The sequence below is a fragment of the Silene latifolia genome, chromosome 5 (assembly GCF_048544455.1).
Source record: "Silene latifolia isolate original U9 population chromosome 5, ASM4854445v1, whole genome shotgun sequence".
In the NCBI taxonomy this organism is placed as follows: Eukaryota; Viridiplantae; Streptophyta; class Magnoliopsida; order Caryophyllales; family Caryophyllaceae; genus Silene; species Silene latifolia.
Genome location: NC_133530.1, coordinates 3,712,202 through 3,784,290, shown reverse-complemented (window position 1 = coordinate 3,784,290; position 72,089 = coordinate 3,712,202). Strand labels below are relative to the sequence as shown.

The following is a 72,089-nucleotide window of genomic DNA, read 5'->3' as shown; positions in this document are numbered from 1 at the left end:
ATACAAACCCAAAGTTATATGGTAAGTCAATTTAACAGGTAGAGAAAAAAATTTAGTGTAAAAACATAAACTTTTACTTTCGAAACTTAATGTTGTAGTTATCTTCTTGATTTAGTAATGGACTCCTATCACAGCTAAGAATTTGTTAGGTTTTTTTGTACAAAAAACTGACTTTTTAAGTTCTAAACTGAACGGAATATTATGTCATTTTGCACAGATTGGGGAACATTTTTATGTTGAAAACATAAACTTATACGTTAAAAACTTAACATCATATACTTATTTTCTAAGTGTAATATTTGCAAGCAAACATAGCTTAATATTGGCTAGTTTTATGTACAAAACTGAGCTTTTTAAGTTATAATGGCCAAGTAAATTTACATGTTATGATACTCTTAATTATATGGTGAATACTGAATAATTAACATTGAGAACATTGTCATTTTCTTAGCCTAGTTTTAACTTGTGATAGTTAGAAACCTAGCATTTTATGTTAAAAACATGGTAATGTACCTAAATTTTGTATATTCTAGGTTTATGTGAAAAAGGAACCTTTAAAGTATAAAACTCCACGTTATATAGTTAATAAAAAAATTTTAGAGGTGGTGAAACAATATCAGTGTAAAAACATTAGCTTTTACTTTCGAAACTTAATGTGGTAGTTATCCTCTTCCGTTAATGATAGCCTCCTAACACAGTTAAGTATATGCTAGGTTTTTATGTACAAAACTGATTTTTTAAGTTCTAAACTGAACAATAAAATCTGTCATTTTGTACATAATGGGGAATATTTTGACGTTGAAAACGTTTACTTCTACTTTAAAAACTTAACGTTATACAGTACTAATTTTCTAAATGTAGTATTTGCCTTGTGATAGTTAGAAACCTAACATATCTTAATTTTGGCTAGTTTTATGTACAAAACTAACCTTTTTAACTTCTAATGTCCAAGGTAACTTACATGTTATGCTACTCTTAATTATAGGGTGAATACAGAACGGTTAAATATGAGAACATCGTTTTAGCCTAGTTTTAAATTGTGAGAGATATAAATCTAGCGTTTATAGTGGAAAAACTGAACTGGTACATATTAATTGGACCTTGTTCTCATCTTGTTTCGTAAATTGCCGACCACAAGTATTGGCAACAATAAAACTTGTTATTTGGGAAAATGCAGTAATATTCAATGCTATTGAAAATTACAGATTCTAAAATGAGTTTACATAATGTAGCAATTGTGGATGCCGGTGGATCTCTTGAAGGTCTCAGAACTGAAATATTGGAAAATCATATAAACTTACTGAACAGGTAATCACTATGTCATCACTTATATTATGAATGTTAATCAAATTAGTTTGAATATGCTCATATATCCATGGTGTAGTTTTTGACCGGCGCATTGATAAATTGATTTTTGAGCCGTGTTGGAAATTAAATACTCATAAGAGAACATTATGTTTTTGTTTGTTCAAATGGCCTCCATCGTAACCGGGTTAAGAATGAAGCTATTTGAAAAAGGGGTGCAGAAGCTGTTATTACAAAATTGACAACAAAATCCATGGGTATGTCATTGTATTTGACACGTCATATAGTAGTAATAGATACTGCGTAATATGTGCACCTTTTATGGGGGTGTGAGTAAGCCTTGCACAAACGTCATGTTTGGGTGTGCGTTCATTGCCGATGAAAAAACAGATTCATTTGTGTGGCTCTTGGACACATTTAAGAAGGCGATGAGTAATAAATCCCCGGCCATTATTTTTTTTCAGAGCATGACTTTACAATTGCCAATGCGATACGACAAGTAGTCATTTGTGATATTTGCATAATATCATGGTAAAAAAGTTTGGTATCAATTGTTACATATATCTTATTTATTATACTAGTACTTGTTATCGTCTTTCTATTCAGGTATTTCCTCAAGCAAATCATGTAGTTTTTGACCCGGCGCATTGAGCAGAACTTAGAAAACTGAAGAGAAGTTGCGGTTTGGAAGAGGTGTTCAACAAAGGGAAGCTGTTATCGAGTGTTAGTTTAACCAGACAAGGAGAACATCATGTTCACACTCATCATGGAGTTAGGAAGGCTGTAATCCAGAGCAAGATAGCAATTTAGTAATAGTTTGTTCACAAATAACATTATACCTCCAGTGGTACAATAGCATCATACAACCAAGTTATATCTTATCGAGCTTATGTATAATTTTTTTGAGCTTTCTTAAAATTACTTTTTTTATGTTTAAGTGAATGAGTTCAGAAATTTTATGATATAGCTCGACTTCTTTAAAACAAAACTCAAAAACTTTATTATATAGCTCGGGTTCTAGGAGCATACAACTGGGTACAACTGGTTGTAGGATCTATTAACTGTAGTTTGTTTTCAATTCAGTAGTAGTTTTATCTTCAATTTTATTGTCTCAGATATGTTTTACTTAAAATAATGTACGAGAATTTGGATAATGTACGACAATTCGTATGCAATGTATGTTTATTGTGGAAAATGGGCGCTTGAATGCTGACCGTTTACTACATCATCTTAGTTTATGGAAACAACCATACATTTTAATTTGAAAACTGATTCTTTTATTTCTCAACTAAAGTGCTAAAACTTCAAGTATGAAACAACTACGGTTATATTGTTTTATGTAGTATAATTGGTTTGAATGTCTTGTGATAATCAGTTGAAGCTCCATAAGCGCGCCTTATATTTTTTCTTTGTAATTTTACTTCATTATTGTCCATATGTCAAACAATCGTACTAGTTAGAAATATTCTTTGTTGAATACGGATACATTTAATTTGAATCCAGGTCGTTTAAATATGTATACATGGCCTACTAAGTTAGAAATGTATCATTATACGGTGCTTTATCTTCTATGGATTATGTTTCATGACCTTTGCAAGTTAAAAATTGGAATATTTTATACTTCGTTCTATGTATAAGTTTAAACGTAATGTATTTTTATAAATTGACGAAACTATTACATACTAGATTTTGTGCCCGTGCGTTGCACGGGTTTCAAATTTGTCCTTCCTCTAATTGTTTAGACCTTTTAATATCATTTTAAATGATACGCAAAAGTTGTCGTGTCTGATAGGAATCCATTTAGATGTTTACAATTAAGATGCATGCGTCATCCGAATTTAGAACTGCACGTATCATTCATCCATATTAAACAACACAAAGAGTAGCATTTTTTTTAGTTGTGAAGGCGTGTGTTGAGATGAATTATGGCACCATGCGTCGTTTATATATTGGAGATTTGCAAATAATTTTACGGAAGGTTTAGTTCTTCTTTTAGCCATTTTAGCATTGCCAGACTTCTTTAATTATCGTTCTACCTCTAAATAAAAGTTGTTATTCTATCATAGAATAATTATAATTACTACTTTATTAATGTAGAAAATAAGTATATAATTTAAACAGCTTATTTAAATATTATTTGTATTTTTATATTTTTTCTTCGTAATTTTACTTCATTATTGTCCATATGTCAAACAATCGTACTAGTTAGAAATATTCTTTGTTGAATACGGATACATTTAATTTGAATCCAGGTCGTTTAAATATGTATACATGGCCTACTAAGTTAGAAATGTATCATTATACGGTGCTTTATCTTCTATGGATTATGTTTCATGACCTTTGCAAGTTAAAAATTGGAATATTTTATACTTCGTTCTATGTATAAGTTTAAACGTAATGTATTTTTATAAATTGACGAAACTATTACATATTGTCTAAATGAAAACATTAGTGTTCATGACAAAAGGAAAAAAAAACGCTAAGTACATAAAACATACTAAACGAGATAGACATGGGCAAAATCGTTTAAACAGACAAACACGCTTGATCGAAATCATATCTTTGCCCCCCTTCGTGACTTTTTTTTATTCAGCTACCAAATCTTGTCGCTTACTTTTTTTTTGTTTCTCTACGTCAATCCTCATATTCTGCTTCCCATTAGTGAATTGAACGACTTTCTGTCCTCTAACATTGTTCATGTCATATGTAGCAAGTCGTGCACAAGCCGATGCCCCATATAGACGCCTTTTGAGGGACTACAAAAAACAAAATACATTGTATTAAACATCAGTGACATCAGAAGACATACGATAATCTCAGTAATCACCAATACACAACATGGGTAGAAGACAATATTATTGTTGCTTCATCCTATTGCAAGTTACATGGGTAGAACCTTTACAACTGACCGTTTCATTGTTATCCTTTGTCGAGCATTCTTCAAGTTTTTCGTCAGTGTGTGTGTTAATAACTAAATTTGACTTTGCAATATTTTGTACACCTAAGAAATGAAAACAACTATGTACTCCCTCCGTCCCGGTCATTTGTTGTTCATTGGTTTTGGCACAAAGACCAAGGAAAGAGGAGAGGGCCAATAGCTAAATGACAAGTGAAACCAATTGAGTGTGAATGATCAAATTACTCTATCAAGTTCATTCTTAAAATAGAAATGACAACAAATGACCGAGACACCCCAAAATGGAAAAAGACAACAAATGATCGGGACATAGGGAGTAACAAATAGCACACAACAACAATGAAACATCAACATAACCCGTTTCCTTGAAATAAGAAAACCACACATCCCTACAATTTCATCCCAAAACCAAGCTGAAACAAATAGAATAGGAACTGACACTAGTTTAGAAACGGAAAAAAATGGGAAATTTATATACATATTATTAATAGTGACAGTATCATTAGCACTGGTAATTGTCGCCGTTGTTTTGTCGGTCATTACGACATAAACATTCAATTCTAGAGCAGTAACATGAGAAAATGTCCTAGTATAATTGGGAATAAACTGAAATTATTGTGGGACATTAAAATTGAAGTATAATTGGGACTAAATTTCACGCATAACAAACAAATTGCACCAAATGAACCTTGTGCATATTGAAATAGAAGAAACAATGTATGTTAAACAAACCTTGATTGATGAATTTCTCCTTTGTCGTCATTGTTGTGTAGATAAATAGACAATGAATTGCAGACATGAAAAAACCACAAAAATGATATGAAAGTGATGGTTACTGGATGGGAAGAAGACGATTTTAATTATTTGGGAGATGAGTAGTTCAATGAGTGGGTTACTGGGTAGTAGTTGCTTTCTTTTAGGGAAGATGACAGTTACTGAACAAATTACGACAGATTGAATATATGGTTTTAATTATGGATTTTTTTTTAATTTTCCTAAAACTGATTTTTTTTGGGCCTTTTAGATATTGGGCTGGTCTTATGCTATAAGACCGCCTTATACAACAATTAGTGTTTTTTTTATTATTATTTATGAGGATTTTATTATTATAATTAAAGGGAAACAAATGATAACGAAAAATAATGTATTTCATCATTTACACAAATTGTTGTGTAAGACTAATTTATCCATAAGACTAGCCCAATAACTAAAAGCCCAAATAAATCCCCTATTTACTAAATGAATAGGTCATTCTACCTTTTTTCCCGCCTATTTTTATCTCTTAATTGGGCCTTCATTTTTGGCATTATACTATGGGCCATTCTACCTAACAAATGATTCTGCCAAAAATTTGCTGTAGCGCTGTTCTACTCATTATGCTAAATCTAGACCATATCTCTTCACCAAAATAACCTAACAAATTATTGCCAATAAATATGTGTAAAAAGCTCAATCATTGCCAAAAAAAGTATACCAAAACGATTCCTAAAAAATATGTATAACACCCTCAATCATTGCAAAAAAAAAAAAAAAATATACAATCTATAATTATCTCGAAATCTTGATAGGGCTTCCTCCCAAAAAAAAAAAAATACAATCTACAATTATCTCAAAATCTCAAAATCTTGATATGGCTTCATATATTCCAAATCTCGAGATGTTGATATTTTGCATATATTATTCTGCAAATTATCTCATATATTAAATGAAGATATCAAAAAAATCACTCCCAAAATACCCTATTTACTAAATGAATAGGTGAACTCACAAATTTTCCCTCCAAAAAACATCTTTTTAAATAAGGAAACTATTGATAATTTAATTGTATTTACTAATAAATGTAATTAATTATTAAAAAATGTAATTTTATTATATAATTATTTTCATTAAATTTAATCTTTTCTTCAAATTATATAATTTTTCACTAAACACTAAACTATAATATTTTATTTAAAGTATAAATAATATAAAATTTTAAACTATTAAATCTTTTATTAATGCTATTATTTGAGAATGACTTGACTCATATTTTGTGTATAAACATGATTTGAGAATGAGACTCATACTATTCGTGCTATGTATAAACAAAAATATAAATCGTTTTGATTACTTTTATAACAAAAAAAATTGAGAGAATTTATAAATTGGAATCACTAGCTCTGTGGTATAAAAAACACTTATAAAAAAATACATTTTAGCACATTACTCAATTCTCTTGAATTAATTTTTAGTTTTTTTTTTTTTTTGCTCGAAGCAAAATACAATAACGAGAAAAATGAAAAATTTATAAGATACCACGATTATTTCACAGTTCAATTTTACTCAGTTTTCCTGGTTACAATTCAATTTTTTTCTCATATCAAAATATAATAACGTAAAATATGAAAAATTAATAGGGTGTTAATTTAGCATGATTAAGTAATACAAAAATAAAAACTCTAAAAATACCGCGCATTTATTGCGCGGGATCTAAATAAATTAATTAATAAACATATAAAAAATTATTTTATTTTGATAACCAAAAATTTTATATTGATAAATTGTATATTTAGATATTTTAGTTTTTATCATAAAATGTTGGGTCGTTAAAATAAAATTAAAATATAAATAAATATAAATATTTTTTTTGGGCTTCTCTCCTCTTGGGTCAGTCCTATACTGTAGGACGGTCCTATAGGAGAGTTGCTGCATCATTTAATAAACAACAACCTATTATAGAGCATTTTTAAAAATTAAAATATATCAGGTGTAAAAATTAAAAGCTCTAACACTAATATACATATTTACTACACTTTATTTTTCAAAAGGTTTTAGCCCCCAAAATAACTTCACTACCTAATTGGGAAAATTGGGTTGATCTTAAATTTTGCTTCAGTTCAGTTTTGACCTGGTTTATTTTAGTTAGCCACTTTAATGGAATTGTACTTTTTTCAATCAGTTAAAATGGGCCGGTTAATATAAATTCTGGTGAGTTGAGGTCGTAATTTTCTCAAGTCGAGAGTCAATAAAAAATGGCTTAATGTTACCCTTTTCAGTTTGAATGTAATTTTGCAAAATATCAACGATAAATATATTTATGTGTGATCTTATTTAATTCGTACATTAAGAATATCTAACTTTTATAATTTTAAAAAATGCGTAACTAAAGATAAAGATAATTAACGCGTAAAATACGCGTTGACAAACATAAATAAGCAAACTTGTGATGTGGAGTTGAATGGAGAGATTATATAATAATTAAAAACTACACCAGTTCTGAAAAATAAAATCAACTACGAAAACAAAAATTCAGGTAGTCTCGAATACAAACACAAATAATCATTCACGCCAATAATATCTCTTCAGTTTTATCCAAAAAAACACTATTCAACTCATCTTCATTAACTAACATTCAACTCATCTACATCTTCTACCTTTAATGAAATTAAAGCACAATACTACTTCATCCAGCATCTTTGACCAAGCTTGAACAGAAACCAGGTTAATTGGCAAAAATACACGAGGAAAAGTAGCATTATACCGTCGACTACAACTTGCCTCTTCGACTCTGTGTTTTCCGGGACTGTCTGAAGATGGGAAAACAATTCCCTTGCCCAAAACATAATACCAAATTTTTGACCATAACCTATAAGCTAGGGGTACAAATTTGTCTCAATAGGAAAAGCAGGTAATTGTTCATACGAGCATTTGAATCGATCTCACAAATTATATTCCAAAACTTGTTTAAATTGATTGAAATTTTTGAGTAGTCCAATATTCTGGGTAACATAGTACAACCAGTACTCGTCACTATATATTTCTTTGCTGATTTCTGCGAACAGAATTTCCCTTTCAGAAATGGACTTATCATAAAATGAATTCTTCATAACATGGCAGAAACCATCCAACTCAGCAGGTGACCAGAGAACTGGATGGTTCTTTTTCAATGAGGATCCTCTCCATTTCTTTTCTCTCCATTTTCTCTCACAAACTCATTTAATAATATTATCCTCACTACACCCTATTAAACTTTTATTTTTATCCATGAATCTTGAGTCGTCCGATGTTGGCAAAATACAATCCGAACCGTCGAAAGGAAATGGACTCTCCATTTCTTTTTAGAAAATGGAGAGGATATTTGCTCGTTCTTTATGTATGTGTAATTCTCCATCCGAACTTAACGTAAATGGAGTTAAATATAATAAACTTGTTTTTATAAATTTGTATGCAAATTTGACCTACATAAAATTGCAAAACACAGGATAACCAATTAGCGAGAATCACTAGGCATTCACATGTAAAACTTGAGCTCGTAGCCTATTGCTAATATACGTATGTTTTGTATATATTACCACGATTTAATAAAATTTTACCACATTTTATTAGTCTTTTACCACGACTATTACTATTTGATGTTGATATTTTTTTTCTACAACTTGAAAATTTATAATGAATATATGGGTATCCAGTATAAAATATTAGGTTATTAAAAATTATTTTAAGATTGAATTTTTTATTTATCATAATAAGATTTCTTCAAATTTTTAACATTTTATGTTTAAATAGTCAATAAAATAACTATATTAAGAAACAAAATACAAAAATTAATGGGAAATTAAAGATGATACTTATGGATAATTTTAGGTAGACATTGTCAAAGCGGGATTCAACTTCTTTTCTGTAAACCCGTTTGATACTAAAAAAAAAACAATAAAAAAAACACAAATAACATGAAATTAAACTTAATTCATATTTTGTTTTAACTAGTTGGTTGCACCACGCGCTTCGCGCGCGGTTCCTTTAGATATTTTGATCGTTGACGCTTCATGTGTATGTTAGTGTATCTTTATTTGGTTCGGTTGTGTGTACATGTTGAGTGTTGATCACAATGAAACTATTGTTGTTATAGTATTATGATGGTTGAATCGATTGGAAAAAAAAAATTACAACCATTCATAAATAATTCGTATTTAACTTTGTTAAGAGCATGAATATTCGAATATAACTACGTCTTTTACTTAGATGATTAATTGTCAAATAACACAATTACATGGATTACATAAGCCATAAGTACTATGTTGTAGCTTGTGAAATAACTAACATCATTTCTTTTCTTCCCCTCCTTCTCATACTAATCACTCTTCTCACCTCAGCACTTCTTACTTCTCCTCCTCCTCCTTTTTCCCCTCACCTTACTCACCCTCTACCTCGTCTTACTCTTTCTCTCCTTCTTTTAGCTTCAGTGCCCTGCATCCTAAACCACCTCCTCCTCTTCAACCTCGTCGTCTTCCTTCTTCCCTTTCCCCTTCCTTCCCATATACCTGTTATGTTCCCCTATCCTCCTCTTATGTATCCTTCATTTCTCCTTCTTCTCCACTTGCTCTCATATTACTCTTCCTATTTTCCTAGTACTACTCCTCCATATCTCCTCCTTCCTTCCTCTTTCCCTTTCCTCCTATTGTTCGCATCCTTCAATTGTCGTCTCTGCCTCTTCTTTCACTTTACTCTATTTCTCGACCGCCATGCCTCTCCCCTTGCTCTTTCTGTATACCTTCCATTTCCAATCCTCCACTTACTCTCATATTATTAATCCTCCAATTTTTTTCCCGTACTACTCCTCCATATATTCCCCTTTCTCCTCCCTAGCTCCCTCTCCCTTCCTCTTTTTCTTTTCTCTTATCCTTCACATTCTTCATTTTCCCGTCTCTGCCTCTTATTCTTTCCTCGTGTTCTCTTTGTCGACCTCCATCCCTTTCCCCTTCCCCCCATTTGTATTCTCCTTCTTCCTCTTATTCTCCTACTATTTGTCCTATTCCCCTAAACACTTCATCCTTATCTTCCCCCTGTTCTCTTCTTTTCTCCCTCTTTTTTCTCTTTAATGTTGCCGCCTTCTAATCCCCATCCTCCTCCATCTTCTCATCCTTCACGCCTCCTTTTATAGTCCTCATCTCCCTGCCTCCTCTCATGTCTAATCTCTCTATGCTTATTCCTAGAAAATGACATCCTGATTACGATTGGCTCTATTAATTAATACACGAATGAAAACGAAATTCAACATATTTAATAAATACCATTTTTTAAGTGGAGTTTTTTTAGTTTTTAAAATTTCCAAAGCTGGGCTCGTGCCCACACAGGAAGATTAGCCAAGCTAGGTTGGAAAAGGAGGCGCCGCCGGTGTTGCTGGTGCATGTGATGAAGTGAAGCTTGTCGGTAAAGGCTGTAAAGTTGTGACCTTTTTCATGTCGAAGAAGGTGACCAGAGAATGAGGTAAAAATGGGTTCGCAAAGGTGTCCGGTAAAAGTGCCCGGAAAAGGTGGTAAAGTTTGGCAATAATCGACGACGGTTGCAATGTAATTGATTGTAGACAGGGGAATAAAGAAGGCACCGTCCAAAATATTTAGTCGGACAGCTGCTAAAAGTCCTTTGCTCACAGGGCTAAAACACAAACAAAAGAGGGGCCCAACCCACACTAAAGGACAAAGAAGTTGGATTGTTCATTTATGGAGATTGATACCTTATTGCTTCCCTTATTTCCAACAAGTCCATTAATTCAATCAACAAACATGGATATTAATAAAATACCTTCGATTAGGTTGCCATGTTTTGAGGGAGTGGAGAGGTTGAGTAGCCATAAGTGAGACGGAGAGAAAAAGGAGAATGAAACAGAAAAGGTGCAATGAATGGAGGAGAATGATTAGATAAGGCTGTAAAAAGAGTGTGGTAAGAGTGAAAGAGGAATGAAGGGCATGGATTGCATCAAGGAGAAGGAAGGCTGAGATGTGGCTAAAGTTGAACTGTTCATTAATGAACAATGTGAAAGCTTGCTCACTTGTGACCCGAAAAAGCGGTTAGAAAAGGTGGCGTTCCCAGTGCCTGTTCAAAAGATAAGAGCAGTCAAACCCATCATGTAGAGATGTCGAACACAGCTGAGGGCCTTAGCTTGGTCGGAGAAGGTGCCCGAAAAAGGCCAGAAGCATAGGCAGTGTTGGTGCCTATGCGTGAAACCCATGATGGTGGTCCCCACCGTTAGCTACTAAAGTGTGGCAGTAAATTTGAGCAAGACGTGGAAGTAAATGTGAGCAAGGCCCAAACACAAGCAACATGCAAAACATAAACAACAAATAAAGCCCAAACAATCAGCAAACAACTGGCAAGACACAAACAACAAACAAAGCACAAACATTCAGCCCAATCCACATGGTTCAACAGTTCATCACATTAGTTGGAAAACGTTAAGCTCCCAGCAAAACACCACCCGGAAAAGGCAGCAGGAAAAGGTGTCATAATACTGAACCATAACGATGACGGTAAAATGAAGGCGGGGGCGGATAAGGCGCGGCCAATAAACTACCCTGGCAAGACGTAGCCCGGAGAAGATCGCCGCCGAAGGTTACATAATAATGACGGACGATTACGGCAAAGTAATCAAATGAACTTCAACAATGCATGATACTTCAGTTCTATGATATGATTAAACTTACTACAACGAACTAAGGTGAATAATTAGTTCAATTTGATGATTAAACTTACAACAAAGAGACCACAATAAGAAAACACGAAAAATGCAGCACAGGAATGATAAGAACAATTAAAACCACAACCCAGAAAAGAAAATGATTGGTAAAAAACAAAGAAACACGCACCACAAGTAAGAGGCCTTTGTTTTGTAGCCCATAAAAGAAAATGCAAGGCCAACAAGCAAGGCCCAATTACCTAGCCCAAGCCACAAGATGACAAAAAAAAGTTGAAATATTAATCCCACATTTTTTTGCCAAAATACACCCCCTTAAAACACCCTTGCACACTTTTATAGGGGGGGAGGGAGATAATATGAATTCGAGGGGTCTATCTTTAGCTTTTATTGCATTTGTTAATAGAGTTGGGTCAGGCCCATAAAACATAAAACATGCATGCTCCGTGCAACAACAACATGCACTCTATTTCTCTTCTTCGTCAAGGGCCATAATATCTGCAATGATCCTTTAATTTTGTTAAAAGTGATTAAATGGTCTAAATCATTGGCCCAATCAAATCTAGCCCCGCTTTTTCACAGGGCTTAGGTCATTTATTTAGGCCCAAAACAGGTCATAGGTCACCCAAATGGGCCCATACTAAATTTGGGCCAAATTTTTTTTTGATGATTTATGTGTACCAATTTATTAATTTTATAAACTATAAGCATGTATTTAAGCTAATAGTGGACGATGTTTGGCTATCATCTCATCCATCCAACTTTTGCACTAAAACTGTTTGAACTAAATTGAACTGAACTTAATAGAGCTGAGTTGAACTGAACTTAATAGATCTGAACTGAACTGAAGTAAGAGTTGGGTCTGCTCTTTTAGACTGAAATTATTTGAACTGAAGTAAGAGTTGGGCCCTGTTCTTTTGGACTGAAATGACATGAACTTAAATGAACCGAACTTAATGGAGCTGAACGGAACTGAACTGAAGTGAAGTAAGAGTTGATTTATGAAGAGAAGAGCTGAACTGAACTGAAATGAGCTGAAATTAAGTCTAAAAGAACAGCGCCTTAATTTGTGAAGAGAAGAATTGAACTGAGTGAAGTTAAACTGAATTAAACTGAACTTAATAGAGCTTAAATCTTAAGGCCCGAAAATAGACCCACGTATTTGGTCTGGCTCAGGCCAACCTTATAAATGGACTCTTGTTTTTTTGCCTTAGCCTCCTCTAAGCCCACATGTTTCGGGCCCATGATCATTTCTAATTCTTGTGTGTTCCATAAATACCATTTTTTTCGGGTAAAGAGAACCACAAGGATGAATATGACTCTTAACAGAATTCAAACTCGGATCAAAACACCACTTTAATGATTTTACCTGTTAAGCTAGTTAACATTTGTTTAATGTCCGTACGAGTAAGGTCATAAGCGAATTTTGAAAAATATTCAAAATTTTAACTATAATTTTCGAATTTTTCACTTATCATCGGAAACTATCGTGCCTGCTAATCCCTTTTGCTCCACCACTGTTAGGAATTCTCTTTTTAGCCCTAATCTCTCTACTTATACATTTAAATATATTTAATCGACCATATGTGACGACAAGATTAGAATAATAATGTGTAGAAATAATATATTTGAATAAATAGAAAAGAAGAAGAGGACAAATTATAAGAAGATGTAATGTTCAACTACCTAAGTTAGTGATAAGTGGGACCCAATTAGAGACTAATGAAGAGAATGTTCCTAAGATGTGGATCAAGTATAATAGAGGTCAACCACACCTGAGGAAGAGATGGAAGAGTAAGTTAGCGGGCAACATTGACATGAAACACTCCACTTACTCAATTTGTCTATTTACTTCACATGTTCATTGTTGTGGATGAAGCCTTCTCATTTTTTAGGTAGAAAGATTAACCTTTTATAATATTCAAATTTGTTATCAAAAGTCAACCTAGATATACTTCTTGACTTTGGAAAACATTTAAGAGTAAGTCTTTCTTAGAATTACGGTATTTATCTTAAGATAAAAACAAGTCAAATACGCTTTCACTTACATATATACACAACTTTTGTCTAATCTATCATACTTGGTTGATTCATCTCCTTGTATGCGAGGATCAAAAACTTTACGGAAGATATATAAACGCATTAATGGCTCTTAATGTGGTAGTGAATAGCGATGCAACGATTCTTGGGTTATTGGATATTACATACTTTATACTTACCAGAATAGCGTAGATCAAGTTTGTTATTCTCAAAACTATGTTAGATCGTAATAAACTCTCACAAATAAGGCTGTATAAATTAAGAATGGTATTATACAAACTACAAAGTAAATAGAAATGTCATATACCAAAACCTTATGGTAATGGATAAATCTCAATCAATGACTCTCGATCATACCTTTAACATGCCCCCTCACTCAAATGTTTTTTTGAGCCTAGAGAGTAGATAATGCACATACCCACCTCATACCAACTCCTGAAATCCACTTATGAGAATTTGGTAGCCTTTAGGATTCGAACTTGGGATCTCGAGGCCATTAGACTTTACATCATGTGAATGTTAAGGTATAAGATTATTGACCGTGTCTCAACCAAAACTTTAAGATAATGATTGAGGTTCAATCAATAATTCTTATACCTTAGCAAATTTCTTTTTTAAAATGATATGTTATACTCGATGAAATGTACTTAAAGCTTGAAATATTAAAGGTATACTTGATGTTCTAATAAAAATATCTCTATTGACTGGTAGTCTGGTACTAGTGAATTAAAGGTATTGTAACAAATGAATAATCATGCATGATTTTAAAATGTATGCACCTTTATTATTTAAAATAAAAGTATGCGGATACAAGACGTCTACATCAAAACCGAGCCATACATTAATTTATTAGAAATATATATATCTTCACCAATAATTTTGACAAGTACTAAAATGGACGGTTATGTGTCTTATGTCTAATAGCTAATTTTTAAACCAAATTAATTGAAATAATAGAGTTTTAAGAAGATTATCTACCTTCTTTTTTAGCTAAAAAGTTGACAACTAGTCATACTATGCTTGTCTAATTCGAACAATGGAATTCTTAGTTGGATTTGTAAGGATAAAATATGGCAGAGGTGGAGCACCCGAATAAAAGCTTGTTTTTCTCACTTTTTCTTGATAATTCTTCCAATTGGTTGGTGAGTTTTGAGTAATTGTCTAATAATTTCATTATTATTAATTCGGTTATGACTTATGAATTATGATGAATTAAAGCAAAATGATTTCATTTGGTAGCTTATTTCTATTATAATTTTTTGCTTTAAAATGATATTCATTTGACATAATCTTAGATACAGTTTTTATTTTAAATTTTTATGAACTAGCTATTTTGTGTTGTTAGCACAAGTGTAAGACAGTATAAAAACAACTTTACAAAGCATATTGCTAGAGCCTTTAAAATATATATTACAATTATATTTTTGTTGTTTTAATTTTTTTTGTCTTTGTCTATTGAGTCATATTGGCAATACAAAAGAGTTGGAAGGGTAAACTTGTGACCTAGCATCCATGTAACTCGATCTATCTTAGCATCAAGTTAAAATCTTTTTGATAATTTTATTTTTTTGGAAAGAAAAGACTAACTAATTCAAATAACAGAATACCATATGACAGGTTATGTAATATCGAAAACATCCTAATATAAGTCAAAAACTTTGAAAAAACTAAGGATCTCAAAATAAACGTTCTCCTATCACTAAGAAACTTTTGATGGCTTCTTTCGTTCCCTTCAACCTTTGATAAAAGCTAGTATTATTTGAATTTTATTTAAGTGTTACAAAAAGTAAGGTTACGGGACGAAAGGATTATATTATCTTAACATAGACTCCAAGCTGACCCTTCATGTTTAACTCCCCCAACATTTAATCATTAATATTGCATTTTTTTATACCACCTGTAGAAGCTATTACGGTGTATTGTTATATAGTAATATATCAAATTCAATTATAATATACCTTAGTGATTGAGGCCTTGAGGGTTCAATGTTACTTTACCACAGTAAAAAAAAATGATATTTCGGCCTAACTAGCTATAGCAACAAGTCAAACACTAGTGCTTAGAATATCAGTTGACCTTTTTGCATCATCGATTTATCGCCTAATGCTGAGTCAACCTCCAAACTCAAGTTAGTTGACTTGTTAATTAAATTAATCATTAAATGTTGACTATATGACATTAGCAAACATATGGACTCAAAATATAATCAGTCACATCGACCCACATAGATGGTATTTAGTAATAAGAGCACGAAACGTTAAGCAAACATTTACTTTTAATGATAATAATATAAATATTATAGATTATCGTTTAAGACGCACATATCCCTCTTAAACAATAAATCCGGTGCATAGAAAGGTTAAATAAAAAGGTTGAATGATTATAGAATGGTAAATTTCCTTATTTATTTATATGAGGTAATATTTGACTCATCTTACACAAAAGACGGATTACAGATATGACCGTCTTAAGTTGGTTGGTGCGTGAAATTGAACCAATGGAGAAGCTGACAGACAGACTTGAGATAATTAGATTTTATTGTTTGGTAAATGTATGTCTAGATTAAGGGCTCTTTGTCATTATTAAACGTAATTAATTCTAGTTAACCTAATCCTTTGATAATGATTGATCGATCATACGTCCATAGACCATACTACATACAATTATACAATTTTTTTGGAATAAATGGTAAAGGCGGCCCTAATATGTATTCCCTCCATAATTATCCTTACAAAAAAATGGAGATTGAGAAGTAGTCTACTCGAATTTTGTCCTATCGTAGAATAATTAAATAGGTCTTGGCTTAATTGTTAGGTCAAAGTTTTTTTTAAATAATAGGTCGCAAATTTAAATTTCACAAATTTGCTAGTTTTTCTAACATGTAAGCAAGATAACGCTGAGATTAAAATTGTAGATCAGTAATTTAGAATATATTTTGTGTATTTAGGGTTTATTAAATGAGATTTTTAAGACTAAAAGAAATTATCAAACGAAATAGAGAAACACAAAATTTTAGCCTTATTTGTGCAGTACTATCGAGGTTTTGACTTTCTCATAAGAAGTTCGCAACTCAGGGGCCTTCACACAAAATTTCTCGTGTTTCATACATAACTGTCTTAAACAAGAGTCTGAAACAGTGAGACTTATCTCAGCCCTATGACTAATCAGCCTTCTCATGCCAATTTCATAGTGATCACCACCCTAATAAGCCTAAAAGACTATTATGGGCTTATGGCATAAGCTGAGTAAGTTTATAGCCTAAATCACTATGTGGCCTTCAGATCTCAAACTTAATTTTTATTCGAATTGGTCGATTTTTTTCCAAAGTAACTTTCTAAAAGACTCTCAATCATGGTATAAGTTGAATAACTTTATTTCTCTCTTAAACTCGATTCTTTTGGACTGAATGGAGCTGAACTAAACTAAATTGAGCTGAGCTGAATGCCTGAATTGAGCTGAAATTAAGCCGAAAAAAACAGAGCTTTATTATCTCTATAATTTTACTGAAATTCGTTTATTAGTACTTAAATAGTCTATGAAATTAGCCTACTTCAAAGGCATTGGCATCTAATACTATAATTTGTTTTTGTATGTAAGATCAATTAAAATGAGTTTATTTTTTTTTTTTTTTTTTTTTTTGCACTACTTGGATAATTTAACCGACTAAGAACCCCACACGGACCGTGGGGCTGCATTATTCTAGAATTCTATGGTCGTTTTACAAAGAATGCAACCTGAGTAGTCTGGTGTCCCTTGCAATTCTGCTTTATTCATATATACATATGTACCAAGGTCCTACTTACAATACACCTTTACTTATTATGAATCATGACTTCTTTTTTCTTTTGTCACTTACCAACCTCATGCCTACCACATGATGACATCACCTTTTTAAATATTACCATAATATAAATTTTTAAAAAACTACATCTCATTATGATATTATGATTGTTTGGTGTAAATGTGTAATGTGTAGGGGTCGGACATAGGCTGAGTTGAAGTACAATTTGTTAAGATATAAGATCATTGATTGCACAGACAATTCAACCATCGCCTCAAGGTTTTGGTTGAGAGGGTTTTTTTACATGGTATGAGAGCCAACATGATCAAAAGGTCAAGGGTTCTTAATCTTGGGAACCTCACCAAAAATCACAAGTAGAATTTAAGCACAGGTTATAGTTGGGCATGTGATTATATTATCACTTTTCAAGCCCAAAAACGATTAGAGTAAGGGATCGTCTTAAGGTATAAAATTATTAGTTAGGCCTCAACTATTATTTTAAGGTTTTGGTTGAGACGGTTCTTTTACACAATTTGTGGGTCATGGTATTATAGATAAGCGAGTTTGCGGGTTTGGAACAAATTAACGAGCCATATCTTTGTAAATTTTTGAAAATCCCTTCTCTATATACGCTTATTTTACTGGCCGAACGAACAATGTATAATTAGGTAGATACAATTAGTCCATATTAAAATTTTGGAGTAATGCACATTAATTACTCCCAACATTCTTAACCCATATCCTTACCATCTTTATTATGACTAAAATAAGCATTTCGGTAATATGATTAAGTTAAAGAAATTCAGATTTTCAAGTATACTCCTTTTATTTCAGTTAATAATTTACACTTGCTTTATTTTTTCCTCACAAAATAAATAAAAAAGGAAAATTATTTACTGAAATGGAGGGAGTACTTGAAATAGAATTGTACTGGTAAGATCTAGCTACATACTCATGCAACTATAATAACTGACAGTTAGTTACAATAGAACTAGGCTGGCTGGGTTAGTTGATTGTACTATGAGTCTATGAGATCTTAGCCTATCAATGTTGGGTTGACGGGCCCAAGCTTGATCGGATCTTAAACCTGGCCTCCACATCACATGGACACATGACATTAACCTCACCAAACAATGTAAGCCACCGGTCGAGCCATGTTTAATTTCTGTACACACTTGTTTAAGGTTGGCAATAATACGTACTGCCTAGGGATGACAATGAATCCAGGATCCGCTCTAAATTTGCAGGATCAGACCCTTATAAAGAGGATATAGATCTGGATCTCACCACTCAGATTCAGATCTGATCCGCATACCCATTTTCAATAAAAAAAAAAAACAAATTATCAAATTACTCATTTACTTACTTCACAAGTCATAAGTTTATAGTATAAAAAAATAAAAGTTTGTAGTGCATGACGTAACTTAGTAATTGTTAGTACTAGTTATGCCACTTAATTAATTTGGCCACTAATATTGAATTTTGTAAACTCTATGCCACTTCGTAGTTTTAAAAGATGAAGTTGAAATATTATGGTGTGCGTATAATATGCCAATGACCTAGTTTGTTATTGGCACACTTAATATCGCATGGGTAATTCGTGTTACTTAACTTATAACACTATTGTGTTTATTGTTTATTTTGATATTGTCTTAGATTCGCATAGGATCCAGATCCGACCCGGACCCGTCGGATATGGATCGGATCTGGATCCAATGTGGAAAATGCGAATCTGGATCTGGATCTAACTGGATCCGGTCCATACCGGCCCGTTGCCATCCCTAGACTACTGCCTCCTCGGAAGCATTTACGGTGCATGAGTAAGACTAGATTGCACGGTATTGAGAGAGAATGACCTATATAGGTCAATATGATTAGTGTATAACTTGACGAATTGTTACACATTCAAACTCTAGTTGTGTAACGGTATTTGAAAGAAAGAAAATTTGATAACTAATGAAAATAATTTTTTTTGGATTTTTAGGCAATATTTTTATTATAAAAATTACGTAATTAATTATAAATGGGATATTACTTTAACTAGATTCGTAGTTTGAACCTTATTTCCTAACAAACCATTCATACCAACCATTTAGGTTCTTTTGGACTTAAAGTTGCTGAACTTAACTTAATTTTTCTGAACTTAACTTAATTTTGCTGAATTTAACTTATTTTTGCTGAACTTTTCTGAACTTAATTTTTCCAACTTAATTTTCTTTGAACTTTTCAACTTAATTTTCTTGAACTTAATTTTCTTTGAACTTTCTTTGAACTTAACTTATAATAGCTTAACTTTTCTAAATTAAAATAATCTTACTTAAATTAACTTAATTTAATTTCACTTAATACTACTACTACTACTACTACTACTACTACTACTACTACTAATAATAATAATAATAATAATAATAATAATAATAATAATAATAATAATAATAATAATAATAATAATAATTCCCTTCAAAATAATAATAATAATAATATTTAATAATAATAATAATAATAATAATAATAATAATAATAATAAAGAAATATAACTAAAAACACAAATAAAGATTATAAAATACTTTATTTATATAAGTTAATATTTTCGTACACATTACCTAATACATAAAAATAAAAAGTAAATCACATTACTTTTTTTTTTCTTTCTAATCATCTAGTTCCATATTATCATCTTCCTCGTCACTTTCTTCATCTTCATTTAAGCTCACCCCGTCAAATCCATTGCCTCGCCAAATATTCTTGACTATGTTATTTCGCACCTTGTACATAGCTTTTTTCCGCTTCTTATCAAACATGCCTAAATCTTTTGTCCCTAGAACGTTCTCATGTTGTATAACAGGTATCCCATAAGTGTGGATCCGTATATAATTATGAAGTGTGAAATTAGAAACAATAATGGACATTTGATACTTAGGTGACATTTGAGGCATAACTTTTAACACCTTCCACCTTTTTTTCAATTGACCAAATGTCATTTCAACTTTCATTCTCAATGATGAACGTCGGTAATTAAAATGCTCTAACATACCTTCGGGGGATAGGTAAGAATTCGCTTTAAATAAATGTTTTTTTTTTGAAAAAATTATATAGAATAATAATTAATCTCGGATTGTTTATACAACCGATTTGAACGAAAATTGTATCTATTTTTTAAAACTCGTCAATATTATGAAACTTATTATTCTGCTGAACTTTTCTGAACTTAATTTTGCTGAACTTAATTTTGCTGAACTTTTCTGAACTTAATTTTGCTGAACTTTTCTTAACTTAATTTTGCTGAACTTAACTTAACTTAATTTTGCTGAACTTAACTTAATTTTGCTGAACTTAACTTATAGAGAGTGACTTTAAGTCCAAAAGAACAAGGCCATAGTACGAAGTAATAGACGTTTGGTAAACAACATATTGGCCAATTTTTAGCATATTCAAGGGTTTTAGCATGTTTGACCAATCAATATGCTAATTTTAGTGTTTGATAAACAACATATTTGGGATCAATATGCTGTTTTACAATATGCTGCTTATCTCAGCATATTGGTTAGCATATTGTAAAATAGGAAATTTTTCTCCATTTTACAAAAAAAAAAAGTAACAATCTGCTAATCGTAATCTGTCAATTACCAAACACTCAAATTAATTCTGCTAATTATAATATGCTAGTCAAACCTTCTAATAAAATCTAACAAAGTTACATATACTATTGCTACAATCATAACATATTAATATCTAAAACTCGTATTCACCTTTGATTGCACCCACTCCGGTTGTATAGCAACTTTGCATGATAGTACAAAATCTCATTTCCTCTTATACTTAAGACGACTTCTTTTATTCGGTATGGTTCCTTTAATGATAACTATAATGACTACTTCTATTACTTAAGTTTAAGACATGTTAAAAATAGTAATATGTATCTCACACTAATTTTCTATTTTTATTTCCAATTATAACTTTTTAACATATGAATCCGTTTTTTTTTATTTTGTTTCAAATAAAGCAAAGGACAAAATTCGATTAGTAACCAATTGTCACAATTACTCAATCTTAATTACTCGTATTAGACTAAGACCTCTTTGATTTGAACTTGTGATTCATGATTGCTCGAGTATGGCGTCACGAACCTAATAACACGTTATACTTTGGTTGCACATTTGGACGGATTACGATATTACAATACTTGTGTTAGTAAAAGTAAGGAGTATACTAATGAGTTGAAAATAATAGAAGAGGGTTAGTGTTTGAATATAGAAGAGGTCAACCAAGTGGAGGGGTCTACTATCACGCACGCGCGGTAACAACTATGGTGTCCCACAATAGTGGCCATGCGGATTCATTTAACCCCTTCTTGTCAAATAATATCTTCAATTAATAAAGTTTGGATATACGAATTTTATCCTATATTTTGAGTTTTGATTTTAAATACGTTTGTGATAAAATGGAGCCGACGTGGATTAATTTTTTAAAATTCACGGTTTTGTTATAACACAAGCGAGTAAAGATAAATGAAAATGTAAAGAAACGATACATAAGTTTACGTGTTTCACTTACAGTATGTTAATTACATCTACAAACAGAAGCGAGAAGAGTTTTTTACTTTTATTGATTATGGTGTTTTTTTTTTTACATCGTGGATGAACTTAGTTATGTCGGGATGTGTTAATTTATCATCTGGTCCCCCTTAACTCAATAATTGAGTATAAAATATTCACGCACAAAGTTAATAATTTAAACCGGCCCTCCTTAATGTTTTCTCCAAGATCCGTTGCTTTACGGATTTCAGATTTCAAATTTCAAAGTTCTGATTCAGAATAGTTATTATATATGCATGCATAATTGTTAGAGTGTGAATTATAGAGTTTATATAAAAAGACTCTAAGTCCAATACAAAAATCCTAAAAATACTCACACAAGAAACTCTAAACCCGATATAATTAAGAAAACCCTAATTAGATACAGATTACCCTATGCTAGTCGTTAACAATGACAACTAACAAATTCAAGGCACAAATCAAACACTATCATATTAAGGATGTTGTTAAACAATTAAAACTAAATCCATGTAGATATACAAACTTTATCATGTCCACACCCACGAGGCCATGATATAAATCGCTACTCAAAAACGCGTATTTACGATATTTTCGGTTTTACCCGTCTCATTGGCATCCTAACCACAAATCACTATCGAAACCATTGACAAGTCATAGTCCTTTAATGTTTGACGTATGTTTTGTGAGAGTCAGAGCCAAGATAGTGACTTTCAATTCTTACCACTCATAATTACATATACCTGCCGTCCTGCTCCTTAAGTCTTCTCACTTAAATGCTTCATCTGATTCTGTTTAACGAATTTTTTGTACATTGATTGACACATTTGTTTTTCCTTCTGCTACAAAATCATTGAAATACTATACCACTTGCATTAGGTCTACGGTAAAAGTAAAAAATAAAATAAAAGGTCAAGTGTTGTATGACGGCTGAATGAAAATCTTGTCCTATACCACTTGGGAAGGTAGATATTATTTGTAACAATTGGGCCAATTGATCGAATTGAGTAAGAAAGATAAATAAAGAACGTGAAAAAGATAACAATTTACGTGGTTCACTAACAATTTTGTTAGCTACGTCCACCGCCAGAAGGGAAGAATATTATTGATCTTGAGGATTACAGATTTCAGAATATACTCGTTAGAGTATTCAGATGTCAGACGACTCAGATTTTTGACAGATTTCTGAATGAATAAAATAGACGGCTTATGAGAGTTTATATAGTACTCTCATAATGGATATTTTCCTCAACTGCAATTAGGAAACCCTAACAATTTCCTAAACAGACAAGGAAACTAAATAATAGTTTCCTAAACAGATAAGAAAACTAAATCAGATGCGGAATTCAGAACAGATTCAAGGCATATTCTAATTTGGATAGAATAATGTGCATATATGATATAAATAATAATTTATGTGAATCATGTCCGTCTTGTAGAATTGTGGATCCGGTCTTAAATCTTAACCGTTTCCAAAATAGCCTGGTCTACAAAACCATCGCCAAACATCCTTATACGAAATAAGGTATTACTTGAGAATTTAGGAACAAATTTGACACATGGGTATGAAATGTATCCAGAAAAAGGAAAGACAATTCATTTTATAAGTTTTAGGATGTTTCACGTCACGATTAAGGACTATAGGGAAATAATGTAAGGTTATATTTCACAATAAGCATGTGTCAGACTTATAATGAGGAGCTATTTCAGTTCTCATGTCCTTAGATTACATAACCATGAACTTTCCTATCATGTAAAATTTCACTCGTCGAACAAAGTAGTGATTACAAGGATAAGAGATAGTCCATGTTTAAGGAGTTCTTTTCAAAATCAATTGACAAATTAAAGACAAGAGTAATTTGTTCGTTTATAAATCGTTCAACTCTCTTATAATTCTGCAATGCAGGACAATGCATGTAAATATGTAATTAACATATCTATTTTGATTAATATTATTTACATAGATCACACAATCATGGTTCGTATTTTATGATGTCAATTAGTTTACTTGGTAAAATCATGAGAGCTGATACTCATGACCTGGGTTAGAATCCCATGAGCATCAAAATGGCATCAAGGGCCTCTTCACACAAATAAACAAATAAATAAAATAACGGTAAGTATTTCCAATGTGCAAATTGTCTTTTAGTATGGCTTTTGGAAGAAATGCTTGTAGAACTATGTAAGGAGTTTTATTTGAAAAAAAAAAAAAAAAAAACACGAAGATACAAGTTTCGAAAACATGATTAATCGTTTTTTACAATCAAATGAATTATTATATGCTCTAGTGTTCAAAGGATGTGAAATGAAAAAATCATGTCTTAAAAAAGTTGCGAATTTTTTTTAAGCATCCATCATAAACATATACCACAAATTATCAGTATCTCTAATTTATATTTTTGGTTATTTTTAGCCACATCTCTGTCTTTTTTAAAAGGGAATCTCAATACATCCTTCATTCTCATTCAAAAATTTAAGAAAAGCGCTTATATATATAATAAATACTCCGTATACATTAATTAGACATATTATCTTTAGTTATTTTTTATGATATTTTTTTATTTATTTGTCTTATCTCAATATTAGTTCCTCTCCAAAAATTTACCGACCTCTCGTAGCTTTTACTCTACAAGCCTTGTTTCCATGATTGCACTCTCCTATAATGTGAGATCATTAACATTAGGACTTGCCTCACATCTACCTACAATCACACCCAAAATGAAAATTGGGACAAAAACTTTACACAAGGCAGATTCTCATTTCCTCATTTAGTATACTATGATTAAACACAATTCTATATCATTTCATCCTTCTTTACATTTCATTTCTTTTCACATATATCAACAACATTATGCTCCATTTTAATAACATACCGGAAAATAACGCCAATTATAGTATCCTTGTTTAATTAAAACAACTAACAAAATCTAACTAGCTTAAGCTAATACACAGAATAAACACCGTGAGCCTAACTAAACTCAAATAGTTATTATCCTTGTGTTTCTCTTTACACCTTAACAACACATAACATATACGAAGTAATTCATTGTCGTACACTTATTGATTTACTATGACCTTGACGTATTCCTTTCAGCTTAATTTCAGCTCATACTCAGTTCACTCAACTAGTTTCAGTTCACTTAGGTTCACTCTATTGAGTTTAGTGCAATTCAGCTCAGTCATATTCAACTTGTCTCTATAGTTCAAATTCAATTCAATTTTGTTATACTCTTGGGTTCAAATTAATTTTCACCCCAAAAAACAGGCCGACATTAAGATAAATGATAATAATAGCCGGATTACGTTATAGAGATAGACTTAATAATAAAAAGCAAACACTAATCATCATTCAAACATTTTTCCACAAATTAATTAAGGGAACTTAATTAATCACACAATCCTTTTTCTTACGCCTCATGATTAAACACGAGAGAAGGGGCCAAAAAATAAAGCAAACCCTCGAAATGTCAACCACATCCGGCTATGCTTTCTATAGTACACTAACCCAAAACAATATAAAAATATTTATAAATTCGACATTATAAATATGTGGTCCGATGTAGCGAACCCTTTTCATCATTTCATTTTTATCATCAACCCTCCAAACCTAAGCTACCCCCTTAATTTACAAAATCCCCCAAATTAAAAAGGACAAATAACAATTTAATCAAATTAAATCATATCACTTGTAACATACACAATCTTATTACCTTACACAATATTATTATTATTATTATTGTTATTTTCGTTATTATTATTGTTGTTATTATTATTCTGTCTCGATATTTAAGTTGCATATATATATTGATTGTTATTGATATTGATATGGCTGAAGAATATTGTGGAGGAGCAAATTGGTGGGACTCTTCACCTAACAACAATAGAAATACAAGATTTGATGGCGGTCGAGGTGGTGGTGGTGGAGGAGGTGGTGGCTCTACCACTTCATCCACTACCACCCTTGCTAATAGCACTGGTGGTGCTGCAGGGTATGGGTGGTTGACCGATACTCCTTCAACCACCGACACTAAATTGGATGCGTCCTCACTACAGCTTATGGGATTAGGTCTCTCTAGTTCCCCAACTATGGAGTGGAATCATCAACATATACTGTAAGTTAGTTTTTTACATACGGTCTCATGATAATATTATTATTAAATGAGATATATTGTTATTGTTATCTGGTTGAGATTATATATATTTATATCTTAATATGAGACTGTCTTTCAAGAGACTGATTGAATATGTATTAGTAGGAATCCTGAAAAGACGGAGAATAATTTCCGGTCCATGTTGCAAGAAGGAATGGGTTTGAACACAAATTTTCAACAAGAAAGTGGAGGAGTTACTATGTATAGTAATCCAAACCTTCAATGGAGGCCAGAGAAGCTGTTTCCGAATGACCAAGAATCAACAGAATTCAAACAAATAGGAGGACGAGGATTCTCATTAGATCAAAACCCGCAATTTTCTCCAACTTGTAGCTCAATGGAGAGCAGTGTTACATGTAATAATCAAGGAATTCAACTCGATTCATCGCTATCATCTTCGGTTTATGGCAGCCCATCAAGTATTTTGCAAGGTCTTATCGGTCCGGACCAACATAATAATCAACAACAACAACAACAACAACAACAACAACAGCTTAATTATGGTGCTTCTAATAACAATTCAAGCAATTTTCATCAACCTAATTACTTTGGAATGCCTCAGTTTCTTCGAGCCTCGTCTCCTAAACAACAACAACAACAACAACAACAACAACAACAATTACAGTTTATGAACAACGCGCCTTATTGGAATGCATCTCCTTCGGGAGCTACCATGAATGACGATGTTAGGCCTAACTTTTTCTCGTCGCTTCAAGCTCCGCCTCAGTTGTCCATGCCAAGTTTTGAAGAGAAGCCAAAGGTGAGTTATTCTTGTAGAGATACTGCCTACATAAGGTGTACATTATTTCTTAGGTTTATGTCACCTTTATTCGTTTTTGATTAGAAGTATCTCCTACCGACAGTAGTAATAAGACAACTGAAAGCAAGCCTCTCCCAAGTCCTACCTTTGATTGTTTCTCTAGTAAAGGCCAAGTATCGAACCCTTAACCTGTTTCTTAACAGATGAACGCTCTTACCACTCAGGTTAAAAAAAACAACAAATAAAAACCGAAATTAGGGTTTTGGAATAAATTTCTTAGTATTGTTGGAATTTTGAGTTGTAGACTACAATGGACATAAGGGAAACAAATTCAATGGTGAAGAAGAATACTACTCAAGAGATGAACACGAAACGAGCAAGGACCGATACGGCTTCATCGACGTTGCCACCATTCAAGGTAGTTTGTGAATTACTCCATTATTCCAGTCGAATTCCATTCGTTTGATTAAAATACGGAGTACTTGTATTAATGAAGATGATGTTGAATTATTTTTGGAATAAATAGTTGAAAAGTGTAACTCCTAAGACATGTTATTGACTAATTGTGGGAAAATCTCTTTACCAGGTGAGAAAAGAAAAGATGGGAGACAGAATCACTGCACTACAACAATTAGTTTCGCCTTTCGGAAAGGTAATTAGAAAGATGACAAATTTACAAGAAATAACACCAATTATCTTCCTTTCATTTCATTATTATCTTCAATTTTGTCTTCTATTTGGTTAATTAATCACATATAGGTTTAGTAATCCGGTTTTTCTATTGCCTGTCCTAAAGGCACGCGTTAAGAGCCTAAATAAAAAGAGAATCAAAAGAATCCTTAGCTACCCTTATGACACACGTTAAAAAAATCGTAATTCAACAATTTTATATTTATGATTGTTACAATTTGTCCAATGTAGTCCAAATTACAGTATTAGGGTATTACCTCTTTAAAATTGTTTAGAAACCCTATCAGAACCGGTCCAATTACAGTATTAGCGTATTACCTCTTTAAAATTGTTTTGAAATCCTATCAGAACACGACACCAATATAATACGATGATAAATCAAACGATAGACAAAAATATAAAATACCCTTTTGTATGATATACAATTATTTCATATATGTGGTGTTAAATTGACACCATTCTTGTTCTAGCTTTAGCTTTCACTTTTAACAAAAGAGAGCTAAGGATAGTATGATTGATGATCAAATTGTCATTCTTTATTTTAATTTTTTTTATGAATAATTTTGGTCTCAAAAAGCTTACCTACAAAAGCTTAACTTTAAGTATTTTTCAGACCACACTAATTAACATTGGTCCATATATGAATCATCATGGTATTTTTTTTTTGTTCACTTTTCTTTCTTTTTCTAACTTTTTTTATTTATTTTTTTCAGACTGATACTGCGTCAGTCCTCTCTGAAGCAATCGAGTACATTAAGTTCCTCCATGAACAAGTCAGTGTAAGTTGTCTTTTAATTATTATTTCCGCTAATTATAAAATAAGACGGTTTTACCCGTAAAAGATGTTATATTAATTTTATAAGTTTATTAACACAAAAAATAATGAAAAGATGTTATAAAGTGTCGGTCATTTTTATATAAATAACATTAGATTAATTTGATCGTGGGATGTTACAGGTTTTAAGCAACCCATACTTAAAAAGTGGAGCACCCTACCAACAACAACAACAACAGCCGGTATATATTCTCTTTATTTTCCTGCTACCTACATACTCTTGCAGACAGAAATTTACATATTATTATCTCCATAACTATATGTATGTGATCCTTGTTTAATTTGTCATAACCGATGTCAATTTTAATCTTCGATTTGTCTAAATTTCAGTATATATACAAGCCATACATTATACATACGAGTTGTAAAATTAGGTTTAATTTGCATTATATTCGTATCATCATTTTTATTAAATTGAACGGAGTATTGCTAGGTTGAAAGCATGTACGTTGCACAACTTAATTACCTTAGTTTCTTGAAGTTTTAATATAGTGTGTTACTGAATCTCATTATCACTCGATGACACCAAAGATTATGACGTATTTAAGATAAACATGTTTTAGGTCATGGATTGAGTTTCCAATCTAAACCCTAAGAATCACCCTTAACTCTTTAAGCATGCAATGTTTATCACATTCATCGATTGCAACATAGATACTTGTGCAAGGGGTCTTAACTCTTACACAAGTTTATTGTAAAACGGGTTCTTTAAATAAGTTTTTACTCAATAATATGGTTATGCTTCAATCCATTTTACACTATTTTGTCTAAAACGGCCTTACAGAAGACTTATGTTTAACATTCAATGTTATGTAGAATAATGAAAAAGGAGGGAAGAGTGATCCAGACGGTCCAAAGCAAGATCTAAGGAGCCGAGGTTTATGCTTAGTACCAGTTTCTAGCACCTTTCCCGTCACACATGAGACCACGGTAGATTTTTGGACACCAACATTCGGAGGAACATTTAGGTAAAAGATATGTAAAAATCAAAGTTAAGAACATATTCTTGATTCCATGATGGAGAAAAAAGAAGAAAGTATATATCTCATTGTCAATGATATGTAGAATCCTTCATTCCCTTTCAATTCAAGTCGAAAATTCGAGCTATCGATCATAAGAAGGATCATGATTCATGGAGGAAAAGGAGATGACATTTGGAGATTGTAGCCATATGGTCCTTTAATAGTGTACTAACAAGGACAAGAGGAAGAAGAAAAAAAAAATAAGGGAGAAAATTGGAATATGAAATATGAAAAGAGATATTAAAAGGGAAAGGAATATGGCTTTTAATCCAAGGAAATTAAAGGGATGTGAATAATATGGACCAATTGGACAACAAAGAAAGTGTAAGAAAAAATGTGATGATGCAAATTTTGGGGCTCTTGGGGGACCAAAGGAGCAAGTAGAAGAAATGATAAAATTCTCATTATTATTATTATTATTATTATTATGATCATCTTTTGTAATAATTGCATTGCTATGATTATTAATTGTTATAGATAGTTTTAAGGTTTATTTGTTAGTTTTTCAAAAAAAAGGAATGTTAGGAGATAAGGGTTACATGGAGTTTAAAGCCAAACATATGACTTGAATTGGATGAAGATATTAGCACTCCTTATAGATGATTATTGTGATTACCAAATGGAGAAAGTGCTCTTGCTAAGATCTTCATCCAATTGATTGGTGTAATAGTTAGATTGATTTGTTGTATGTATTTATATTGAAAATAATGAAAATAAAGTTATTTGATTTGCATGTATTTGTATTTCGTCAAGATAAATTTCGAGTACGAGATTATGTATATATGTATAAATAATGTATATTGCTAGAGAACCGTCTTAATTAAAAGACATTTAATAATTAAGGTATGGTTATTGGTTTGATACTATAATGAGCTTTGTATGCGAACTAGAGGATTCTGGTTGAAGAGTAGATAATGATAGAATTATATTCCGTATCTCATTCAATATGAAATGTTACAATATATACTAGCCTTTACAATGTGAACGTATAGCAAAACTAGGTAACTAAATATATACAAATATATTATTTACTAATACACCCCCGAGTCGAAGCGGGAGGAGGATGGACGCTGAGACTAGAGCGAAAATGAGTGAAAAGCTGTCGAGGGAGTCCCTTCGTAAAGATGTCCGCGTATTGGAATGGCGAAGGGACGTGAAGAACTCGAACGCGTCCAAGTTGCACCTGTTCACGAACAAAATGTATGTCGATCTCAATATGTTTCGTGCGCTGGTGCTGTACGGGATTACCCGAAAGATAGACGGCAGAAATATTGTCACAGTAGACGAGAGTAGCGTGACGTAGTGGCATATGAAGCTCGAGCAATAGATTACGTAGCCAAGTGGTTTCAGCCACTACATTAGCAACACCGCGATATTCAGCTTCGGCACTAGATTTAGACACGGTTGCTTGCCGTTTGGACGACCAGGATATCAAATTGTCTCCGAGAAATACACAATATCCGGAAGTAGAGCGGCGAGAGTCGGGGCAGCCGGCCCAATCAGCATCAGTGTAAGCAGTTAAAGCATGGGATTTGGACACGGAAAAAGTGAGGCCGAACTCTAACGTACCTTTGATATAGCGTAGAACACGCTTCATGAAATGCAAGTGTGGTTCCCGTGGGTCGTTCATAAATAAGCAAAGCTGCTGAACCGCATAAGAAATATCAGGGCGCGTAATAGTAAGATATTGAAGTGCACCTGCAATGCTTCGATAAAGCGTGGGGTCAGCGACTTTGGGACCGTCCGTGGCACTTAATTTAGCCGAAGTGTCTACTGGAGTAGCCGTGGGATTGCAGCCAGTCATGGATGCCCGTGCAAGAATAGACTTAGCATATTGTCCTTGAGATAGAAACAAACCAGTTTTGGAGCGAGTGACGGTAATGCCAAGAAAATGATGAAGGTTACCGAGGTCCTTCATTGCAAATTCAAGGGACAAATTGGTAATTATCTGCTGCAAAAACTGTGAGGAAGAAGCAGTAATAACAATATCATCGACATAAAGAAGTAAATAAGCAGTATGGGGGCCGTGTCGATAAATAAAGAGAGAGCTATCACAAATACTGCTCCTAAATCCTCGTGACGTGATGAACGTAGCAAAACGGTGGTACCATGCCCGGGGGGCCTGTTTAAGGCCATATAAAGATTTTCGAAGTCGACATACAAATCCCGGTTTAGACTTATCACAGAACCCGGGTGGTTGATGCATAAAAACCGTTTCATTTAAATCACCGTGTAAAAAAGCGTTCTTAACATCCAATTGATGGATAGGCTAAGAACGGTTAGCCGCTAAGCTTAACACAATGCGAATAGTAGCCGGTTTAACAACAGGGCTAAATGTCTCGTCGCAGTCAATACCCACCTGTTGAGTTTTACCATTAACTACCAATCGAGCTTTATATCGCTCAAGGCTGCCATCGGAGCGATATTTATGGCAAAATAGCCACATACACCTAATAACATGAGCATCGACGGGTCGGGGTACTAAATCCCATGTATGATTTTCAATTAGAGCACTATATTCGGTTTTCATTGCGGCTGTCCAATTCGGGTCACAAAGGGCGTCTTTTGGGGACTTGGGTACGGGACTGATTGGTTTAGTGGTGTGGGTGATGAGGTTTAGACGGTCGATGGGTTTAAAGATACTGTGGCTGGCACGAGTAGCCTTTTGGTGAGTGGGATGAGGTTGAGTTGGGTTCGGTGGAGCTGGGTTTGGGGAAGTTACAGGGGACGTAACAGGGGACGGGGCAGGGGACGTTGCAGGGCTGGGTGAGGCTGCGTGCGTAGCAGGAGAGGGCGGGGTGGGGTCTGTTGGTGTGGCAGGGGTAGTGTGAGGTGGTGTGGATGGCGAGGGAGGGGTGACGGGTTCGGGTTGGGTAGTAGGGTTAGGATAATTGAAGCTGTTTAGGGGTAGGGGTGTTTGGAGGAAGTCGTAGGTGGTAGAGGTGGGGGGATTGGTCGTGGCAAAAGGGAAGGAGTGTTCATCGAATGTGACATGCCGGGACAAAATAATTTTGCCTGAGGTGAGGTCAAGACACCGGTACCCTCGGTAGTTAGCGGGATATCCTAAGAAGACACAACGAGTAGACCTTGGTTGAAGTTTGTTTTGACGAGTGGCGGACAAATTTGGGTAACATAGACAACCAAAGACTCTTAAGTGGGAATATGTGGGGTGACGGAGAAAAAGGGCGGAAGCGGGTGAGCGATAGGATAAAAGTTTGGATGGGAGGATGTTGTGGAGGTAGGTGGCGGTATGAAGGGCGTCAACCCAAAATGTGGGGGGTAGGGAGACGTGAAGGAGTAAAGTGAGCATGATTTCATTAAGTCGGCGAATCATATGTTCTGCTTTACCGTTTTGAGGGGAGGTGTGTGGGCACGAGAAACGAAGGGAAATGTCGTTTTGTTGGGCAAGGGTATGAAAGGATGAGTTATCGAATTCGCGGCCCATGTCGCATTGGAAGCTTTTTATTTCTTGCGAAAATTGGGTGCGAATGAATGCGCGAAGTTGGATGAATTTTTGAAAAGCTTCGGATTTGAATTTGAGTGGATAAACCCATACATATTGACTATAATTATCAATGAGAACCATGTAGTATTTGAATCCACTTTTGCTAGGAAGAGGGGAAGTCCATAAATCACAATGTATAATATCAAACGGTAAAAGAGACATAGAATTCGAATCATTAAATGGGAGTCGTTTATGTTTTCCGACTTGACAAGAATGACAAAAATGGGAGCGATGTTCCTTATTACAACTAATAAAGTTGTGACTATTAAGAAAACTGGTAATGTTGGAACCAGGATGGCCTAGGCGAGAGTGCCATAGGTCACGTGGAGACTCGGCAAGGACCGTGATGGGTGGCTCTTTTGACGAAGTGGCTGACACGGGGTAGAGAGTACCGGTGCTATTGCTCCTCATTATCATTCTCCCAGTCCGAATATCCTTCACAGAGAAACCATAAGGGTCAAATTCCACAGTAACATTATTATCCTTAGTGAATTGGCGAACGAAAATAAGGTTTTTAATAATGTTAGGGGTGTAAAGGACGTTTTTAAGGGACAATGTGCGGTCAGGGAGGCTTAGGGATGCGTGACCCGAACCAAGGACGGGAATGGACTTACCATTACCGACAAAGATTGACCGAATAGGACTTGAATTAAAAGGAGGATTTAGCGTACCTGACTCGGCGGTGAGATGTGACGAGGCACCCGTGTCCATAACCCATTGACCATTATCCGGTGGGACCAGCGTCATAGTTTGGAATGCCTGATTCATATTCGACATTTCGTACCCGGATGGAGGAGCAGCAATATAAGCCTGCCCGTAAGCAGGCATCGACCCCGAGAACCGTGGCTGAGAGACTTGTGCCCGGACTTGTTGCGGCTGCCAAGCAGGGACCCACCCTTGTTGAGCAGGGTAGGGACATGGAGGTACACCCCAGGGAGCATTCCAAGGTGTACCCGGCCACATAGGGACGGTGATCGTTACCGGAACCGAGGACGGCTTACTGCTAGTGCCATTATTGCTGCCATTGCCACCCCCCTTTGCCGGAATTCTTCCAATGTCCTTGCTTCCCCTTCCCCTTATGGTAAGACTTTTTATTATTGTTCCAATTTGAATTACCACGAGAGGAGTAAGATTCATTACCTGAAGACTCGGCATCGGTGACGGCAGCAGGGGCAGCGAGAGCGGTCGGAGCAGGTTCAGACCGAGCCGACTTCCGTTGTTCTTCCAGTTGGAGCATACCACGTGCAGTCTCGAAGGAGGGTAATTGTTGGTTAATAAAGGCACCAACGACATCATATTCAGACGGCAATCCGCGAACCAATTGAAGAACAAGACGCTGATCATCGACCTTACTACCAACGTCATTCAATTGAGTAGCAATGTCCCTCAGTTTTTGGCAATAATCGTCCAATGAAGACGCTTTTTCCAGCGACATATGAGTGAACTCATGTTCCAACGCCGCCGCTCGAGAACCTTTGTTATTGTGAAAATGATTTTTGAGACGAATCCATGCCTCATAGGCGGTGGAGTCGACCTCAAGGATACGGAGAAGGAGCTCATCAGAAACGGATCCGTATATCCATTGAAGCACACGAGAATCAATTTCACACCACGACGTGTAACCGTCATCGGTTTCTCGTGGCGGTTTGGTACCATCGATATGGTGAAGCACTTTATAACCTCGAGCATGGAGGGTAAAAAGTTTCACCCAAGCGGAGTAGTTGACTTTAACTCCATCAAGCATACGAACCTTATTAAGGATATTCGAAACGGAATACACCGGATGAAGAGTGGACTTACCAGGGACTCCATTGTCGGTTTTAGGGCCGCCGTTGCCGTTCGTCATTGCCGTGGCAGATGATGAGGATGGCGGCTGGGAATAGGGTTTTTTTTTTTTTTTTTGGAGAAAACCTAAACTAGTGGTACCATGATAGAATTATATTCCGTATCTCATTCAATATGAAATGTTACAATATATACTAGCCTTTACAATGTGAACGTATAGCTAAACTAGGTAACTAAATATATACAAATATATTATTTACTAATAGATAATTCACAATTCATCACATACATTGTGACCGGATATCACTTTTAAAAAATACTGTATAATATAAGGTTTTTGAACTAGAATTTGTATTTTGGAATATCTTGGTTATTGAAATTCTGATATGCTACATGTGAAGTTTAGTTCAAAAATGAATATATTTATTGTTAAATTCAATTTATAATAACTTATTATCCGACATATATCATTTTATGCATAAGTTAGTTACGGAGTATTTAACCAAGTGAATTTGGTATGTTGTTTGTTTACCCAACTCTTAACCACGAGATCAAATGTTTGATTCATGCGCATGTAAATGAAGCAGATTTCTTGACCACCAATCGATGATGGATACGCGGCTAGTTCAAATCAATTACTTATGTCACTAATATCAATAGTTTTTCAAGAAAACTTGAATGAAATCAAGTGGAATAATATAATTCAAATCAAAAATTGGGTAATGAAAGACACAAGATGTGGGAAATGTCATAGGGATCAATAAAAAAATTAAACTAATTAAAGAATTGTTTAAGGGAGAAGGAATATGTAAGTGGAGGAAGTCAGAGAGGGGTCCATATTTCCATCTTTTTGGGATAAATATTTGTTTATTTTGTAGCTCAAAAATGGCTGAAATTTAGGCTCTTTTGTGCTTTGTGCATCCAATGGTCACAATTGAGGAGCGTCCATTTGAATGTTTCATTGGAGGTGCTAATTTGTCTTCAATCACCTAGTATTGGTTTATTCTAGCTAAGTAGCTAGTTTAAATTTTAGGTTTGAATTTCATTTCGAAAGCTTATATTTGATCTGTTCTATTGAGTTGTTTACGTATTCTATTTTGAGTCGTATATGTTAAACAATATAACATCAGTATATAACATTCAGGGGACGAAAATAAAACATACGCTTTTTTTTAATGATTCTTACCACTTGACTATAATCTTTAATAGAAATATATTATACGGAGTATAAAGTAAGTTATATAAGATCTTAAAGATGACTCTGTGTAAGAGTGTGAGATAAGTCAAATAAGGAAGGTCGTGAATTTTAATGGAATTATGTTTGATAAGACCTAGGAAACATGTCTACTACGTACCAAAGGAATGTATGCATGTATTATGTATATCTTACTTAGCTTCTCAAAACAAAAATGTGAGTATGTACACATGAAATATGTCACCAAAGTTGGCTGGTGTGAGTGGTAAGGGCTTTCATCTCTTAAACAAGTGGTCAGGGGTTCGATTTCTGACTCGCCAAACTTGGGAGGGGTCAACCCATTAAATTGCCTTCAGTGCCCCGAAGGAGATTGCCCTAGCTATCGGTAGGAGGATACTTCTGGTCAACACAAAAAAAAACACATGAAATATGTCAATATGCGAGTCAATTTCTTAGGGTTTGGCATAACTTATGTTAACACTATAACACATGAAATATGTCAATATGCGAGTCAATTTCTTAGGGTTTGGCATAACTTATGTTAACACTATATTGTGGTGCATGGCTATACAATACGATTGTTTTATACTCCGTACTGTTACATGTTCATAAAATCGTTGTATTCGACCCTTAAATACTACTCTATCTTTGAGTTAATGCAATTCAAAGCGGAATTTAAATAACATAAAAAATATTTTTTTCTCATTAATTATAAAATTTCATATTATACATATTTTTGTTAATTGACACGTATGACACTTCTTTAGTCTAATTAAAATAGGTCATCACAAGACCAAAAGACCAATATAGTTAGCAAATAATAAATACACTCTTGAAAATATTATATTTTTACCTTATTCGTCCATCTTTATGGTGTACTAAAGACTTGTTTAGATAATATTCGCTACTCGATATATTTAAAGTCAACTGGGCATACAGTTAAATTTTATTTTTCCAATTTACCCCTATGTGACATCCTATGTTCATGTACAGAAATAAAACGAGGTACATATTGTTTTCATAATTGTTTATATTACTACTAGAACAAATTTATCATCACCCTTTAATTTTCATTCGGACAGCTAGTCATTTGCTAGCAACAAATCCAGAATAAATTCTCATAAAATAAGAAAATTATATGATTAGTGGGTCCATAGAACATTAGAATAAATGAATAATTTACATATATACTTAAGTAAATAAAGCTTGTAAGTGAAGAATCCTTTGGATAAATGACTAATAATAATGATTAAAGGGTTTACATTATAAATTTGTTTTATAGACAAGCAAAAATGATAAAAATAATCTTACGTACATCATTGTGTATCTAATCTAATTATGTTGTAAAGGGACCCTAATAATCTACTTGATTGGAGTATTTATGAATCTCACTTTACCCTTTGTTCATACTTTCTTTTCCCTTTTTCAGTCTGTTTTTTTCTTCAACTCCAATGATGAAGACGTACAAAATATATAATAGTATATCTGTTATATCACAATTTTTTTGTTTAAAACGGACATATTTGCTTAAGATTTAAAACCGGTCAAATAGAATAGACAATGTAATAAAAGAAGAATGTCTAGCAATCTAGGTATGATCCAAGTGACCAAGTAGAATATTATTTGTCCGTCTTAATCTCAAAAACGAATATGTATGTCTTAAAATATAACAACTAATAGAATGGCAACACTAATTACAAAGTCATAATATAATAAGGTTGAGGACTGAAATTATCATTCTTCACTTCTTTCGTATATGATTAATATTTTTAAACTTTTGCATTTGTTATAATTTTAAATGTGAAATAACATTAATCACAAATGTGTTGATGTATAAATAAGCACAAATTCTTGTTTCAGACGGACATTTTTGGTCTTATTTGTCAGACGGATAAAATGTTGCCATTTTTTAAGAAAATGTAACCAATTAATTCACAAAATGTTATGACTAGAGGTGTCATTTTTTACCCTGAAAATGATGTGAATACTAATGGTAACATGTTATCAAAAAATAACAACATTTTATTATAAAATGATGACATGTTACCCGTCTTATTTCAGACCAAAATCAATAATCTTAGGAAAAACGGACTGATAAATAAGAGATCATAATATAATAAAATATAAAGTGTATTTTAATCTATTTAAAGACTAAAGTTTTTGAAGTGAAGCATTCAACCACCATCTCCCTCAATTCCTCAACCAATGAAAAACACAATATATATTTGTCAACAATAAAGATTCCAAAGTGTACCAAGCCTCTACATATAATAATCAAGTGCACATATGTTTTTTTTTTCGTAAAGGGAGTCATAAAAACGATGTTGATATTGACGGGATTTAAACTGAAGACATGAGTTTCATTTATCGCGACTTTACCAATTAAATAAGTTAACATCTGCATCAAGTACGTGCACATTTGTGATATGTATATACTTGTGCATATTATTAAATTTCAATTAGTTACGTATACAGTTATTCACTTATTCATGACATAAGTTTCAAACCTGAAAACAATTTAGATATTCGTACTTTAAATTTAGAATTTGTCAATATCAAAATCGCCATAAAAATTCCTTTGTAAAATTGAAAAAAGAAGACTCCATTTACTTAGGCTTTTGTAATTTTTAACTTTTTTTACTAATACAAGTGAAAATGAGAATCACAAAATGTATAGCAAAGGAAAGCATCTTGAGATATTGTCAATGCTAGCTAATAAAGGTTGCAATGCGACATATCACAACATAAATAGATGCATCACCTTTGTTCGTTTAAAGTATTTTGGATTTTTTATGTCTTTTTCAAAAGATCATGCTAACGACAATAAATTAGACCTATAGATTTTTTATGTTAGTTTGTTTTTGGGGTCTAAAATACTCTTATTTTTGGTACATGGGGTCTAATTATACTCTTATTTTTTGGTAGATGGGGTCTAATCATATACTCATGTTCTAAGTTCTACCTCAAGTTCAAGAAAAATATCTTCTATAGCATTGTGATTAATGGTGGTATGTGTGAAGGGAATAACAAGGGCGATTTTAAGCTGACGTGGTTTGAACCTAAGTTATGAGTATCACTTCTCATGTATTTACCAACTAAGCTAATTATTTGGTACAGCTCGTAACCAAAACCCTAAGGTGATGGTTGAGACCCAACTATTATAATTATTCCAATTACGCTCCCTTACTCAAATGCCCATTGGGCTTGAAGAGTGGTTAGTTGTGCATCGGCTCCCCCATACCGTGTGCTGGAATTCCACTTCGAGAGTTTTTTGAGGAGTTTTGAGGTTGTCAGGATTTGACCCGTGCCCAAAGGTCACGATGTCTCTGATACCATGATAGATGAACCATCTCAACCAAACCCTAAATTAATGATTGAGGCCCTAACTATTATAATTATTCCTATTAATATTAACACACAAGCTAATCAATTCCGAATTAGTTCATCTCACTTTAGTTAATCTTGTACTCATCTCGTTTGTATTTCAAGTAATCTATATGCAATTAGAATTAGCTTTACAAAAGGGTCTTGTTGGTCCAGTCCATATTTGGGTCTATTTATGGGCCTTTATCAGAATAAGTCCGAGCCAGCCCATAAGTGGCTAGAAAATGGGTTGATTCAGGTTTGCGTTTTACTAGTATCTTTTTTACGCTATAACTAGTGGTGTTAATTGGGTCAATCGAATCGGGTTTGGGTCGGGTCATATCGGGTTAGCCCACTCTTTTGGATTGAGTTGGGTTTGGATCGGGTCATTACTGGTCAAATGGTGTGTTGGGTCTGGTCATTATTGGTTCTCGATTACTTTATCGCATTACTTCAATTTTTTATCATTAAATTTATTTTCTAACCATTATTTAGTTTAATTATTTCATTATTAAGTCAAATGTATCAATCTAAGCATAAAATCACTTTCATTATGATTAATATTAAACTTAATAATTGTCGGATCATCAATTTAATCGGATCGGATCTAGTTTGGGCCGGGTCAGATCGAGCCGGGTTATGGATCATCGTCGGGTCGGGTTGTTTTTGGTTGAAATATTCTCGAGTTCTATCAAGTCGGGCTTGGGTCAGGTAAGACTTGCCAGCTCTAGCTAAATCAAAATAGCAATGTCATAGATCAATATTTAAAAAAAAAGCCCATTACGGTGACCTAGAAGTCCAGAACCAAAATGACGCCTTGGACCGTGGTGCATATGAATTGGCCTTGTTTATTTGTGGACCAAATCAAGTCTCAGTTTTTGGGCTGGGGATGTATGAGCTCATGTCGTTGGCACTGCACAAATTGTTATAAAGGACGGTCCTATGTACCATCAAATTACAGCAAACTTAAAAATAAAACTCAAAACTGTTAACTTTTAATTTATATTGACATAAAATTTAGATTTTTCAAATAATTTTTTTCACCTCCCTCCATAAATTTTGATTCTGCCAATGTGTACCGATAACCAAGTTATAAATCTCTATTTAAGACGGTCTTACACAATAAGTTTGTAAGATCGATATTAATAATTAACTTTCTATTTAAATGGTTTATGACATTTTTATTAACGTAACTTATGTAAAGCGGTTTTACATGCGAAACTTCTGTCTACTTAAGATTAAAGTTAGTTCTGACTGAATTGATTACTTTTCTATAATCATTTGGTCTCAAATCATCATGAACGTCAAATGCCTGACAACAATTCGACACATCTCTTTTGCTCACAACTTTTACATCATGCGTAATTTAACAAAAAAAAAAACATCTGTTTTAGGCACGAGTAAAAGAGTAATCATGACAATTTAGGTGCATGATATTTTTGGTCGAGTATTAAAAAAAAAAGTATTTTTGGTCTCAACTTATTGACCAAAACTATTTTTTTCGTGGTCGGTCCTTCATATTAAAATGGAGGATTTCAGGGGGGGCCAAACAAATTATGCCATAAATGAAATTCGAAAAAAAATTAAAATTTTAACTAAAAATTTGAAGTTTTCATTTTTCAGCCCACCTCCCTCGCTCCAGCACTGATTGCATGGTATAAGTTTTTACATTTCGTTCTTGGTTATTAGGAAGTTTTTGAATTTTGGCCATAGGAATTAGTCTACGCACATCCATACGGGAGCCACTGAGCCAGTGAAGGTATATAACTGTTGATCTTGACGGAGAATAGTAAGAAATAGAAACAATAAATACCAATCGAAAACCCTTTTTATTACCGAAAACAAATATAAAAAAGAAAACAAGGTATATAATAAAAGATTATTTATGAGTATCTCAAAGCAAATAAAAAGACAATAACAAACATGTGAAAAAAGAAAAGCCAAATAATAATGGTGTAATAAGAATGCTGGCATTTATCTTATGTGTATCTAATGTGTATGCTCCCATATAATTTAGGCAACTCCTTTAAGCTTCTTTGTGATGGTGGCAATGTACTTGCCCTGGTGAAAAGCCTGCTGCAACTCGAGCTCGGTTGGCTGTCTTGAACCGTCTCCTGCATAAGTTCCGGCACCATATGGACTTCCACCTTTGACATTCTCCATCTCGAACATCCCGGCTCCAAATGTGTACCCGATTGGAACGAAGATCATACCATGGTGAGTCAGCTGGGTGACGGCGGTCAAACTGTAAGGAGTATCATAGCGAATTAAGTTAAATTCCTTTCCATTCAACTCGGAACAATAACCGAAAAACAATATTACCCCGCGCCTCAATGGCTCCCTCAAATTACAGGGTAGGGGTTGGATGTATGCAGCCTTATCCTTGTGTTAGCAACACAAAGAAACTGTTTCCAAATGACCCAAAGATGAAAATTGTCTCAAAAACATCGAATGACTTGTACATCACAATAGAGAGAAGCAGTCACTTTAGTGCGTCATTTTGCTTTATTCCATCACAATCCGGAACTAATGAGTAATGACTCTTTGACAACCGGAATGTGGCGGGGAAAAAAAAAAAAAAGGTTCAGTGCAGCTGAAACTTTGAGTACTTACGCGGTGGTCTCCTGTCCGCCACCTTGAGATCCAGTGCTAAAGAAAAGACCAGCAGGTTTTCCTGCAAGCTGCTGAGTTCTCCACAGACCACCAGTAGCATCAAGAAAAGCCTTGAATTGAGCAGCCATCATTCCGAATCTTGTGGGAAAGCCGAAAATAAATCCATCAGCGTCGACAAGCTCATTTGGGGTTATGACGGGGACATTTCCCTTTGGTGGTGCACTCATCTTACCAAGCACCTCATCTGATAAAATCTCAGGTACCTGGTTCATACTCGTACCAAGTCAAATTCATATCATGTCACATTTTCTGCGAGAATCAAGTCAAGTCTTACAGTAACGTTAATTTAAGGTTGTTTAATAGAAGTATTTCCTTTTCTGAGATAAACGGTTGACGTAAGTAACAAAAGTAAATAGTACAAGGGAGGCTAATGTTTACCTGCCAGAGTTTAGCCTCGACGCCCTCCACAGATGCAGCTCCTTTCTGAATCTCTTCAGCTAGTTGCTGAACATGTCCGTACATGGAATAGTACCTGAAACAAGAATTAACTTACGTCATAACCATCTCAAAGAGTCATCAACGTCGTATAACATAAGATGTCACGACTCTACAGATATATCCAACATTCTTCCGTGAGTAGTATTCACTGACTTTAACAAATCTGTGATGAAAAATGATTCTACATAACCAATACTGCAGCACTTTACGAAGAGAAACAGGACAGCAGTTCGACATTGTTTGCCTCTTATGAGAAACTACAGAAGACAATATATTAACTCCAACGACATACGAACAATCCAAATTTTATACAGTCAGGCCAGGAATTTACAGAACACCAGCCGCATTTCTATTTTGTTGACTGTCATCAGTTTCCATTACCACTGAGTACTACACGGTCAAGAATAAACCTAAAAGCATGGTACATTGGTACTAAACGTCTAAACCTATGTCGCAAAACCGCATCACAACCAACTTATAAAGGATTTGAAGGTTACAAAGACCACATTTTGACGCTGTATTGACCAATTTCAAAATCAAGTCTCAAATCATACTATACCCTCATCCACTTCCACAAGCAGGTGATCATTTAAACTTCAAACTCCTAACTAGTACAGAGGTCTTTCGTAAGAACTAAACATAACCGGAATTCTAAACCCTCAAACCTTAACTAGTACCCATAAATTGACCCCTTAATTGCCAACTACTCCCTCCGTCTCAATCATTTGTTTACATTGACTAATATATGCGTCACAAAGAATACTAAAGGGAAACAAACGAATGAGACGGAGGGAGTATTATATTCAAGCTATTGTCATCAATCACTCACACCACAAAAACATTTTTAGTACAATTATTTATATTGCTAATATCAATAATTTAGATTAGGTCATTGTCATCAACCAACCACTCAGTAAAGTTTTCAGTTCAATAATTGATTAATACAGTATATCACATAATGCATTTACTATTATATCAACTGATTATGTCCATAAATCCATAATTTAATCAGATCAAAAGCATCCACCTAACATATGTAATTGATGATGGAGTAATATCTAATTAAAAGCAGTTGACCACATCACTGATCAATTTTGACCACACAAATTCATCATAATTTAATAGCTTAATTCTGAAATTAATCACTACCCAGATAATTAATCACTCCAAATTTCAGTATTATTACAAAAGATATAATCTTTCAGCAAAATCAGCACTACCCAGATCACCAATTCTACGAGTATTTTAATCAAAGGTAAACAAATGAACATTATGATCACCCACAACAGTAAATATTCATAATCAAGCAAGATGAACAATTGAAGTAGATCAAATTACATGAAATTAAGCATTTCACACAAGCAGTGTCTCATTCTTATTCTTTGTGACGGGTATTTTAATCAAAGGTAAACAAATAACCGGACGGGCTAAGTATAACCAAATCAAATTACATGAAATAAGCATATTTCAAATAAGCAATGAAACCATTTTACTTCTCTATCTGATTCATTTGTTCACCTTTTTTTTCTTTTATGACGCGTATTTTAATCAAAGGTGAATAAATGACTAGACCGAGGAAGTATAAGTAAAACATTTATGTAAAATTACACAAAAAAAGGGTATAGAAGCATACACAATGTAGACTTTGGTGGCCATTGGAAGAAAATTAATGAAAATTTTAAGCTAATTTTTTGAACTTGTTGTCTAATTGTTGATCAAATTGTGTGTTGTGAAGAAATGAAAGGAAAAGGGAAGGTATATATAGTAGTAGGTAAAATTTAATTAGTTGAAAATTAGGAGATTAATGACGTCATTTGTAGGGTAATTAGTCTGTGTTTAATGACTAAAATTAAGAGAACGGTGTCGTTTGATGAATTGAATTTTGTTGGGAAAAAGAATGATGCCATCATCATTTTGTCACGCTTATCTTTACAAATCATGATTCAATTCACCGTCACTTTCTTTCAAAGTTTAGTAAAAATAGAGGATATAATTATAATAATATGTGTAATAATTATTTTCATTCAAAATATATGTTTCTAATTTTAGATTATTATTTACCATATATGTTTATACGAGTTATTTTTTACCTGAAAAAAGATTACGACTAAATTTAAGGTCATATTTGATAAATAGCGGATTAATATCAGCATAAGCAGATATAAATGACAGATTTTGGTCCTATTTGGTACTAGTAGATTAATAATAGCAGAAGCAGATTATAAATGACATATTGAATTGACAGGTTTGACTAATATGTTTCAATTAACAAATTTAATAATAGTGTTTGGTAACTAGCGGATTTAGGTTAATAGTTTGTTGTATCTATATGTAAATGGTTGACATATTCAATTTTCCCAATCTACTAATGTGAATATGCTGGGTGGAGCAGCATATTGGAAAACAGTAAATTGAAGCTAAATCTACTGTTTCAATATGTCATTTACCAAATACGTAAATTAGTAGATTGGTGAGTCAAACATGCTAAAAGGCTTTAATATGCTGAAATTCATCAATCTACTGTTTACCAAACACCCCAACGGAAGGTTTGACTAACATATTATAATTAACAGAATTAATTTGAGTGTTTGGTAATTGACAGATTACGATTACTAGATTGTTAGTTTTCTTTGTAAAATTAAGCAAAATTTTCTATTTTACAATATGTTAACCAATATGTTAAGGTAACTGGGTAAACACATATTGTAAAATAGCATGTTAGTCCCAAATGTTGTTTCAATATGCTGTTTATCAAACACTAATATTAACATATTGATCGGTCAAACATGATAAAACACTTGAATATGCTAAAAATCGATCAATATATCGTTTAACAAACAGTCAAACACCCTCTTAGGCGAGTCCCTGTTTTGTAAACAGCGGATTAATTTCAGCATAAGCAGATTGCAAAAGCATATTATAAATGACAGATTTTATCAGAAGGTTTGAATAGCATATTATAATTAGCAGAATTAATTTGAGTGTTTGGTAATTGGTAGATTACGATTAGTAGATTGTTAATTTTCTTTGTAAAATGGAGACAAATTTCCTATTTTACAATATGCTGGGGTAAGCAGCATATTGTAAATCAGCATATTGACCCAAAATATGCTATTTACCAAATACTAAAATTAGCATATTAATTTATCAAACATGCTAAAATCCTTTATTATGCTAAAAATAATATGTTATTTATCCAACAGCGCCTAAATATTTTACCCACCATATTCTTCTCTTCGAATTTTGGTAAGTTGAGCAGTAATTTGATGTTACACTTTATAAAAACTGAACAATGTTATATACAAAATTAAGTTAAAATAATAGAAAATCAATTCAAGGCCGCAAAAGGGTTTTTATTTGGCAATAGTTGACTCTTTATAGACAATGTAAAATTGAAGAGTAAGAATGTCCAAGTGCATTTTCAATTGGTTCGATAAATTTTCATTAATTTAAGATTTTTATAAATACAACGTACATGGTCAAATTACATTAATGAATATTTTCTATCATTTTGTGCCGGAAAAATGTCAAATCAATGTCTTTTGGCCGTCAAGGTCGATTCATAAGACCTAGAGGCTAGATTACGGGATTAACTTTGACTTTGTTTAGCATACCTTTTGCTAAGCATGGCATTATGTCACATTGTCATCACAGATTCACCACAAATATTATCCTACAATCAGTTGTATAATAGCATTGTACAATCATTTCAAAGTTGTCGGGCTCTTACATAAAGCTGTTAAGCAATTTTACAAGTTATTGAGCCATGTTACGAAGTTATTGAGTTTAAAAATAATTTATGCTCAATATAACTTTGTATCATAGCTCGATAATTTTGTTAATAAAACTCGACAACTTTGTAACAAAGCTCAACTACATTAAATAAGTTGTATAAATGTATATACAACCAGTTATATAATACATTAACTTCAGATTCACTCTACCAATACATTCTACTGATAAGTCTCTCATAAAACCACAAATAATCTACCCTTTTTCCAATATTTAAGGATTTTACACAAAACTTTGAAAATGTCAACTTCAAAAATTTTACTTTCTTAAGCTCTTTTTGAGTTTTGTCTATGCCAATTGCCATTACTCTTTCACACCCGTTGAAATTTATCGCCCTCTAACTTAAAATCCTGCCTTCGACACGGTTAACAAATTAATGTGTTAACTTCAAATCTCAAATTAAATTCAATTATAAAAAATAAAATAAATTAGAGTCACAAACAAAATCGAGTCCAATGTAACTCGGTCCGTGAATATCATACCACTTTAAAATGTGAAATGATGCTAATCCATTGAAAAAAAAATATTTGTTTAAAGACTTCCCATTTCAGTTGGCATTAGTGCATTAGCTATTTTTCGTAGGGACATTGGGACAAAGCTTTGAAGTTTATCATAATTATGTAGGATAGTCATAAGGAAAGCACAAATAGGGCATGTATTTACATGTTTGTGCTACATGAATGAAAAGAAAGTATTTCGCACTAATCATAAGCAAATTTCGCTTGCAAATGTCAGTTAGATTAATTAAAAATGTCATGTGAATCAATATTTATGACTTGAATTTATATTAAATTTACATTAAATTTGCCTTTTTGACTTCCTTTGCACCAATAATGATAAATACAGTATCCGATATCAACTAGTTAAGTCGATACTTTAAGATAGAAGTTGAGGTGGTCTCTCGACTCTAGTCATCTTATGATTGCCGCATCCCATTCCAATGAAACGGAGCCAAAAACAAATTAAAGGTTGATGTGAAGTATAGTCGAAATTAAAGGAAAACAAAATATATAAAGATAATGTAATAATAAGTACTCCCTCCAAGTTTCTTATATCTTCCCCTTTCTTTTGGGCACAAAAATTAAGAAAGGGGAAGAAAGAAGGAATAAAGTAGAATAAATTATTGTAAGTTGTGAAATTTATAGGTGAGAGAAAAGAATAAAGAATGAATGATGAATAAAGAATAGATAAAGTAATGAGAGTTGTTGATTTTTTAGGAGAGAGAAATTAATAAAAAATGAATGAAACTTACCAAAAAAGGAAAGAGGGAAGATAATCAAACTTGTGTGAAAAAGGAAAGAGGGAAGATATAAGAAAATTGGAGGGAGTAGGTTAGAAAAGGTAGAAACTAGGATTATGTCAAAGACCAAACAAAAGCATTTGACCATTATGGCATTGGTATAATTATGTTATTCGACACTAAACTTTATTTAGCATATGTTTGAGCAGGTTTGTGACGGGTATATCCGACAATAATAACGAGTTTTCAGGACAGAATGAGAGGCTAGATATTTCACAAAAAAAAATTATTTACCATTATGGCAACAATTAAGGCTTTGTTTGGCAAAACGACCTGAAAAGGTAGCTGAAACCTGAAAAGCTACCTGGAAACTGAAAAGCTACCTGAAACTTGAAAAGGTAGCTCATAAGGTAACTGAAAATTAGGAGCTGATAAGGTGACTGATTATATAAAAAAATCGTTTGGCAAACTAACTGAAAAGGTAACTTATTTTGGTAAAAAAATGACGTAAAAGGATATAATAATTATTTAATATATTATAAATTGAAAGAGTAAAAAAGTAATATTACCAAGAATCAGGTACCTGAAATGTGAAATGCTACTCTATGTAGCATCTCATTTCAGGTAGCTTATTTGGGCAAATAAGCTAATTGCCAAACACTTCCATAAAAATAAGCTACCTGAAATTTTTCTCAAAAAAGCTACTTTAGTCAAAGCAGGTACCTGAAATGTCTTGTCAAACGGAGTCTAAGTAACCCTCACCAAATTATTTACCATTATGCATAATAAGTAAGTTAGAACGAAAAGATTCAAACTAGGAGCATGACGAAGACCAAACCAAAGCATTTTATCATTATGGCAACAATTAGTCTCATTCTAAACGGTAAATTTATGTAAAGATGTAGACGGATCAAATAACCTCATTTTTGCATAAATAATAACCCTCACCTACTTGTTGTTTGTCTTATTATGTAAGTTGTCACATATTTGACCTTTCTACAACTTTAAATAGATATTGTCCGTCTAAAGTGAGATTTTGTGTTATTGCAAATTTTGCAATGACATAATTATCTTGGGCACGTAACTTTATGATACAAAAGAAGCATGGGTATATGTTTCAAACGCAAAGTCAAGTCTTTGTTTAGCATTTTTGAGGTGGAGCCTATTTAGTGTCCTCATTTCTCTTTGGTTTTTGTATCCTATAATAAAAAAAATGGAAATTTAAACTAAAAATTTCAAAATTTCTATTCAAGACTAGCGTCTTTACTAGTTTCCCTTACCTACACTATTGTATAAATAGTCTTTTGAGTAAGATTTACTAACTAACAGTCTATAAGCCAATAAGTGAACATTGAGCTTTTAATTATATTTTGATAATCCGATATTTTATAATAATGACCAACATATTGAAATCGGCCGTATCAAAAAATTTGTCGTGTGTTTTTTGGGCTCGGCAAGGAAAACCCATTGAGAAATGTGGAAGGAAAAGCAGGCCTATTGTACAGAGCCCAAATGAGAAGGCAAAAAGTATGGGCTTAACAATTTCTGGTTTGGGTCTAACGGGTCGGGGGTCGAGATTTTACGGATCTTGACCTTGAACAAAACAGGCTTGACGGGTCATGTTTTCAGGTCGGGTAAGAATTTGGTAGGTCTAACCGAAACATATACAATTATCCATTACATGGGCCGGTTTCATTCATTACCCGCTTGGGCAAAGATAACCATACTAAGGCCCATTATCATTAAAAAAAATTACAGCAACTCTCCTATAGGACCGTCCTATAGCATATGGCTGACTCAATAAGAGAATAACCCACACTTAATAGTTAATTATATTTGCATTTTAATTTTATTTTGATAACTCAATATCTTAGGATGAACTCGGACATATTTAAATGTGCAAGTTATCAAAATATAATTATTAGGTTATCGTATTAATTATTTTAGTTGGGCCTTTTGTAAATGGGCTAGTCTTATTCATAAAATGGTCTTATAGAATAATTTGTGAAAAAATTATGCTGGAGCCGACCCGACACCATTTGAGAATACTGCAAACCGAAACCGACTCGTAACCCGACCTGATCCGATGGCGATCCGTATTCCGACATGACCCGATAATCAGTGACTCAACCTAACCTGATATTAACCCGATTAAATTAATAACCCGATATGTCTCGACCCGACTTACCCCGACCCAACTAACCCGATTGCCACCTCGTTGATATGTTAGCCACAATGGGAATGTTGAACTTTTGTAGGTGAGTCGACGGTCCAATCCTGCTTAGCATAAGTAATTGAGGACTGCTGATAGTATAACTTCACCCTTTATGCTTGAATTATTTTTCTTCTTTAGGTACACATTATATGTACGTTTCGTGTTCTTTTTGCTTTTGATGAATGTGACTCCAGAGTAAGCCCTGGAATTTCCTCTGCATCCGAAAAACAATGAAAAAACACTCCGTCCATCTCAATCATTTGGTTGTCTTTGATTAAAATACCCCTCACAAAGAATAAAAAAGGCAAACATGATTGAGACGAAGGGAGTAAATATACGGTATTAACTAACAATTAATCCTATTTTTAACTTAATAACGCGAAAAATGATTGGTTTTTTTGTATGGCAATTCAGAGAAAACTGAGTAGGTACACTACTGACTACGTCGTCACCATGTTCTTCACTTACTACAGCAACTAATGCAACAAATGCTGTTGTTTCTGATACTTTTCTTGCCTTGTCATTCTACAAGCTAGTTGATATTTCAACTAATAAGTCGAAATGAATAAGGAATAACCTTGATTTATTTATGTTCATTACACGTATATTTTCATCGTAACTAAGTCATTGCATAATTTCTTCTGTTAATCATCTTCTTACCCCTTCATCATCACTTTTTCCTCCTGCCGTAAAGAAGATTCTGACTCAGCTAACACAAACTTAGCTGATGACAACTAAGTATGGACTGCACTGTCATTTGCATCACAGTACTCAACAATACTTTTTGCTATTATCCAGTGTCGGCTTTGATCCACTGGTTAATAACCAGTCTATGTACTTATTAATCCCAACTGCTTCTCTGCATTGTAACTCACTCTCTTGACAATACACAATATTAATACAACTTGAATTCAATGCTTGATTCGGTCTTCTACTTCCTACCATTAATGCATCAATACTAAAACTCAATATGGTATCAGAGCTCTGGAATGAGGAGACTGATAACCACCATATGGTTGAGCATTTAGCAACACGCATTGAATGTAAGAGCCAAGCTCTACATATATATAGTGGCATTCATCAACCTGGAAAACTCATCAATCTCATCCCAACATCTCTTACCTTCTTCTTCTCTACAAAAACTTAACTCCTTTTCCATGGCAATGGAAAACCCCTTCACCACTGAAAACACAGAAAATACTAACAACATCATAACAACACCCTCAGTCATGGAACCCACAGATCCATTGTACTTGCACCCTGCTGAATGTGCTCATCCTCTCGTGGTGGACACAAAATTGTCAGGCATTGAAAATTATCTCGAATGGAAAAGACAGATGGAACTTGTCATCTGTTCCAGAAGAAAATTAGGGTTCTTAACTGGTGTAGTTAAGAGACCTACTAATGATCCTCTAAAGGAAGCTGCCTGGGATACTTGCAACTGTCTGCTGATCAACTGGATTCACCAGAATGTTGAACAATCAATCAAGAAGTCTGTGTTGTACACAAGAACAGCAAAAGAAATCTGGGAGTACCTGCAAAAGCAATTCTTTGTGAGCAATGGAGCCAGAAAGTTCAAACTCAATAAAGAGTTAGATGAACTGGAACATGGTGACAAGGCCATCTGTGAGTACTTCACTGAACTTAGGATTTTGTGGCAAAATCTTGAGATTATGAGTGACTGGCCACCAGTTACACAAGTTACAGCTGAAGTGAATGCATGGTTAGATGCACAACACAAGGAACAAGAAGAAAGGAAGTTGTTCCAATTCCTCAATGGCCTCCACCCCTCTTACTCTACCATGAGGTCCAATGTCCTGATGATGTCACCTTTAACAAGAGTGGAGGAGGCTGCAGCCATGTTTCAGCATGAGGAAGCTCAGAGAAAGAACTACAAGTCAAATGAAAAAATGGTTGTTGATAACTCTGCCTTCTTTGCTGGATCTGGATCTGGACAGCAGGAGTCTGACTCTGCCAATGCAACATGTCCAACATGTAACAAGAAGGGACACAAGAGGGACCAGTGCTGGAGGATAATCGGATATCCCAATGACCACCCTGTGTCAAAGAAATTTCCTGAGAAATCTCAAGCTTACAAACTCAGAAATCAGGGCAGCTCCCACAGTGGATATCATGGTGGTTATCATGGTTCAGGACCCAAGAATTACAAGCCTGTCATGAACAAAGGGAAACAAGGTTCCAGTTTCAGAGGAGGAAGAATGGCTGCAAATGCTAGTGCTGGTGGAAGCCAATCTGAGCCTGAGGGATCCATCACCTTGACTGCTCAACAATTTGACCAACTTATGATCAGTCAGAGAGGCAAAGCAAGTAGCTACCCTGAAACTGAGGACGAGCTTGAAGCTAACTTTGTAGGTATGGCCTACTTAAACTGAAGTTATGCATCCAACACCACACAAGAGTGGATAATAGACTCTGGGGCATCCAATCACATGATATCTGATCTCAATGTCTTAGAAAACATCAAAACACTTCACAAGAAACACAAGATAAACCTACCTAATGGAGAAACCACCACTGTTTCTCACATAGGAACATATACTTTTGATAATGGTCTAATCTTGAAGAATGTCCTATTTGTTCCTGCATTCAAACATAATCTTCTATCTGTCCAAAAACTAACACAAGATGAAAATTGCTATGTGATGTTTTATGCCAAGTTATGTGTTATACAGGACTTTCATGCCAGGACGATTAAGGGAATTGGACGAGAAAACAAGGGTGTCTATTACCTATTAAATAATGACAGTCAGTCACACCCTAAGCTAGCTAGTCAGTCTGTTAAGATTAAGTATCCAACTTTGTGTAATGTTAATGTTTCTGTTGAACTAGGAAGGGATTCAGGTGGCATATTTTCTGAGTCTTGTAATGCACCTGATCACACATGTAAGGGTTTGCCTAATATCAATGTTAAGGATTCTGATGTTTGGCATTTAAGAATGGGACATGCTCCAACTGATACATTGAAACATATTCCAAATGTTCCCTCTCATACTACACGAAACTCCAAAAGACTGTGTATTACATGCTCTATGGCCAAACAAACTAAACTTCCCTTTCCCATTAAAATCAATAAAACCACTGAGATATTTGACCTGGTCCATGTGGACACATGGGGCCCATACAGAAAAGAAACCAGAACCAAACAAAAATACTTCCTAACCCTAGTTGATGATTACAGCAGGGCCACCTGGGTATACTTAATGCACCAAAAATCTGATGCCACTCAAATACTCATGCACTTCTACAAGTTCATAGAAAATCAGTTTCACAAGACCATCAAAATACTCAGGTCTGACAATGCTCTTGAACTCACAAAAGGAGATACCAAGGACTTCCTGTTGTCTAAGGGTATTTGGCAACAAACAAGCTGTGTTGACAGACCCCAACAAAATGGAGTTGTGGAAAGAAAACACAGACACTTGCTTGAAATCAGTAGAGCAATACGATTCAGCTCTGGCTTACCTTTATCTTTTTGGGGTGACTGTGTTCTCACGGCTGCGTTTCTCATTAACAGATTACCCACTCCTCTTCTGCAAAACAAAACACCCTATGAAGCTCTATTCAACAAAGTACCTGACTATGACAGGATAAGAGTCTTTGGGTGCTTAGCAATGGTCTATAATCCTGTTAGAGACAAGGACAAATTTCTTCCAAGGGGTATACCCTGCATTTTCCTAGGTTACCCTCCCTCACAGAAAGGCTACAGGGTTTATGACATAGTGCACAAAAGGGTGTTTGTCTCTAGAGATGTCAAATTCCATGAAACCGTCTTTCCTTGCAAAATCAAGAACTTTGCTCATTTTATACCAACCTTACACTCAGGGAAATATCAACCTCAAACTCCACCTGAATCATCTCCAGTGTTGGAGCCAATTGCTGATTTTGTGGACCCCACCAGTTGTTCACCAGAGCCCACAGTTGCCTTTGAAGAACTCCAATCCACAGCTCAATCTCAGGATCTCATTCCAATTCCAGACCCTGAGACTAGCAATGTTTCCACCAGACCTAGCAGGACAAGGAGGGCACCTGAGTGGACTAAAGACTTCATTGTTAATAATCCTGTCATGGCTCCTTCTACCATAGCTAATGTGGTTTAACTCCACTTGGACAAATGCTTTGCTGGTCATGTCAGTACAACCCCTTCTGAAGCTGACCCTCTCACTTTTCAAGAAGCTATGCAGCATCCCAAGTGGGTTGCAGCCATGAACGCAGAGCTCCAAGCCCTCCATGACAATTGCACCTGGTCTCTTACCACTCTACCTAAGGGTAGAAAAGCTATTAGCTGCAAATGGATTTACAAGACTAAGTACAATCCTGATGGGTCTGTTGAAAGACACAAGGCTCGACTGGTGGTGTAGGGGTTCAGACAAATGTATGGAGTGGACTATGATGAAACGTTTGCTCCTGTGGCAAAAATGTCCACTGTCAGAGCTCTTCTTGCTATTATAGCTATTAAGAATTGGGACACCTGTCAGATGGACGTGGCCAATGCTTTCCTACATGGAGAGTTAGAAGAGGAGGTGTATATGAAGTTACCTCTTGGATACGCAGATAGGAGCTTACAGTGCTTTGAGCAGGGGGAGATGACCACCACTCCTGAAGCTGAAGGGAAAGTGTGTAAATTACTCAAATCACTTTATGGCCTAAAGCAGGCTCCCAGGCAATGGTTCTCTAAACTATCTAAGGTCCTGCTCACCTGTGGTTTCAAACAGTCTCATGCAGACCACTCCCTCTTCATTAAACAACATAATGGGAGCACTACTGTTGTTCTTGTCTATGTCGATGACATGGTTATTGCAGGAGATGATCCTTCTGAAATACAAGCCCTCAAGGATCACCTTCATTCCTCTTTCCACATGAAAGATTTAGGAGCATTAAACTACTTCCTTGGATTGGAAATTAAGAGAAGTAGTGCGGGTATCTTTGTATCTCAGAAGAAATATACTCTAGATCTGCTGCACACTTTTGGAATAGACAAATCTAGAGCTATCCAACTGCCAGTCAACCCTGTCATCAAATTGGAACCAGGCAAGGGCACCCCTTTGCCTCACCCCGCCTCCTACAGGAAACTGGTTGGTAAGTTGATCTACTTGACCATCTCAAGACCTGATATTGCTTTTTCTGTTCAGCTTTTGAGTCAATTCCTTCAAACTCCCACTTCTGATCATATGCAAGCTGCTAGGAGAGTTTTAAGGTACCTCAAAGCTGCTCCTGGACAGGGTATATTGTTTGCTAGCACTTCAGCAGTCCAGCTCACAGCCTATTGTGATTCTGATTGGGCTTCCTGTGCATTCAGCAGGAAGTCCACTACTGGTTTTTGTATCCTTCTTGGGAACTCTCCCATATCCTGGAAGTCCAAGAAACAGTCTGTTGTGTCCAGATCTTCTGCTGAGGCTGAATACAGGGCCATGGCAATGACTACCTATGAGGTCACTTGGTTATTTCAATTGTTTCAAGATTTAGGCCTACAACACTTGGGTCCAGCACATTTAAAGTGTGACAATCAAGCTGCCCTAGCCATTGCTGCAAATCCCGTCTATCATGAACGTACTAAGCACATAGAGGTTGATTGCCATTTCATCAGAGAGAAGATTCAACAGGGGCTTCTTACTACATCCTATGTCAACACCAAAGAACAAGTGGCAGATGTGTTCACTAAATCTTGTCCTATCTCACAACACAAGTACCTTCTGTCCAAGATGGGAGTTACATCTGACTTCCACTCTCATCTTGAGGGGGAGTGTAAAGAAGATTCTGACTCAGCTAACACAAACTTAGCTGATGACAACTAAGTATGGACTGCACTGTCATTTGCATCACAGTACTCAACAATACTTTTTGCTATTATCCAGTGTCTGCTTTGATCCACTGGTTAATAACCAGTCTATGTACTTATTAATCCCAACTGCTTCTCTGCATTGTAACTCACTCTCTTGACAATACACAATATTAATACAACTTGAATTCAATGCTTGATTCGGTCTTCTACTTTTTGCTATTATCCAGTGTCTGCTTTGATCCACTGGTTAATAACCAGTCTATGTACTTATTAATCCCAACTGCTTCTCTGCATTGTAACTCACTCTCTTAACAATACACAATATTAATACAACTTGAATTCAATGCTTGATTCGGTCTTCTACTTCCTACCATTAATGCATCAATACTAAAACTCAATACCTGCTTTATTCTCGTCTTCTGTTTCTCCTTCACATTATAACACAGATAACTAAGAAGTGGATGCGGGTTGATTTAAGCTTACTCCCTGAAGAAGGAAGGAATGACTTAGTTGTTGATTGTTAGCGTAATTTCTGTTTTGTGAACATTAAACCATCATCCAGTATTCCAGTGAAGATATTCTCGCTTGTAACGAGATTTAACTTACGTTTATCATCCAGTAGGATCTAATGTGGAAAGTTGTGGTTTTTGTTCAAAGAGTCGAGTGAAACTTGATCGTCGATGTATGTTGATCACACGGTTGTTATGTGTTGTAATTAAGCTAACCCAGTAGGATCTAATACTTCCGTCTTGAGCATACGATGGTTGTTCCAAAACCTTTGAAATTTGTAGGAGAAAATATAAAACCAATAAATCTTTGGGTTATTTAATGAAAATAATCCAACCTATGTCCTTCCTTCCCATATTAATCCCTCCTATACTTTAACCCATATTAATCTTATCTATACACTCATGTTTCTCATTTTGCAATTTTGGAAGGGCAACCTCTTGAATAGGTTACCCCTTTTACTTTTGTAATTTTTCACTCATTTTTCTTATATTTTAATGACCCACCCTCTCTCATCCAACCCTGTAACAAACTCGGCTCTTCCTCCTCCCCCTTCACAGCCAACCACTCCACTACCAGCCACAACCATCGCCTCCCTTGATCTTCTCCATAATAATGCATAGTCGTCAGTCACTGACGACCTACCCTACACCCTCTGGTCAGTGACAAACTTTCACACACCCTTCCCCTATTTTAACATCTTATCATTCTAATCTATCCCATGTTGATCAACTTTAACAAATTCAAAATCCCAAATTTTGAAGTCCACATCAATGGCGGCGGCGGTGGCGATTACTAATTCTGCTTTGCTTTTGGCTGTTATGAGTAGATAAGAGCAGCTATTGAATCGAGGACGGTGCAACGGTGGTGATGGTAAATGAGTGCGGAGTCGTGGTGATGGTTGTTGCGGTTACGCGGAGATGTGAGGCAGAAAAGAGCAAACCCAACCAATTAAGAGCAAACCCATTTAAAAGCTTTAGAAACACAATTAATTTAAAGACATCGCAAATTAATTGAGAGCATCATCTAGTTTGTCCAGATGATTATGGTTGTTTCCTTGCTTCTTATATTTATGATAGTATTCTTGTTAGATCAATCAATATTAATTTATCTCCTTGCTACTTCTATTTCTGGGTTTGCTCTAATCTGACGCCTCTCATTCCTCTACGTCGGGTTATACAGTTTGTCTTTAGTCTTGCGATTTCCCTGCTTATGTTATATTTTCACTCTTTTTAAGTTTAGGTAATTAAAATCCCAAAAAAATGGTAATTTGTAGCAAGAAGGAAGAAGATAGTGAAGGAGGAAGATGAAGGCCTAGATAAATAAGGAAGATAACCTACTAAAAATTAACATTTACCGGTTACAACAAGTAAACAATAAGGCTGGTCTATTATGAGAAAAATGAATGCATAGTTCAGATTAATATGGGTTAAAGTATAAGATGGATTAAAATGAGAAGGAGGGACATAGGTTAGATTATTCACGTTAAATAACTCTAAATCTTTTGGGTTTCTTGGTGTTTGCCTATTCCTATGCAATTGAGTAACGAGTCCACATATTCTTGTTTTGTTTAAGACGAAAATACTCGTCTTAAGTTTAAAATGTGTCAAATACTCTATACTAGTATGGGTGCCCGGCTTCGCCCAGGCTAACTCTATTTATAATTAAATTTTATTTTCAATCAAATAAAACTACTTTAAAGTTACATAACTCATAAAGTTATCGTTAATATATTTTTCTATGATACGGAGTATATCTTAAAATTACAATGAAATAAATTCTGAGACAAATTCATTACTCCCGCTATTAATATTTTACTTAAATCGATTGGTTAGCCAATTGTTCGTATATACTTTCCATTGTTATTAGTATTGTTACTTTTATTACATTCGTTATTACTATTTTACTTTCACTACTCACGCCGTAATTATTGTTACGTAAGTATTGTTACTTTCACTACCTGTACATAAATATTGATAATTTCACTACTCCTGTTGTTACTTTTGTTACTTTCACTACCACCGCTCGCTACTAATATTGTTATTTTGACTATTTAAATGGGTGATTACTATCATATTACTATATCCAATGTTAATTCTATGGCTTTCACTACTCGAAAAATATATTACATATATGCATTAGATTAATCAAACTGAAATAATTATGGATTATTATATTTTTTTTTTGGAAATCTAGATTGATTTATTTACCTTTTAATAGTTTCCAAAATATAATATACTTATATTATATTTGCTTATGTTAAAATAATTAACATCTTTATATTAATTAATACCATAAATGAGCCAGGTTTATTTTAAGGAAAATCACCATATTCCGCTGTTCTATAAATTTATACTTCAACCAAAACTATATAATATTTACATTGAAGTCCATTGTTCAGGTCTATCGCACAACCCTAACGATTAAAAACTACTCCCTCTATTTTTTTATATATGACTTTCTCACATTTCGAGACACTCCATTCTCTTTTCAATATCTCTTAAAATATAAGACTAAATATTATGATATGTATACTCATATGTAAGAGTTTTTCGTAAGGAATTTAATGGTACCATTTTTATATTTTTTGAACAAATATATTTTTGTAAATATTAAAGTCAAAGGTTTACCTCGTAAATGCAAAACGTCATATATAAAAAAGTGGAGGGAGTATATGGTATAATTAATTTGTATAGATTTATTTAATTATATTGAAGTTAATTGGTTTCTGGAATTAATATATAGTATTGATTAGATTAAACAAAGTAAAATGTCACGGGAATAATAAGATATTTGTCCTATCTATACAAGTGGAATATTATTTAACTCGTTTTAATCTTATAGACATATCATTTTAAAGAGAGACGGAATATTAATTAAACGAGTAAAGTCTAACCTTTTACTTTGAATAATTTAATCTAATGTCAAATACTCCATACGTGAAGTTTTGAATAAAGGAGTCAATTTCGGAAAATTGGCACTTTGAAGGTCAAGCTCAATTTATAAGAAAAAGAAATTACACAATGTCAAAAACATAATTTTACCCAATTAATCTCATTGTAGACGGATATATCCGTCTAAATATGTAGACGAGTCAAATATATCACCACTTTCATAATAATATATTACTGTATTAATAATACGAGTATGACTTTAGATATATACTCCGCCGCTCGTTATTGATTACTCAATATCTTTACAAAACAATCACCACTACTACATTAAAATGGGAAATGATAAATACAGCCCTTGTATTTAAGGTGCCAAAAAATGAATGAAAACCTTAAATCAAACATTAATGACATTAATTTACGCGTAATTGTGTCTTAAATTCCTAATTTAATTCCATTTTGAAAAGTAATTTAGTTCTTAAATACAAGAGTTGTATTTATCATTACTGCATTAAAATTTTGGAGCAAATTTTTTGACTAACCGTTTTATTATTTGTGAGAGGTATGAGGAGATTACTACTAGTAATCGTAATAATAAAGTCAAAAGGGGCTGACTATTAATTTACGTTGATAGTGAGACTGTTTCTTCAACACGCAAATGAAAAAATCATGACAAACTGAAGAAAAATATGCCTTAAAAATGCAATTTCTTCCCAATTTCACAATGTCAATAGACTCAATACATGGAAAATAAGAAGGTCAAATAATCGTCATAAAATCATCAAAAATTCATCATTTATTAGTTATTACAGTATTCAACAATTAACAATTTCCAGAAAAAATCAAATTACAAATTAATCTAGAATCATAAATTATACTGTCAGACGGTCTCACACCCTGAGACGATCAATACAAAAATTGAAGTTCTTGATTAAGCAAATCTTCAGCTTGTTCCATTAATTGAGGACTTAATCTAAACATTAAAACACAAAATTCCATTTCACTAAGTGCACCATCACCATCATAATCACCTTCTTTTAACATATCCATTAAATCATCATCATTTAATTCTTGTAAACCCAAAAATTCTGCATTTTTCTTCAAACTATCAAATGTAATCACATCTTTATCAATATCCTTAATTAATTGAAACCCTTTACATATTTCTTCAATTAATCCATCCCCACCTAATTTTTCTGCCATTATTGGTAAATGATCTTCAAAATTTTGTGGGTTTTTGTTGTTGATTGATGCCATTTTTTTTTAGTACGGATTGATAAGGAAACAGTATATGAGAATATATCGTATAACGGGTTTGATGAAATGATTTATGGGATTGATAAGGAAACGGTATATGAGAATATATCGTATATGATAAATTGATAATATATCGATCGATATTAAAATGTAAGATTTTATTGTGATTGTATGTATGTATGATTAAGATTTGAGAGTTTTTAAGGGGAATTTTATAGTGTGTTTGTGTATGGTAGGGACTTGCTAAGAAAGAGACTTTGGGCATGTTTGCAAGTCGGCCGATTTCGTGGAATTGCTAATTACTTTCGTAGAAGGATATGTGGGGGTATAATTGTCATTTTGTTGAGGCACTCTACGTGTATTTTTGGTGTTCAACTATTCATGTAAGATCCTTGTAGGTAGGAGTAGGCATAATCCGGTCCGACCGGAAAAATGGACCGGTCTGGATCGGAATCGAGTGAACCGCAACCGGAATTAAAAATTCCAGTCCGGTCTCCGGTCCACCATTTTTTAAGATTCCGGTTTTCGGTCTGGTCCGGGACTAGTATTTTCCGGTCCGGACCGGTTTGGATCGGAATGCCCGGAATTATGGTTATTTTCAGTTGTTTTCTTAAAATTGTATTTTTATTCCGATCCGGTCCAATGGACCGGAATTTGAAAAAGTGGGTAATTCCGGTCCAACCGGTCCAGTTCGGTCTTGGACCGGAATTTTTCCTGTCCGGTCCCGGACCGGAATTTTTGCAATCCGGTCCGGTCCCGGTCCGTGAATTTTGCCGATTCCGGTTTTGGACCGGTGCCCAAACCTACTTGTAAGTAGAGGTGTTTTCGGTCGGGTTCGGGCTAGCTAGGCGGCGGGCCCGCTCTTCCAGTCAGGCCCTGACCAGGCCCGTGAGTGAGGCGGGTCAGGCCGGGATATAATCCGGGTCAGGCCCGTGTTCTGTTTTAGGCGGGCCGGGCTGGTGGGCCTTACCATTTTATTTTATTTGCTAAAATGCATGGCGAGCCAAGGGCGGGGTGGACTGGAAATTTAGGACTCAGACCAAGCCCGGGACAAGGGTGGGTCGAACCGGGCCAAATTGCCTAAATTAACATAGTCATATATATTGAGCAGTCGTGTGTAGATTAAATGAGCAGTAGGGGATATTTCGGTTCACTTTGATAAACGAGTCATTCAAATTAGGAATGAGTGTAGTTATTATTTCGGTTCTCGATTTTTTTGGATATGAACTCAGGTCGGATCATATCGGATCATGTCGGATTGGTTTTTTTCGGGTTATGTATTGTTTAGGCCTTGTTCTTTTAGGATGAAAAGAGCTGAATAGAATTGAACTGAATGGAGTTGAACTAAACTAAACTGAAATTAAGTCCAAAAGAACATGGCCTTAGAGGTTAGGCCCTGTTTTTTAGACTTAAAGTCACTTAATTTAAGTTACTTCAGATCCTATAAGTTCAGTTCATATCCTATAAGTTCAGTTTAGATCCTATAATTTCAGTTCAGTTCAGATCCTATAAGTTCAGTTCAATTCAGTTCAGATCCTATAAGTTCAGTTCAAATTCTATGCGTCACTTAATTTAAGTTCAGTTCCTATAAGTTCAGTTCAGATTCTATAAGTTCAGTTCAGATTCTATACGTCACTTAATTTAAATTCAGTTCAGATCCTATAAGTTCAGTTCAATTCGATCAGTTCAGATCCTATAAGTTCAGTTCAGTTCAGATCCTATAATTTTAGTTCAGTTCAGACCAGATCAGTTTCAGTCCAAAAGAACATGGCCTAAATTAGTTGAGTTGAGACTTGAAACCAAACAAATTGGGCTCTACTGATTTGGGTTTCACATTTGGCTTGAGTCGGGTAAGGCCAATTCGGTTTATTATAAATGTGTTTATTGTAACACCCATTCATACCAAGGTACCTTACCAAGGACTACCCTAGTATGAAAGGCTGTTACCATCTCGGTTGCCCGAGTTTAGTATATCAAAAGCAACAATCCAGAACATAATTATTAAAGTGTAACTGAGTTTAACGATTACATGTTCCCAAAAATCAAAACTAATGTACAACTGGAAAAACTAGACAACCGGAAGTGAATGCTAAGTCTCTTGACGGCGGAAGCTAGACTCGAGTGATGACTCCCCACGACTGCCCATAGCTAAAGGACTGCATCACCTGTCACAATCTACTCACCATCCCCGAATGGATCACCACAGATTTTATAAAACAACAATGGGTCAGTTCTGCATAATTAAAATAAGACAAGTGCATAAAGTAACCAGTTGATCATCCTCCGTCCCCGGTCTCCCGATCTCACACAGTAACCGACTATACACCGAGGTGTGTAGCCCTACCAGACTACCCATCGCAACAGGTAGCCCACGCCGCCAGTGGAGGACCGCGGCCAATCCCCACCAAAATCCCGCTCATCAACGAGCGATAACCCTGTCCCTTAATGTGCACATCCCCTCCCGTGACGGGTTTCACAGAGGGTGAATTAGGGCGTGAAGCCACTCCCGCAAGTGACTCCACCACAACCATTACAACATCATCACAACCACCACACTACCACCACACCAACACTCCGATGATCAGCAGACAACAATCATACACAGTACAATCACAACATCTCAAATTAATTAAACACAACTGAGTAGGGAAACCCTACCTTAGAACAATCAGCAAGGAATGCGAGCAAGCAAACTAGAACGGCTCCTCTACGAAGTCTCCGCCTAAACAACAATCACATAACACAATCACTAATTGCAAAACCCCATTTCCCCCAATTCATAATCAAAGACAACCCCTAGAAATATAACCCATTGAATAAGAGAATAAGAACTTACCGATGAAGAATTAAGGGAATGTGTTAAATCATGCAAATGGGCCTGGGCCTTACCCGAATGGAGGAGAGACGGACCACTTAACAACACAAGGGAGGTTTCATCCTAAAACCAATTGGCAATAGGAGGAGTAGCCCCCTTGGTTATAAAGTGGTACAATCTCTCTTTCTCCTTCAATGTGGGACACTCACATGTGGGTTAATATGGAATTCTTCACAGAATGAATACACTTGCTAACGACCACACACACTTTAATACACTTGCTAACGACAATGCAACAGTGTAGGAGTTTTCTCTCCTCTCGAGGCAGACTTTCCTAGTCTGTGTTTCGCCTTCTCTTTTTACGTCTATGGGGCGGTAAGTAAAATTTGCTCTCTCGCAATGGATCAAGAGTCTTATAGGATTCCAGATGATGTGTACCACAGTGTGACGATCCGCACACTTGAACCCTTAGATTTATTTATGCTTATGTAATTTCATTTCCCTTGTACATTTGTAGTAAGTATTTTCTTAGTAGTTTTAGAATAGGTTTCCATAAATAGGTATATCGCTATTCAACTAAACTTCAAAATCAATGTTTCCTGCTACCAGGATGTAACTATCATATTTCCCTCTTTAGGGAGTACTAGTGAATGAAAATCTACTTCCTACCTTGTGCCTTCGTATTGCTTGTTGTTACTTTGTTGTGAACGACTCTTTGCCTTCACTTTACTAACAAGCCGTGTTTGTGGGATCGACACTAGGATCCCGACTCACACCCCGAGACCCGAGTATCGTGCTAGTGGGCGATCCCTCACTAGTACGAAGATCCTTGTCGCTTGCATCTTGCCTTGAGACGGGCAAGGGTGCGCGCCACGGTGCGGCAAAAGTAGCGGACCGTGACACACAGCCAAGGAGATGAATCTCCGAGACACACTTTTGAGTCAAATGTCACATGTATGAAAACCTTTCTTTTCCGTTGTCAAAAACAAAAAAAATAAAAAAAAATCCAAAATCCAAAGACCTAATAGATTTTTTGTCTAGTAATTGGGATGGTGCTAGGTATGTGAATTTGGAGTTTATATCGGCCTTTTTTAAGCACAAGTTAAGCAATACATGAAGTTTCCTACGGAGCACTCTTATTTGTCCATTATTATTACAAGTTCCGTATCGCGTATAGCCATAATGAAGTGATTGGTTACGTACTTACGTGTATGTGGATGCAATTTGTTTTGGTACGCATTTTTACGGAAAGTGGGAGGATAGTGCATCATACATCGACATTCATATCGGCGAATTATATGTTCCTCCTAACGTACATTTTCTGTACTATCTTCGGTGTAATCGTACAATGTTGTCATTGTTACCAAAGAAATCGCACATTACTTTTGCTTTTCTTAATAAGAAAAACATTTATCACTTTTCCTTTTCGTGTTTTTATCAGTTATAATGTGCGGGGTACCTAGTGAACACATGTTAGAAAATCTTTATTATTATTATTATTATTATTATTATTATTATTATTATTATTATTATTATTATTATTATTATTATTATTATTATTATTATTATTATGTTGGAAATTATGTTAGAAATAGAGTAATTATTATTAATAATTCATTTTGTGGTGATCTACTGATAAGCTTACTATCGGTGTAATCGTATAATGTTGTCACTGTTACAAAAAAATGTTATCATATCAAATTATTTTTATTCTTATCTATTGTTATTATTATGTTAATTATACATTTATACGGAGTACAAAGTAGTCAAGTAGTGAATGGTTAAGATCATGGTTGAGACTCAATCAATGATCTTATACCTCAATACTGTATTATATTGCAAGTTATTCCGCTAGTGCATTCTCCTTTAAGAAGGTTCGACAATGGTTAAAGTTGACATCGTCGGTCGATGAATAAACGCCAATTATTATGAAAAAACAAAACTTGTGGGTAGTGATGAACAAGCTAACTTATACGGAGTGCAAAGTAATGAATTAGTGATTAACAAGCTAAGTTATACGGCGTACAAAGTAGTGATGAATTAGTGGTCAAGATAAGAGGTCGACCATAATGTAACGAGCTCGAGCTTTGGTTTAACATAACACGCACGAGCTCCGCTCTAGCCTAGGCTCGAACATAATGAGAGAGGATTTTAGTTGAGTTTTAAAATATCATCGTTCTTGATTTAAAATAACCAATCAAGCATATATAGTACATTCTCCTATAATTAACCAGTTACGTATATCAAATCAACCATCATTTTTAATAAGATCGTGTTCACACGAACAAACCAATTATCATATGTCTACATGCCCAATCATACGTCGTCCAATATTCCTTGTTACCGGACAATAATAGAGACAATGATTGCAAAATTGCAAATTATTAACGTACATAGGATTCATCTCAAATATATACAGTATCTTAAAAACAAAAAAATTTGGCGATATTGCCACTTTCTAATGCACCTTCCTCGAAGCATAGAACACTCTTAATAACCTCATAAAAATAACACACCCTACCAAACAAAACCTTATCTTATATTGCACCACAACCAGCAGCGGATCCAGAAAAATATTTCCTACATAAAAATACAATTTTACGCTATTTTTATCTAAGAATTGAAGCAAAATACTTCCAAAAAAAATTCGTTTACAGTGTCCCGGGACCCCGGAAAAAGACCCCTGGCTCCGCCACTGACCACTATATATATACACACTCATATTAACGTACTACACAACTTACACAACATTATTTGTATAATTGTATAATTAAAATCTGATATTTATTATACATATTATTTCCTAAGAAAAAAAAATGGAACAAAGTACAAATATGGATTTTGAGGATTATTTTCCATCAATGATAGTAAGATTAGGTGAAGAAGCATTCATAGAAGAGCTATGTAGTGGATTTCTTATGTTAATGGATGTCGAAAAAGGCGTAATCACATTCGAAAGCTTGAAGAACAATGCGTATGTATTAGGGTTGCATGAAATGAGAGATGATGAATTATGGTGTATGTTAAGAGAAGGTGATCTTGATGGAGATGGTGCAATTAATCAAATGGAGTTTTGTATTCTTATGTTTAGGTTAAGTCCTGGTCTTATGGATGAGTCTAGGTTGCTTTGGATTCAGAATTTTGGTGCATTTTAATCTGTAAGGTATATTTTAATTAAACGTATGAAATTCATTTGAAAGGATGAAATATGATTTAATGTATTTAATTTTATGGTTTGTAAATTTAGACCTTGATTCATGAAGGTCGCCATGTATGTTTAAGATAATAATTAACTACGATGCTGGTATTTGTCAATTGGTCTGTCTCTCCTCTGTTTGGATATGCCGAGACCCATTTTCAAGTTTTAGCAATTGAGTTATTGTACTGAGTCATCAATAATAAAAATGTTTGATATTTTTTTTTCTTATCTTGTTGATTAATTTCATTATTAATGAATAAAATCATTGTCATGTGACTCGTCACCCATCCGACACCCTTCTTAGTCATTTAAGAGAGGCCGAGAGCCCTCAAAGCATTTGGATAATGTTGTTGTTTTCCGATATTTGGATAATAAAGCTTGGTAATTAGAACTTAGAAGTAGAACTTATTATGTGTATTTTGTTAATCATGAGTTTTGATTGATGTTCTTGAACATCTATTCGTAGGGTGTAGTGATTCATATGCCTTATCCGGCCAATATTCTTGTGTATATACTATTTACCATGTTGAAAAATGCCTCGAATTTGATAGTTGTTGGCGCTTTGAATGACCATCACTGAGGTCTTTCGTAATAATCTGTCTCGGATAGAGTTAACCTATGGACTTACCATAATTTTGATTAGGTTTTAGAGAGTTTCCTTATATACAGGGGCGGATCCAAGGGTAGGCTACTCGGGCTATAGCCCGAGTAGTTTCTGAGGAAAACAAAAATATATAGATTATGAAGTACTATAGAATCACATGGTTGCTTGTAGACTGTTGGTTTGTTGTTTGGTTTCCATAGTCGGTACCCGGGTTTGACTCTCACTAATGAATTTTTTTTCCTCATCATGTATTATGCGCTGAACTATAAAGCTTAAGATTCACTTTATTTTACAATTTTACATTGTCGGGCTTACACTATTAGCCTATTTTTATATAGATACAATATATGGTGATTATTTCTTCTCATTATATATGAAGTACTAGTTATTTTCTCTCTTTATTTATTTACAAACTTATACTCTTTTTTCTATTTGTTGTAGACTTATAGCTATTTCTTTTTATCTTTCTTTCCAATCATTCAATCAATTATCAATCATTTTACTATTAACGATTTAACGACTAAAATATGATACTCCTGGAGAAAAAAAAATTATATAATATTACTTGCATTATAATTTTAATAAATTGTATACTCTCGATGTCTTAAACATTTGTCTACTGGTTAAAACACCCCCTTACAAATATTAAAAATTGAGAAAATATTGGAAAGGAGAGAGTATCATTTTTTAAAATTACCCTGTATACCTTGTAATTTAAAAAAAAAAATCTACATTCTTATCGAATGCAGTATGAGTACAAGTCAACTGAAATAAATTTCGCTACGCTTCGTTGAAAAAACAAAGTTGAAAAAATTATAAATTAGCTTCATTCATTATCCAACATGAAAAGTATCTTACCGATAAAAAGTAATAAATAATACTTAGTAATTTTTATATTTGGTTCAAATACTACATAAATAAATGACACATAAATTTAATGTCCTTACAAATTTTTAAAAGGTATCGACTTACAAGGTTTATATTGAGAAAAAAATCACTTTGTATAGTTTTAAAATTTAGCCCCAGATAGACGGAATTCCTGGATCCGCCCCTGCTTATATATACTCTTTTTACCTTACCATAGCAGTTGTGCATATCATAACTTCTCTAATTTGAATCCAAAACTTGTAATTCCTCAATATCAATAAAATATCTCTTCCTTTTGCTGGTGGACGTAGCTATCACATCAATTGTGAAACACGTAAATCTGTTTGCATGTTTTCGTTCCTTGTTTGTTTTTCACGTTTTATTTCTCTTTCTCGCATCTGCTAGATAGAACATACCATTTTATACAGAGTTTATTATACCATGTTAAATTGTGTAATGGTCTTTATGCTTGATGTGGCACAACCTTACTCATTTTTTAATGTTTATTGAGAGTATCTTCTACCAACCGCTCAGATATTCTTCTTTAAAATACCGATGACAAGCGCGATAAGGTTCCGTGTCTATGGTTAATCTCTCTAAGTAGTATGAGCTCAGCAACAATCTGGCAATGCCCCGTATACTTCTTTCATTTAGTGAAACAATTTCCAATGTCTTGCATTGTAATGGTATTGTAGGCTCACCTCCCAACTCACACAAAGATAGAACCTAGAAACATTATAATTTGTTTCAGTCATTTGTTTATCTTCAATTAAAATACATATGATAAAAAATAAATAAGGAAACAAAGCACAAATAGAATTATACATCCAGTTGTACCATATGTATTGTACAATTAAGGTATAAGAATCCGAGCTTATATTTATTCTTTGTGAGCTAATTCAAAATTCGTTTTTAATGTGTAAATGGATAAGTTCAATACTTTCTAATAAAGCACATCTTTTTTAACATAAATCTCGGATATTTTATCACAAAACTCAAATTGTACATCGTATAACATATACAACTGGTTGTATAGTCCATGAATTGCAAACAAAGGACTGTGATGAGATTAGTATTCAGACGAGAGGGTGATGCTCAGACTCGATTATTTATACACTATTTAAAATACACGTGACAAAAAATTAAAGAAGGAAACAAATGACTGTGACGAGGTGCGTATTCATACAAGAGGGTGATGCTCATACTCGATAATTTATACTCTGGTTAATCAATCACATGCTAATACATATGTGTTAGTACGTGATTGATTAACAGAGTAAAGAGTAAACAAATGACTGTGACGAGGTGAGTATTCAATGACAAAGGCCCAACACACAAAGAGGGTGATACACAGACTCGATAATTTATACTCTCGTTTTATCAAACACATACTAAGTACTAACCTGTGTGCACCAAGTCCCCAATGATAGTTTCTCAACATGATTAACATCGCGGATAAGCAGATGCTTTATGCTTTATCGTCTTTAAAACACGGCTATGATAGCTATCGAAATCTTCATTATAGCCTTTAGCTCACGTGTAAGACTTGTAAGAGTATGATTAAACCCTTGACCAAGAAATTAAAAAATGAGAGTTTTTATCAACCATATCAACCAACTTTCTTTGATACACAATCTTCTTCATTATCGTATTCTTTGATACATAATCTTATTCATTATCGTACAAGGATTCTACGACTGTTTCCTAACCCTATAACTTCTCATACTATTACCATTTTAATACGGTAGAGTAGTGAGTAGAAAGCTAAGAATCGAATATGTGTGTAAAACAAAAGAAATGTCATGATTACACTTGAAATATTCCTTGGACTAATATATATGCTCTTTTAGTTGTCGTTCTCAATTTCATCCGCGTAATCGTGTAGTATAGAATAAGCTTGTTAATTACAATAGGACAAAAGAAATGTCATGATTACACTTGAAATGTAAGTTATTAACTGAGACAGGAGAAATAGTAAGCATGCATAATGTGGATGATGCATGCACGTTAGTAGACTTGGTAAAATTGACATGACCTAAATAAGTCACTTCAAATAACCTGACTCAGATCTAAACAGACAATTGAATTTGACTCAATTTTAAAATGGACCTCACTCAGATGTTTTATGTTTATTGCCACTTACACAATATTATCCCTAAATAAATTAAAAGCAACACATTTAGGGTGTGTTTGGATAACAAAAGTGGAGGAAAGGGCAGGGGAGGGAGAAGGAGGCCGGGAAGAGAAAGGGAGGTAAGGGAAGGGGAGGGTAAATGGAGAGTGGGTGTTTGGATACAATTTCCTTCCAAATTTTGCCTATTGTAGAGATATTTTGTTTTGCCTTGGAGGAGGGAAAATGGATCCCTCCCAATCTCTCCCCTCCATTTCCCTCCACCCTTATTTGTTATCCAAACAAGGGATTTTAAATCCCCTACTCTCCCTTCCTTTCTTTTCCCTACAAACCATTCAATCCAAACACACCCTTAGTCTTTTAGTTGACCTTTTCCGCTAGAAGTCTAGAAAAGTACTCCGTATAAGAAAATCTCTTATCGTGAAAAATCTACCGGATTATATAGAAACTGTCCACCGCTAGCTATGTTTATCGTAAAATAGACGCACGCATGTCGTAGACTCGTAGGCCCTGTTTTGTTGACTTAACTTTAGCTCATTTCAGTTCAATTCATCTATTTAGTTCAGTTCTTCTCTTTAAGAATTAACTCTTACTTCAGTTTAGTTCAGCTCCATTAAATTCAGTTCTAACAGTTTCAGTCCAAAATAACATGGCCGTAGTGTTGTACGCATCTTTTAAATTGCATGGGCCGGTATCTCGATGATCACACTTCGGCCCATCGTAACTACCGATATACTCAAAATAGATTGCCGTATTGGACTGCGAAGATAGTAAAGAACTATTCTAGCCATATATGGAGTAAGACAACGTTGGGCTTTTCTTAAAATAGAGACATATCTGTTTTTGCCAAAATAGACCTGACAAATAAATCAGGTCGTGTCATGTTCGTGTTCGTGTCAATTTTAAACGGGTTATCACTATCCCAACTCTAATCCGACCCAATTACATAAACGGGTCATTTTTTTCAACCCTAACCCAACCCGACCTATTTAACCCATTTATCTTTTAGCATATCATTTTTAACCCATTAAACTATAAAATAAACAAAGCTTCATAGCCCTATTACCCCAAAAAAGGATGAATTCAAATGCTTAGTTTTAAGTTGTTTGGTTTGAAAATTAATTCAACCCAAAAATATTATGACACTTTTATATAAATGGGTGGTTCGTGTCAGGTTCGTGCAAAAGAGCTCAACCTTAACCCGACCCATTTAAGTTTCGTGTTGTGTTCGTGTTAACCCAATTACCTAAATAAGTCACAATGCCTTAACCCTAGCCCTCTAACTTCATGTCGGGTTCGTATTGTGTTTCCGGGTTGTGTTAATGATTGTCACCTCTAGAAATAAATACTCCCTATCCTTCAGTTAAATGTTTACATATATTTTATACACAAATACACAGGTACAAAAAGAGGGGAATTGCTTTTAATATTATTAAAAGATAATGTAGAGGGTAAAACACGCCCAAAACAGAAACGTAAATCATTGACTGAATCACTAAAAAAACAAAAGTGTAAACTATTGACCGGCTAGAGGGAATCAGTTACAGGCACATCTTGTGCTGAGGGGTTTAAGCCAAAGTCTTTATCAGTGTCAGTGTACCACCCCTCATAATTTCCTAGTTAAACTAGCTGAAATCTGCATACTCCGATAATAATTACCTCAATTTCAAACGAGTTCTAAAAATCCGACGACGACGAATGTGGTGATGGGTCATATACTCAGACGCCAACTAGACTTACTAACACGTGAACAAGTAAGGGTCACATACTCACATACGTTAAATTTCCAAGGTAGTACTCCAAAACAAAAGAATACTCCGTAGAATAGTAACCTTGAATTCAACCGAGTCTTGATGCAAAGAACCTCTTAATTTTATGTACCATCCACAATATTATACGTATTGTTCCTATCTATCAATTATTATTTGGACCCTTGTTTTAGCCTTGATTCTTAACGACAATAGCATGCGCGGTGATAGTCTAACTACTAATCGATGTTCGCCACGTAGGATGCCGTCACATGGGCTTATTATGCCATGTCATCCAATCCTATTCCTCCACATCATCAACATCAATATTATCTAGTGCAGCCGTATATCGGTATCACGTAACACGAATTCTTGTTTAAGATGGGCATAAAACAGTCAAGTAATTAGATAAAACAAAAAGATAATACCTTGGAAATAACAAGAAGTTTATGTCATTAACAATTTGAATTAGTATTTGATCCGTTTTAAACGTAAGATGAACCCGTCTTAACGTACGTAAATGAAGGATCATGATAATATATAGTTTTATGGATGTGCTC

At 34.3% G+C, this 72,089-nt stretch overlaps 5 protein-coding genes and 1 long non-coding RNA gene across 11 annotated transcripts in view; 3 read left to right on the top strand and 3 right to left on the bottom strand.

Moving 5' to 3' along the window:
- LOC141655809 (uncharacterized) overlaps positions 1–2,244 on the top strand; it is a 3,458-nt gene extending 1,214 nt beyond the window's left edge. The window contains exons 2-3 of the long non-coding RNA XR_012548191.1: positions 1,206–1,308; positions 1,912–2,244. This is a non-coding gene — a long non-coding RNA (uncharacterized LOC141655809). The remainder of the gene's footprint in view (positions 1–1,205; positions 1,309–1,911) is intronic.
- Positions 2,245–25,621: 23,377 nt separating this feature from the next.
- On the top strand, positions 25,622–29,730 carry LOC141656449 (transcription factor bHLH123). Of its 6 annotated transcripts, none has more exons than XM_074463336.1 (7): positions 25,622–26,158; positions 26,303–26,957; positions 27,262–27,375; positions 27,544–27,609; positions 28,361–28,426; positions 28,605–28,664; positions 29,299–29,730. In XM_074463336.1, the coding sequence occupies exons 1-7, from the start codon at positions 25,872–25,874 to the stop codon at positions 29,452–29,454; spliced, it is 1,404 nt and encodes a 467-aa protein (XP_074319437.1). In that variant the 5' UTR covers positions 25,622–25,871; the 3' UTR covers positions 29,455–29,730. The 6 variants fall into 6 exon arrangements, with proteins under 6 accessions (XP_074319437.1, XP_074319436.1, XP_074319440.1 ...); XM_074463335.1 differs by having other exon boundaries at positions 27,262–27,378; XM_074463339.1 differs by having other exon boundaries at positions 25,674–26,158; positions 26,300–26,957; positions 27,262–27,378.
- Positions 29,731–34,021: 4,291 nt separating this feature from the next.
- LOC141657966 (uncharacterized) lies at positions 34,022–34,855 on the bottom strand. Its single transcript, XM_074465355.1, has one exon. The coding sequence runs from the start codon at positions 34,853–34,855 to the stop codon at positions 34,022–34,024; it is 834 nt and encodes a 277-aa protein (XP_074321456.1).
- Positions 34,856–41,162: 6,307 nt separating this feature from the next.
- On the bottom strand, positions 41,163–44,218 carry LOC141656451 (NAD(P)H dehydrogenase (quinone) FQR1). The gene is made up of 4 exons (XM_074463341.1): positions 44,097–44,218; positions 42,404–42,497; positions 41,966–42,228; positions 41,163–41,597 (listed from the first exon to the last, which is right to left on the bottom strand). The coding sequence occupies exons 1-4, from the start codon at positions 44,117–44,119 to the stop codon at positions 41,366–41,368; spliced, it is 612 nt and encodes a 203-aa protein (XP_074319442.1). The 5' UTR covers positions 44,120–44,218; the 3' UTR covers positions 41,163–41,365.
- An 11,498-nt stretch (positions 44,219–55,716) lies between these two features.
- Positions 55,717–60,165, bottom strand: LOC141657965 (calcium-binding protein PBP1-like). The gene is made up of 2 exons (XM_074465354.1): positions 59,822–60,165; positions 55,717–55,798 (listed from the first exon to the last, which is right to left on the bottom strand). Exons 1-2 carry the CDS (start codon positions 60,163–60,165, stop codon positions 55,717–55,719), a joined length of 426 nt encoding a protein of 141 aa, XP_074321455.1.
- A 5,649-nt stretch (positions 60,166–65,814) lies between these two features.
- On the top strand, positions 65,815–66,135 carry LOC141657964 (calcium-binding protein KRP1-like). The gene has a single exon (XM_074465352.1). It carries the CDS (start codon positions 65,815–65,817, stop codon positions 66,133–66,135), a length of 321 nt encoding a protein of 106 aa, XP_074321453.1.
- Positions 66,136–72,089: the final 5,954 nt, after the last annotated feature.

Bases quoted from the DNA above. Each gene is read 5' to 3' on its own strand.
- LOC141657965 (XM_074465354.1), bottom strand. From the start codon at position 60,165: ATGGCATCAATCAACAACAAAAACCCACAAAATTTTGAAGATCATTTA. The intron at 55,799-59,821 runs GTATTGATCGTC...GTTACAATGCAG, and splicing joins AATCAAGAACTTCAATTTTT to AGAAGCAGTTGGGATTAATA.
- LOC141656449 (XM_074463339.1), top strand. From the start codon at position 25,872: ATGGCTGAAGAATATTGTGGAGGAGCAAATTGGTGGGACTCTTCACCT. The intron at 26,958-27,261 runs GTGAGTTATTCT...TTTGAGTTGTAG, and splicing joins GTTTTGAAGAGAAGCCAAAG to ACTACAATGGACATAAGGGA. The intron at 28,427-28,604 runs GTAAGTTGTCTT...GGGATGTTACAG, and splicing joins TCCTCCATGAACAAGTCAGT to GTTTTAAGCAACCCATACTT.
- LOC141656451 (XM_074463341.1), bottom strand. From the start codon at position 44,119: ATGGCCACCAAAGTCTACATTGT. The intron at 42,229-42,403 runs GTAAACATTAGC...AGTATGAACCAG, and splicing joins TCGAGGCTAAACTCTGGCAG to GTACCTGAGATTTTATCAGA. The intron at 41,598-41,965 runs GTAAGTACTCAA...TACTCCTTACAG, and splicing joins GGCGGACAGGAGACCACCGC to TTTGACCGCCGTCACCCAGC.
- LOC141657964 (XM_074465352.1), top strand. From the start codon at position 65,815: ATGGATTTTGAGGATTATTTTCCATCAATGATAGTAAGATTAGGTGAA.
- LOC141657966 (XM_074465355.1), bottom strand. From the start codon at position 34,855: ATGACGAACGGCAACGGCGGCCCTAAAACCGACAATGGAGTCCCTGGT.